This window comes from Somniosus microcephalus, chromosome 17 (assembly GCF_052327205.1).
Source record: "Somniosus microcephalus isolate GS21.2 chromosome 17, FLI_Smic_1.0, whole genome shotgun sequence".
In the NCBI taxonomy this organism is placed as follows: domain Eukaryota; kingdom Metazoa; phylum Chordata; class Chondrichthyes; order Squaliformes; family Somniosidae; genus Somniosus; species Somniosus microcephalus.
Genome location: NC_141003.1, coordinates 5523122 through 5573983, shown reverse-complemented (window position 1 = coordinate 5573983; position 50862 = coordinate 5523122). Strand labels below are relative to the sequence as shown.

General features: G+C 48.6%; 1 protein-coding gene and 2 non-coding genes across 6 annotated transcripts; all 3 read left to right on the top strand.

The window, feature by feature from the left end:
* The first annotated feature begins 7595 nt into the window (after positions 1 to 7595).
* Positions 7596 to 23897, top strand: LOC147105461 (solute carrier family 25 member 3-like). Of its 4 annotated transcripts, none has more exons than XM_086009832.1 (8): positions 7596 to 7834; positions 8850 to 8974; positions 13643 to 13822; positions 15681 to 15862; positions 17577 to 17749; positions 22406 to 22516; positions 22605 to 22761; positions 22984 to 23897. In XM_086009832.1, exons 1-8 carry the CDS (start codon positions 7663 to 7665, stop codon positions 23006 to 23008), a joined length of 1125 nt encoding a protein of 374 aa, XP_085865958.1. In that variant the 5' UTR covers positions 7596 to 7662; the 3' UTR covers positions 23009 to 23897. The 4 variants fall into 4 exon arrangements, with proteins under 4 accessions (XP_085865958.1, XP_085865957.1, XP_085865960.1 ...); XM_086009831.1 differs by lacking the exon at positions 8850 to 8974 and adding an exon at positions 8473 to 8603 and having other exon boundaries at positions 7597 to 7834; XM_086009834.1 differs by having other exon boundaries at positions 7597 to 7834; positions 22605 to 23897.
* On the top strand, positions 15900 to 16152 carry LOC147105463 (small nucleolar RNA SNORA53). Its single transcript, XR_015081659.1, has one exon. It is a non-coding gene; the product is annotated as a small nucleolar RNA SNORA53 (small nucleolar RNA).
* On the top strand, positions 23279 to 23533 carry LOC147105462 (small nucleolar RNA SNORA53). The gene has a single exon (XR_015081660.1). It is a non-coding gene; the product is annotated as a small nucleolar RNA SNORA53 (small nucleolar RNA).
* Positions 23898 to 50862: the final 26965 nt, after the last annotated feature.

Sequence of the window (50862 nt, the reverse complement as noted above, 5' to 3'; positions counted from 1 at the left end):
CAGAAAAATGGCGCTTTCCCGCCGCTGCTGATGCTGACAACGCTGTTCTCCGCGTTTTTTATTTACAGGTGGAGACTCGTTCCCGCCGGACTCTCTGGGACTTTTCCCTCCCTCTGCTTGGTCCGAACGCCGACCTGCTTTGCAGCGCCGGCTGTCTCCCGAGTGCTCCCCCCCGCTGTCTCTGTTTGCCTCCGCCTTCGCTGACCGGCCCCGCTGCAGAGCCAGCCGATGGAGCCCCAGCCCGCCGCCCAGGAAGGATTATTGCAGTACCTGCCACCAGCTCGGCTAGCTGGTGAAACCACAGTTTTTTTATTAAAAAATTTTTTTTTTTTCTTTCTTGCTTTTCTTCGACTTTCGTCTGAGGAATCAATCTCCTTGAGGTGCTGCCGAATTGCAGGTAAGTCCATTTCCAATTCATCGCCACTGTTGTATCTGTGTGTTAATGGAGACACGGAAGGCAGGAGTTGGTTTTCACAGGTGTTTACTGAACAAAGTCTGGAGGTGAACTAACAGATACAAGACAATATACAGGCTTATATAGCCCGAGTGGCCATTACCGGCATTACAGTACACAGGGGGCTCTTAAAGGCACATACACCACACGTTGACTCTGTTTCTCTCTCCACGGATGTTGCCTGGCCTGCTGAGTTTTTCCAGCTTTTTCTGTTATTTTAGTTTCTATCTACCCTATCGTATCCTTTAATTATCTTAAACACTTCAATTAGATCACCCCTTAATCTCCTATCCTCAAGGGAATACAAGCCCAGTCTGTGCAATCTGTCCTCATGATTTAACCCTTTTAACCCGGTATCATTCTGGTGAATCTGCGCTGCCAATATATCCTTCCTGCGGTGCGGTGCGGTGCCCAGAACTCGTCCCAGTACTCCCAATGCAGTCTAACCAGACCTTTATACAACTGCCTAACCCTAACCCTTTATACAACTTTGTGTTCCAGCCCCCTTAAGATGAAGGTGTGGAGTGATTTAATCTTATTTGTCCACTCTATTGATTTTTCGGCAAAGTACAATCTCAAATACTCATCTGTGCCTTGGACACAAATGTGATCAATCTTCCTCCAATGGCACTGGTGCCATGAATCTCCCAGCGAGCTCTTCCTCACCTTGGACTTGACTTTTATATTGGGTTTTTCTGCATGTCCTGCACAATTTCCCACTTCCCTTTCGGCCCTATACAGTGTTATTCTTTAATATGGAGATGTTCGTTCTGATTCTTGTGTGTAATTCTGTGTACTGGGTCTGGAAGTATGAAGATCTCACCCGCCAGGCCAATGAATCCTTACAACCACAGGGCCTGCTTGTTACAAAATGTATTCATTGAGTTAAGTTACAGAGAACAGACCTTGAGCTGATAACACACCAAACCTTCCTTTTCCATTGAGAAAACTGGTCATATACACCCCATGAGCCTTTGCTGTCTAATTTGGTCTATTTTCCCAAAGCATGCTGGATAAAGGTACTGGATTCCTGTCTCACAGAAGGCTAACATTCTAATAGCCTTTTAAATTCTTTTTTGTACCTGTCCAATCGCTTTTAATGATTTCTGCACATGGACCTAAACCTCTCTGCTCCTCCACAATTCCTAGCTTCTCGCCATTTAGAAAATTTCTGATCGATCTTTCTTGGGTCCAAAGGAATGACCTCGCTTCCCCACATTGAACTCCATCTGCCACAGTTGACCTCACTTCCCCACATTGAACTCCATCTGCCACAGTTCTGCCCGCTCACTGAATCTATCAATGCCCCTTTGCAACTTTCTGCTCCCATCTACACTTTGCTGTGTCACCTAACTTAGTGTTGTCACCAAATGTGGATATACGGCTCTCTGCTCCTTCATCTAAGTCATTGATAAATATAGTGAAAAGCTGTGCCCCCAGTACAGATCCCTGGGGAAGACCTCTAGTCACATCCTGCCAATTGGGGTACATACCCAGTATCCCTACCCTCTGTCTCCTGCCTCCTAATCAATTCCCTATCCCAGCCAATAGGTTGCCTCCAATTCCATGCACTTCCATTTTGGTCAACAATCTCTTATGTGGAACCTTGTCAAATGCCTTCTGGAAGTCCATATAAATAACATCCATGGACATTCTCTTATCTACCACGTTAGTGACCTCAAAAATTTAACTAGGTTCGTTAGACCTGACTTGCCCTTTACAATCCACGCTGGCTCTCTCTGATCAGCTCATATTTGTCCAAATGCTCAGTCACTCTGTCCCTAATAACAGGTTCTAGTAACTTCCCCATGACAGAGATTAGACTAATAGGCCTGTAATTTCCTGGTTCATCTCTCCGACCCTTCTTAGATAATGATGTGACATTGGCAGTTTTCTAATCCAATGGGACAATTCCTGAATCGAGAGAGTTTTGGAAGATCATGACTAAAACATCAACAATTCCCTCACCTACTTTTAATCCCCTGGGGTGGAATCCATCGGGTCCTGGAGATTTGTCTATCTTCAGTCTCATTATTTTCTACATTAACTTTTTTTTCATTTGTATTGAATCTAGTTAGTTCCTTCCCTTGATTTACTTTTAGTTTTCCTCGGATCACTGTGTCCTGACCAATATTTATCCCTCAACCAACGTAACTAAAACAGATGATCTGGTCATTATCACATTGCTGTTTGTGGGAGCTTGCTGTGCGCAAATTGGCTGCCGCGTTTCCCACATTACAACAGTGACTGCACTCCAAAAGAACTTCATTGGCTAAAGCGCTTTGGGACGTCCGGTGGTCATGAAAGGCGCTTTAGAAATGCAAGTCTTTCTTTTACTTTATCCTCTTCCACTACTGGAAGACCAATACAAAGTAATGATTTAGCCATTCTGCCATTTCCTTATTTTCATTTACAGTATCACCTGCGTCTGTCTTTAAGGGGCCCACATTACCCTGAGCCACCCTCTCAATATACAGTGAAAACTTCCAGTGTTGCCCGTGATATCCCTCACAAGCTTTTTCTTGTATTCCCATTTTGCAGCTCTGACCACTTTGTTTGTGACTCACTCTTCTCCCTCTCAATCTCAACACTGAATTCTATATTATGATCACTGTTACCTAGCTTTTCCCTTACTATTAGATTGTAGATTAATTCTGGCTCATTATTCATCACTAAATCTAGTGTGGCCTGCCCTCTTGTTGATTCAAGAACATATTGTTCCAGAAAACTGTCCTGAATAGACTCAGGAAATCCACTGCCTTTGAGACTCGAGCTGTTCTGCTTCCCCCAGTCTGTGTGAAAATTAAAGACTCCCGTTATAACCACTCTGCTTTTGCAACAAGCTTCTCTGATCTCTGCGTTTATGCATCCCGTTACTTTATCATTGCTATCAGGAGGTTTATACACAACTCCCACCAAAGTCTTGGCTCTTCTTCTATTCCTCAATTCTACCCAGAGAGTTCCTACTGCCTGTTTACCCATACTGATATCCTCTCTTTCTTAAACAGCACAAGATCAGCAGCAGTAAAACAAATGCAGGGAATAATCTGGGGGGGGAGGAGAAAAATCAGAATCTGAAAAAAGTGACGTCAGAGCAGAGGGTGGAACAGCGGAACCCGAGGACTCACACTTAAGTGTTTGATTTATTATATAAATGTTTAATTTGCTTCCGACCATACCCACTCCATCACCAAGACCGCCTACTTCCACCTCCATAACATCGCCCAACTCCACCCCGCCTCAGCTCGTCTGCCGCTGGAGCCCTCCTCCATGCCTTTGTTACCTCTAGACTCGACTATTCCAACACTCTCCTGGCCAGCCTCCCATCGTCCACCCTCCATAAACTTCAGCTCATCTATTACCCCTGTGCTCGCTGACCTACATTGGCCCCAGTCCGGCCTCGATTTTAAAATTCTAATCCTTGTTTTTAAATCCCTCCATGGCCTCGCCCCTCCCTATCTCTCTAACCTCCTCCAGCCCTACAACCCTCCGATAACTCTGTGCTCCTCCAATTCTGGCCTCTTGAGCATCCCCGATTTTAATTGCTCAACCATTGATGGCCGGGCCTTCAGCTGCCTGGGCCTAAAGCTCTGGAATTCCCTCCCTAAACCTCTCCACCTCTTTTATCACTTTCCTCCTTTAAGACGCTCCTTAAAACCTACCTCTGTCCTAATATCTCCTATGTGGCTCGGTGTCATTTTTGTTTGATAACGCTCCTGTGAAGCGCTTTGGGATGTTTTACTATGTTAAAGGTGCTATATAAATGCAAGTTGTTGTATTTCCTGAAGTATTTATATTACCTTTAACGCTATTGATGATCTGAACTTTACTCTCATCCCTTTTACCTTTTGGCTATATTATTATTTCTGTCTGAGTCCTCTCCTCCTCACTTTATTAGTTTAAAGTCCTTTCTACAGCCCTATTGATCCTTTCAGCTAGGAGCTTGGTCCCAGCCTGGTTCAGGTGCAGCCAGTCCTAGCGGTACAGCTCCTTCCTTTCCCAATACCAGTGCTAGTGTCCCATGAAATGGAACCCCTTCTTCCCACACCATTGTCCCTATGCCAATTACCATATGCTTTGGGTAATAATCTCGAGATTATTAACCTCGAGGCCCTGCCTTCTAATTTAGTTCCCGTCTCCTGGTACTCCATCAGCAGGTCCTGCTCCCTGTTCTTTTCTATGTCGTTGGTCCAGACATGGACCGCGATATCTGGATCACCCTCTCCCATTGCGAGATATCCCTTACCCTGGCACCAGGTAGGCAACACACCCTTCGAAACTCTCACTCTTGACTGCAAAGGATGTTATCCCCCTAATTAGCGAATCCCCTATAAACTACAATCTTTCCATTCCACTGCTCCATGTCTCCTAATCTCTGCCACGCCTAAATAACCTAAATTCCCTCTGTCCATTCGCATGCACATTTTTGCTGCTGCTCTGGACCTGAATCCATTACTTCTATCTCCCTTTTTATTCTCTTGACCCATCTTGGGCCTTTCTCTCTCTTTCCTCCCCTTCCTGTCACTGTTCATGCACCTTTCTCTTCTCTTTGATACTTTGTCCGTCCCAATGCATCACCCACTTGACCCACTGTCCCAGGCTTGAATCCCCCTCCAATAATTCTACAACTATGCTCTGTGCCTCTCGGCATTCACCGAAAGGCCCATCAATGCACTTTCGTGGGCTTGCGAGCAGCAATCCCGACTCTCCTCTCCGACAACCTCCCCACCCAGCATGCCCGCTGGGGGTTAACCTCACCACCCTCCTTCCCATCCCACTCAGTGCCCCCACCCTGACTGAAACTTGGTTCACGGGTGGCGACCCCTTGCCCCTTACCGAAACCAGCTCGCCTGGTTGTACTTTGCAGCAACTGTCTCACCCAAACTGCTGTGACTGTGACCATGGTGCATGAGCCCTCTACATACTCCTCGACCTTTCTGCAGCCTGGTCTGTTCTTGTTCAATGCTTCACTCTTAGACAGTCCCTCGGAACCGAGGATGACTTGCTTCCACGTTAAAAATGAGTTCGCAGGTGACTGATGAGTCCAATGCGGGACCTACAGTCTCTGTCACAGGTGGGGCAGACGGTGGTTGAAGGGGCAGGTAGGTGGGGTGCTTGGGTTGACGTGCGCTCCTTGCGCTTGGCTTCCGCTTGCTCCCGGCGAAGAGACTCGAGGTGTTCGGCGCCTTCCTGGATGCTTCTCCTCCACTTTGTGCGGTCTTGGGCCAGGGTTTCCCAGGTGTCGGTGGGGATGTTACACTTTTTGAAGGAGGTTTTGAGGGTGTCCTTGAAGCGTTTCCTCTGCCCACCTGGGGCTCTCTTACCGTGCTGGAGCTCCGAATAGAGCGCTTGTTTTGGGAGTCTCGTATTGGGCATGCGGACAATGTAACCTGTCCATCGGAGCTGATTGAGCGTGGTCAGAGCTTCGATGCTGGGGATGTTGGCCTGAGCAAGAACACTGACATTGGTGCGCCTATCCTGCCAATAGATTTGCAGGATCTTGCGGAGGCAGCGTTGGTGGTACCTCTCCAGTGCTTTGAGGTGCCTGCTGTACATGGTCCTTGTCTCTAAGGCATACAGCAGGGCAGGTATCACTGCTGCCCTGTAGACCATGAGCTTAGTGCCGGGTTTGAGGTCGCCTCCAGTCCAGAATGCTTCACTACCTGATAGACTACAAAGCTTTCAAAAAAAGTCTGTTAGAAGTGACCTTTCTGACTGAAAGAGTGAAACAAAAGTTTAAATATATTAAGGTTTTTTTTAAGAGTGAGATATTACATCAGAAGTGTCACAGTTTATTGTAGATGCAAAATCAATCTGCTGCAAAAAGAGAAAGCAAGGCCCTTGACTTTCTTGACATTGCCCAAGGGCAGAAGCCTGCCCTTTGCAATCAGGGGAACCCTCCTTCAGGCACTGGGCTCTGGCTGTGCCTGCAGACAGCACTTGGGAAGTGGCCCCCAGTGAAAGCACATGTCCTGAGCAGGAGCAGCAGCAGCAGCACCCCTGAGCCTGGAGCTACAGGGCCACGGCCAGGGCCCCCACCCGGCCCGCCGTTACAGGCCCCTCCCCCACACACTGTTACAGGCCCCTCCCCCACACACTGTTACAGGCCCCTCCCCCACACACTGTTACAGGCCCCTCCCCCACACACTGTTACAGGCCCCTCCCCCACACACTGTTACAGGCCCCTCCCCCACACACTGTTACAGGCCCCCCACACACACACACACTGTTACAGGCCCCTCCCCCACACACTGTTACAGGCCCCTCCCCCACACACTGTTACAGGCCCCCCCCCCGACACAATTCACAATTCAAATCGCTTTATTGGCATGATAAGGTACATCTTATGTTGCCAAAGCATCAAAATACATTTATGGTTGAACACATAAACGCGGTTCTATTCATACAGTGTATAAACAGGTATATCCCTGAGTTTATAAATATACATTCGCCTTGTTTATATATACTCTTGTCTTAGTTTACTGGTTGTCCCTCTGTTCATGGCAAGCTGTAACGTAGTGTGCCGCCAGTGTTACACAGCTTCTCTCCTCCCCCAGTAGGAATGGGAGTTTTTGGTTGTCATTCAGATTTCTGAATTCAGGGCATATTTGTGAGAATTTTTGGTAGAAATTCTCCCTGATGCCCTGATATTTTCCACAGGCTATGAGGAAGTGCATCTCTGTCTCAACTACTCCCTGACTGCAATGAGAGCATATCCTGTCTTCTCTTGGCAGCCTGGTCTGCCTGTGTCTGCCTTTTTCGATCGCTAGGCTATGTTCGCTAAGTCTGTACCTTGTCAAGGTTCTTCTCAGTTTGTTATCCTTTACCATGGTCAGGTAATCAGCTATGTTGTATTGTCTGTTTAGGGCCAAGTAGCAATTGAGTTACAGGCCCCTCCCCCACACGCTGTTACAGGCCCCTCCCCCACACACTGTTACAGGCCCCTCCCCCACACACACTGTTACAGGCCCCTCCCCCACACACTTACAGGCCCCTCCCCCACACACTTACAGGCCCCTCCCCCACACACTGTTCAAGGCTCCCCGCCGGCCCCGCCCCTCCCACTGGCCCCGCCAATCAGCAGGCGGCGCTGGGCTCGCGCGTCACGGTGACCTCAGCGAAGGACGCATTAATTAGCGCAGGGTGGCGCGCTGGGTTAGCCGCCATTTTGGTGCCGAGAGTCAGTGAGCCGCTCCGAGTCCGCCGCCATGTACTCCGCCGTGCTGCACCTGGCCGGCGCCAACCCCTTCAACGCGCCCCGCTTCCAGCTGCTCCGGGACGACGGCTCTAGCCAGACCCACAGGACCGAGGCCACCCGACACAGCGACGTCCCCGCGGCTCCTGCCCGCCGGCGCCTGGCCGCCGCTTCCGCCGCCACAGGTAAGAGTGGGAGCCGGGGCTGGGGGCCTCCGGGACAGGCCGGGAGCGGGGCCTCCGGGACAGGCCGGGAGCGGGGCCTCCGGGACAGGCCGGCCGCGGGGGAGCGGGGCCTCCGGGACAGGCCGGCCGCGGGGGAGCGGGGCCTCCGGGACAGGCCGGCCGCGGGGGAGCGGGGCCTCCGGGACAGGCCGGCCGCGGGGGAGCGGGGCCTCCGGGACAGGCCGGCCGCGGGGGAGCGGGGCTTGGGGGCCTCCGGGACAGGCCGGCTGGGGGCCGCGACGCGGGATTAGCCGCTGCTTCTTGTGGGTCTCAGGCTAAGGCGCAGGCCGCCCTTGACCGCGTGACCCGGTGACCTCTACACGCGACACCTCTTTTCCCCCCCCGGCGCCTCCCTGGTTTCTTGGACCCCAGATCTCTCTCTCTCTCTCTCTCCTCCCCCCCCCCCCCCCCCCCCGTTTCTTGGACCCCAGATCTCTTTGTCTCCCTCTGACCCCCTCCCCTCGTTTCTCAAACCCCAGACCTTCTCTCCCCTCCTTCCCAAAAACCCTGGTTTTTCAGACCCCAGATCTCTCCCCTCTCTTCCCCCCACACTCGCTACCTCTGGCCCTCCCACTCATGTTCTATCCTTTCCCACACAGACGCGGAGGAGTATAGCTGCGAGTACGCCTCCACTAAGTTCTTTGCTCTGTGCGGCCTGGGCGGAATCCTCAGCTGCGGTACGACGCACACGGCAGTGGTGCCCTTGGATCTGGTTAAATGCAGGATTCAGGTTTGTTGTGTGGAGTATGGTCTGCACCCGTCCACAAGGAGAGGGCGGGGTAACTGCACGTACCGGCCCGGCAGCATCCGGACAGTGGAGTGGCTGGTTCAGTCCCGGGACACCCTGTTGCAAATGCTGGCGGGCCTGCTGTGTGTGGTGAGCAGCTTTGCGTTAACATTACAGGAAGACAGCCCTCGTCATGTTGCACGTTCAGCCAACTAACTGCATGGTGTGTCTTTCTTTACTGTGCTGCAGAGGAATACAGCTGCGAGTATGGCTCCAACAAGTTTTATGCATTGTGTGGATTTGGAGGCATCCTGAGTTGTGGTATTACACACACTGCTGTTGTGCCATTGGATCTGGTGAAGTGTCGCATCCAGGTTTGTGTTTCACCTCAACACGAGCTGTACCCGAGTTCCAGTAGTGCCCAAGCACATGGCCTCAGACCAGGAAACCTTTCTTTCTAGGGAAAAGCATGAAGATATCCAACATTTTGTTCCCAGCATAATGTTGCCTAAAAAACTGTGTGTGGTACTGGAGACTGGATTTTTTGGGGTGTGGTGGAAGAATGGTAACACTTAATTATAAGAATGATGGGTTATTAATTGCAGGTAGTTTGAGTTTCTTTTTGAAGGAATGCTGCACTTAAGTTATCACCATCACTTGAAGAAACACTGAGTAGCAAGGACACAATGTACTGTGGGTGGGGGACTTCAATGTCCATCACCGAGTGGCTCAGTAGCACCACTACTGACCAAGCTGGCCAAGTCCTGAAGGACATGATTGCCAGCCTGGGCCTGCGACAGGTGGTGAGAGAACCAACACGAGGGAAAAACCTACTTGACCTCGTCCTCATCTGTCGCAGATGCATCTGTCCATGACAGTATTGGTAGCAGTGACCACCGCAGTCATTGTGGAGACGAAGCCCTGTCTTCACATTGCGGGCACCTGCCATTGTGTTGTGTGGCACTACCACCGTGCTAAATGGGATAGATTCAGAACACATCTAGCAGCTCAAAACTGGGCAACCATGAGGCGCTGTGGGCATCAGCAGCAGAATTATATTCCACTACAATCTGTAAACTCATGGCCTGGCATATCCCTCACACTACCATTACCATCAAGCCAGGGGACCAACCCTGGTTTAATAAAGAGTGTAGAAGAGCATGCTGGGAGCAGCACCAGGTGTACCTAAAAATGAGGTGCCAACCTGGGGAAGCTGCAACACAGGATTACATGCATGCTAAACAGCAGAAGCAGCATGCTATAGACTGGCCTAACCGATCCCACAGTCAACGGATCAGATCAAAGCTCTGTAGTCCTGCCACATCCAGTCATGAATGGTGGTGGACCATTAAACAGCTAATGGGAGGCGCCATGAATATCCCCATCCTCAATGATGGTGGAGCCCAGCACATAAGTGCAAAAGACAAGGCTGAAGCGTTTGCAACCGTCTTCAGCCAGAAGTGCTGAGTGGATGATCCATATTGGCCTCCTGAGGTCCCCACCATCACAGAAGCCAGTCTTCAGCCAATTCAATTCACTCCACGTAATATCAAGAAATGGCTGACGCACTGGATACAGCAAAGGCTGTGGGTCCCAACAACCGCTCCAACACTGGCATCTATCCGACAATGTGGAAAACTGCCCAGGTATGTCCTGTCAACAAAAAGCTATCGAAAGCTACCAATAACCTGCTCACTGATGTCCAGTTTGGTTCTGCCAAGACCACTCGGCTTCCAACCTCATTACAGCCTTGGTCCAAAGATGGACAAAGGAGCTGAATTCCAGAGGTGAGGTGAGAGCGACTGCCCTTGACATCAAGGCAGCATTTGACTGAGTGTGGCATCAAGGAGCCCTAGTAAAACTGAAGTCAAAATGGGAAGTGGGGGGGTGGAGACTCTCCACTGGCTGGAGTCATACCCAGCACAAAGGAAGATGGTTGAGGTGGTTGGAGGAATCGTCATAGCCCCAGGACATTGCTGCAGGAGTTCCTCAGGGCAGTGTTCTAGGCCCAACCATCTTCAGCTGCTTCATCAATTACCTTTCCTCCAACATAAGGTCAGAAATGGGGATGTTCGCTGATGACTGCACAATGTTCAGTGCCATTCACAACTCCTCAGATAATGAATCAGTCCATGCCCGCATGCAACAAGACCTGGATGACGTTCAGGCTTGGGCTGATAAGTGGCAGGTAACATTCGTGCCAGGCAATGACTATCTCCAACAAGCAAGACTCTTAACCACTGCCCCTTGACATTCAACGGCATTACCATTGCCACATCTCCCATCAACAACATTCTGGGGGTCACCATTGACCAGAAACTTAACTGGACCAGCCGCATTAATACTGTGGCAACAAGAGCAGGTCAGAGGCTAGGTATTCTGCAGCGAGTGTCTCACCTCCTGACTCCCCATAAGCCTTTCCACCATCTACAAGGCACAAGTCAGGAGTGTGATGGAATACTCTCCACTTGCCTGGATGAGTGCAGCTCCAGCAACACAAGAAGTTTGACACTATCCAGGACAAAGCAACCCACTTGATTGGCTCCCCATTGACTACATTAAACATTCACTCCCTCCACCACCGGTGAACTGTGGCTGCAGTGTGTACCATCTACAAGATGCACTGCAGCAACTCCCAAACCCGTGACCTCTTCCACCTAGAAGGACAAGGGCAGCAGGCGCATGGGAACACCACCACCTCCAAGTTCCCCTCCAAGTCACACACCATCCTGACTTGGAAGTATATCGCTGTTCCTTCATCGTCACTGGGTCAAATTCCTGGAACTCCCTCCCTAACAGCACTGTGGGAGCACCTTTGCCACATGGACTGCAGCGGTTCAAGAAGGTGGCTCACCACCACCTTCTCAAGGGCAATTAAGGATGGGCATTAAATGCTGGCCTTGCCAGCGACGTCTACATCCCATGAACGAATAAAAAAACTTGTTGGCCAACCTAGCTTCAGCAGGGAAAAATGTATGTTTACACAAGGCTGTCCTTGTGAATATTTTTTTATCTTCCACAGTGGCTTGACTACCCCATTGGGACTTGCAATGGCGTTTCTAAGTTATGCAGGAGAGCTGACCAGATTCCCCCAACCATTCCTGCTGAGTTGTTTTATTTTAATATGCTGCCCCCCTCTGGTGACTCTGGAGTTACATCAGTGGTTTGTCAAACTTTTCCTGTGGGAGATCATTGGCTTAAACTTCCAAGAGAGTATTTGGTCCCCAAACAAAAGTAAAATAGGAAACTAATAAATGGAATCCTGAGTGCAGCTGGAGGCATTACATGTGAGTCTGATTACATCAGTACCTCACAATGCTCCATTGGTTTCTGCTCTTTGAAAAATAGCCTAACCCCTTATATGTCCACCTGAACAGTTAGACTTGTTAACATCTCATCTCGACCATCACCAATACAGCAAATCTTCAGTACTGCTCAGCAGTGTCGGTCTAAATTGTGTGCTGCAGCGGCGCTTGAACCCATGGTCTTCTGCCTCAGGCGAGTGTTGGCACTGAGCCACGCTGACATTTGCAGCACTGAAGGTGGCCATTCAGTCCATTGTGTCTTGGTCTGATTTGATTGTTTTAAATGCATGACCACAGACTTGACAGAGTCTAAGTGGTTGTTAAACTTACTGCTTTTGTAGTGGTGGAGTAAAAATTGTAATCTCTTGAGTGACATCCCTTTTTCATTTGTCAGTGTTCAGAACAGCTCTTGGAAATTACAAGACAGGCAGTCCATTCAACCTAACCAAACTGTTGGGCTTATGAGTAGTTGTCCCAAGCTCATGTACCTGCTGTGTTTCCATCTCCCTTTATTCCTTTCATTTAACCGCCTATCAAAGCTATTGGGAATCTTTGAAATTATCTGAACAGCATATGAGTTGAAACAGTTCTGATGGAAACTGCACCGCCAGTCCCAGCTACAGTACCTGAGACGTGGGAGGAGATTCATTGATTCACATGATGTAAATATTTGCTGACACTGGCTAGTAAATCAATGTGTGCATGCCATTTAATGCAGTTTGCCAGATTGGGTTCATTGAACCTAGCTCCTCAACAGCATGTGGACCATGTTGCCAATTACCACAGCAGTGTTGGTGTCTGGATCTATTCTGGGATACATAGATACATAGAAGATAGGAGCAGGAGTAGGCCATTCGGCCCTTCGTGCCTGCTCCGCCATTCGATGAGATCATGGCTGATCCTTTAATTCAGTATCCCGTCCCCGCCTTCTCTCCGTAACCCTTAACCCCTTTTGCCCGTAGAAATATATCTAATTCCCTCTTAAATATATTTAATGAGCTGGCGTACACTGCCCTCTGTGGCAATGAGTTCCACAGGTTCACCACTCTCTGAGTGAAGAAATTCCCCCTCATCTCTGTCCTAAATGGTTTAGCCCTTATCCTTAAATTATGTCCTCTAGTTCTGTTCTCACCCGCCAAGGGAAACATTCCTTCTGCATCCAGTCTGTCTAGACCTGTCAGAATTTTATACACTTCTATGAGGTCCCCTCTCAATCTTCTAAACTCCAGTGTGTACATCCCTAAACTACATAGTCTCTCCTCATAGGTCATTCCCGCCATTCCTGGTATCAGCCTGGTGAATCGCCGCTGCACCCCCTCCATGGCAAGAACATCCTTCCTCAGATGAGGCGACCAAAACTGTACACAGTACTCGAGGTGTGGTCTCACCAGTGCCCTGTACAGCTGCAGCAAGGTATCCCTGTTCCTGTATTCTAACCCTTTTGCTATGAAGGCCAGCATACCGTTTGCCTTCTTGACCGCCTGTTGCACCTGCATGCTCGCCTTCAGTGACTGGTGTACAAGAACACCCAGGTCTCTCTGTACTTCCCCCTCTCCCAATCTATTGCCATTTAAATAATAATTTGCCCTCCCGTTCCTGCACCCAAGGTGGATAACTTCGCACTTGTCCACATTATAGTGCATCTGCCATTTATCCGCCCAATCGCCCAGTCTGTCTGTGGAATGTGGACTCTCTGTTTCATTATAAAAAAGTAACTGTTTCCATTATTGTGTCCAGGTGGATCCTGGCAAATACAAGAGCATCTTCAAAGGGTTTTCAATCACGGTGAAAGAAGATGGTGTTCGTGGCCTGGCCAAAGGATGGGCTCCGACCTTCATCGGCTATTCAATGCAAGGGCTGTGCAAATTCGGTTTCTATGAAGTCTTCAAGAACGTTTATGGTGACCTGTTGGGTGAAGTAAGCTTTTAATAACTTTCTATCTAACCAGCTAGTGAGCATTTACACAGGTGGGCTGGGTTATAGTGAGCATTTACACAGGTGGGCTGGGTTATAGTGAGCATTTACACAGATGTGCTGGGTTATAGTGTGCATTTACACGTGCTGGGTTATAGTGTGCATTTACACGTGCTGGGTTATAGTGAGCATTTGCACAGGTGAGCTGGGTTATAGTGAGCATTTACACAGATGTGCTGGGTTATAGTGTGCATTTACACGTGCTGGGTTATAGTGTGCATTTACACGTGCTGGGTTATAGTGAGCATTTGCACAGGTGAGCTGGGTTATAGTGAGCATTTACACAGATGTGCTGGGTTATAGTGTGCATTTACACGTGCTGGGTTATAGTGAGCATTTGCACAGGTGAGCTGGGTTATAGTGAGCATTTACACAGATGTGCTGGGTTATAGTGTGCATTTACACGTGCTGGGTTATAGTGAGCATTTACACAGACAGATGAGCTGGTTTCTATTGTGCTTCTATGTATAAACTTTTAGTTTGAGCTGCACGTGTAGAACTGGGGATTTTACATGTGGAGATATGAGCACCATTAAGGTAAAGGAGTATTTAGGGGAGAGGGAGAGCCTGGTCAGAGTTCAGTTCCATGGCACTAGGGCATAATGGCTGATGGGCATCTAGTGGATTGGGGGGGTAAGTGGTAACCGCAAGGCAGAGGGGCAGTAATGATAAATTGGAGAATGGGTGGGGGAGCAGTAATCATGAGGGAGTGGGGATGTGAGCAGACATATACAGGTGGCGATGAACACTTGAAAGGCTGAGCAGAGCTCGGGAAGGATTTTGAGTCTGAAGATTTTGTAGTTGGGGCGTGGGCAATGTTCCCTCTAATTTTTTTTGGCCACGCGGTTTTTGCATTTAGAAGCCGGTGAGCCGGCTGTGTGGGAGGTCCAGACAGCTACGTGACCGTGCAGCTTAAAGCGAGCGTGGGATAGCAGAGTGTGGGACTGGGCTGTAGACTAGAGCCATAATGAAGAATGTGGTTTCAATCCCTTGCCATTGAGGTTTCTGCAATTGGCTCTGGTGTCCACTGGCTTGGGAAGGGAGGATTAGTCTGGGTTTCCATTTCTGATCAGTGTCCAGTCCTATTTGGCGATTGATGCAGGGTCAGCTTGGTTGTAAGTCCCCCCCGTTTCTTCCCCCCCCCCCCCCCCCCCAAACCCTTTCTGGTATCCAGGGATGTCCAAGCTATTATGTCTTTTGACTTTATAATGCATGGGACTGTGCGTAACGTTTAAATCCACGTTCCATTTACCTACACATCCCAAGCTGATGCAGATCATCTCCTGATTTTGGATTTATCCGCTCTTGGGTGCACTATTGTAGAGCTGCCCCTACTTGTGTATGGTATCTCCGCATGCTTTGCTGTCTGTAGGACAGGAGGGATAACTGGATGTGTTGTGGGTTTTTGGTGAACTATTCTGCAGAATTAGTAGAATGGGGGTTGATCACTTTAAATTTCTGGGCAGTATTTTCTTTTAGCATTTTATTTGTTTATAGTGTTGCTGCTTTCAGGACATTTGTCATCCTTAATTGGGCAATTTTGATAATTCCAATAGCAAAATGGATTTTAAGGAATTCCCAGAATTGTAGCCAGAAGTGGTACAGTGATCGGTCACTACATTTTGCTCATTTCTCTTCCTGACTTGAATATAGAGGCTGGAAGTGGGTAGTTTGATGATCAATCCTTTAAAGTACTCAGCAGATAGCGCAGTTTGAAAGTGAAAGGACTTTCTTTTGAGAACTAGGAAGCAATGATTTAAGTTTTCATCAGAAAAGATATAATCTTGCTGTCTCATTATAGGAAAATTCATACCTGTGGCGTACATCTCTGTATCTTGCTGCATCTGCCAGTGCTGAATTCTTTGCTGATATTGCACTTTCTCCGATGGAGGCTTGTAAGGTCCGTATTCAGACCCAGCCTGGATATGCAAACACTCTGAGAGAAGCTTTTCCTAAGATGTATGGCGAGGAAGGCATTTGGGCGTAAGTATGCATCATGTTCATTGGATAAAACTTTACCAACACATTTCCTTAGATCCACCTTTGGGATGTATCTGTTTCGCTGTGCTGGCAGACCTCATTGCACCGTGGTGGGTTCTCCTGTATGGTTACCAGATAATCCGCAACTTTTGTGGTTGTACAGTCAAAGGTGCTTGAGTCATTGATGTGTGAGAATAACATACCTGCACATTAGCCTTGCTTGTTCCAATGTGAGCGGCCTGTGTACTACATGCTGTTTTCTGCCATTGGGACTTGGCTGGTTTGCGGACATGAAAACTATAATTTTTGCTTATTTGGTGTTTTAAAGTCCTTTTTGTCGTGTGAACCAATAACCCCCAGTATGGGAATCAGAATTTCTATATCCGATACGGTAGGTGGACGAGTGGAAGACATGTCTGAATTAAAACATGGGAGTGGAATACAGAAGTTTCATGGGGCTTCCAGGAGCACTGTCACTTCTGATGGGAGAAAATGCTTGAGAGGCACCATGTTTCTGATCATTGAGACTTCAGTATTCAGGTGCTTGTGCCTGCTCCTCAACAGCCTTTATAATACTTTTTCATCTGCTAGCCCCTGTCCAGGTCTTTTCAGTCAACTTCTACATTTTTCAGCAATCGGAAGATGGCAGCAGCAAAAGAAACAAACTGGTTTTAAAACAAGGATGTGTCTGTGTGAGCCCGGTGCTCTAGAATCAGCCCTCCTCACGTTTCCGGTTTCCCACATCATCCAATTTTAAGGTTTTGATTTGCATGTCAGAATATTGAAAATGGAAAGAGAGCTTTCAAGGAAATTGTTTCAACATGTCTGAATTCTGGCTTTGGATGCAATTGTCCTGTTCTGTCTTGTTTCGGCTTTTGTTGACGTACCTTACCTTTAGTTTCACGTGAGGTGTTGGGGGAGAAAAAAATCTTGTCCCAAGCTTAACTTGAGCCGACTTGTGCAAGTTTCCAATTGCTAAACTCGAGGAGGAGGTGCTAAGCTACCCTTGAGCAAACACAGACTGTGGGACTTGTTCATTATGTGAGAAAGGGACAAAATGTACCAGAGCATCATTCAAATCCAGGAAGTCTCAGTAACTGGGATATTTAAGGAGATGTAGCTGTTTGAACTTTGAGATATAGTTCAGGCTAGTGCAAAAATGCTGCATATGAAAAAGCCATTTTCAGAAGAATAATGTTGGCATTTAGATTGCAGCTTTGAGTTAATACAAAGATTTTTACTGCACATATGTATGTGCCAGTTGATATTGGTGTAACGATGCTCTGCCACCCATTGAAAGTAGGAGGAGAAAGCCGATGGAGTAATTCAATTACTTAAAATAATTGACAACGTCAAGTTCGGTTTGTTATCCACAGCTTAAATAGATATCCAGATTAGTAAAGATACTCTGAAAGGCAGGCAGGTGGGGCTCGAGTGAGCTGAAGTATGAGAGCTGAAAAACGTGGCGGTTGACTGAAAAGACCTGGACCCTAAAGTCTAATGCTGAAATAGTTGATGGGGCTCGCTTGAAATTCTTGACTTTGTTTTATGCCCTTTTTGGTATTGAGGCAGACTTAAAGTGGAGTGTGGACTTTGCAAGAAATTATTCCAAATGCATGATTCTGTCTTCTACACATTCTAAACTCAAACCTGTATGGCGTGAGAGATTCAGTAAGTTAAAGGCTTCACGTATATCGTCATTACTTTTGTTCAACAGATTCTACAAAGGTATTGCCCCTCTGTGGATGAGACAGATCCCCTACACAATGATGAAGTTTGCTTGCTTTGAGCGCACGGTTGAAGCTCTGTACAGATATGTGGTGCCTAAACCGCGCAGTGACTGTACCAAACCTGAGCAGCTGGTGGTGACTTTTATTGCTGGTTATATTGGTAAGAAAATTATTTGGAAACCTCTAGGGGAGAGTGGAATATTTAAGCCGTCCTTGGTTTATATGCACAGTTTGTACATTTGTGTGGCTTTGTAGACTAGTTAATGTCTGGTGCATGGTTGCTCCCTTAGGCTCTATCTACATCATTGGGTGGAGCTAATGTGTGTAAATGTTCTCAAATGGCAGTTGTCAGGAGCCGCCCCAGCTTATTAGTTTGTGACAAACATTTCCCATGTTGTGGAAGTCAATTAGCAATTGTCGGACTCAACATAGGAACATCAGCCTGTACCGCCATTCAATTAGATCATGGCTAATCTGTATCTTAACTCCATTTACCTGCTGTGGTTCGGTATCGTCTATCAATCTCCGTTTTGAAATTTTCAATTTACCTAGCATCAATAGCTCTTTGGGCGAGAGTTTTCCAGATTTCCACTAACATTTGTGTGAAGAACTGCTTGACGCCCCCCCCCCCCCCCCCCCCCCTCCCCCCAAACAGCCTCAACAGCTTTTTGAGGGAGTGTTCCATATTTCCATTGCCCTTTGTGTAGAAGTAGTGCTTGCTGACATCACCCCTAAATGGCCTAGCGCTCATTTTAAGGTTATGCTCTGTCCTTCCCCCACCAGAGGAAATAGTGGGGGTACAGATCTATAAATCACACTGTGGCAATGAGCGTTAAGAAGATCATGGGGGGGGGGGAGCAGGCACACAAAGCACTGAGGTTCATTTCTAGAGGAGTAGAATAGAGAAGTTGTTAAACTTTTTTTGAACCTTGGTTACACCACACTTGGAATCTGTGAACCATTCTGGTCTCCATATTAGAGAGGATGCAGAAAAGATTTACTCGAATGGTACCAGAACTGGGAGGCGATACCTGTCCCCAGGCTGGGCTCATTCCCTAGGGTAGATGTAGAGAAGGTGTTTCCACTTGTGCCTGAGACCAGAACTAGGGGCCATAAATAAGAACATAAGAAATAGGAGCAGGAGTAGGCCAATCGGCCCCTCGAGCCTGCTCCGCCATTCAATAAGATCATGGCTGATCTGATCCTAACCGCCAATCCACTATCACAGAACCATCTCCTGAATCTAACAGAATTAGACACGAAATAGGAGCAGGATCAGGCTACCTGGGCCCTGGGCCCGCTCCGCTACCCACAGGGCCATGACCGATCCGAACCTAGACTCATGTCCAAATTCCTGCCCACTCCCCGTAACCCTTAATTCCCTTTACTTCTAGGAAACTGTCTATTTCTGTTTTAAATTTATGTAATGATGTAGCTTCTACAGCTTTTTGGGGCAGCATATTCCATGGACCTACCACCCTCTGAGTGAAGTAGTTCCGCCTCATCTCAGTTTTGAAAGAGCAGCCCCTTATTCTAAGACTATGCCCCCTAGTTCTAGTTTCACCCATCATCGGGAACATCCTCCCCGCATCCACCCGATCCAACCCCTTCACAATCTTATGTTTCAATAAGATCACCTCTCATTCTTCTGAACTCCAATGAGTAGAGTCCCAATCTACTCAACCTCTCCTCATTTGTCCATCCCCTCATCCCCAGGATTAACCAAGTGAACCTTCTTTGTACTGACTCGAGAGCAAGTATGTCCTTAAGTATGGACACCAAAACTGTACGCAGTATTCCAGGTGCGGTCTCACCAATACCTTGTACAACTGAAGCAATACCTCCCTATTTTTATATTCTATCCCCCTAGCAATGAAAGCCAACATTCCATTGGCCTTCTTAATCACTTGCTGCACCTGCATACTAACCTTTTGAGTTTCGTGCACCAGGACCCCCAGATCCCTTTGTACTTCAGTACTTTCCAGTTTCTTGCCATTAAGATAATAACTTGCTCTACAATTTTCCTGCCAAAGTGCATAACCTCACACTTTCCAGTATTGTATTCCATCTGCCAAATCTCTGCCCACTTACTTAGCCTGTCGATGTCCCCTTGCAGGTTTTTTATGTCCTCCTCACTCACTACTTTCCCTCCCATCTTAGTATCATCTGCAAACTTTGACATGTTACACTCGGTCCCCTCCTCCAAATCGTTAATATAGATTGTAAAGAGTTGGGGACCCAGCACTGACCCCTGCGGAACACCACTAGTTACTGATTGCCAGTCTGAGAATGAACCATTTATCCCAACTCTCTGCCTTCTGTTAGATAGCCAATCCTCTATCCATGCCAGAATATTACCCCCAATCCCATGATTTTTTATCTTAAACAATAATCTTTTGTGTGGCACCTTGTCAAATGCCTTTTGGAAGTCTAAATACACTACGTCCACTGGTTCACCTTTATCCACCCTATATGTTACTTCCTCAAAGAACTCCAGCAAATTTGTCAAACATGACTTCCCCTTCATAAAACCATGCTGACTTTGTAAGATAGTCACTAATAAATCCAGCAGGGAATTCAGGAGAAACCTCTTTACCCAGAGACTGGTGAGCATGTGGAACTCGCTGCCAGTGAGTGGTTGAGGCGAATAGTATAGATGTCTTTAAGGGGAAGCTCGATAAACACAAGGGAGAAAGCAATCGGAGATGTTGATGGGGACAGGTGAAGGGGGGTGGGAGGAGGCTGGTGTGAAGCGGGGGCATGGAGCTGTTGGGCCGAATGGCCTGTTTCTGTGCTGCAAGTACTGTGCATTGCCTCAATTAGATCATCACATCTTTTATATTACAGGAAATAGAAGCCTAGTCTCTGCAACCATTCCTCCTACTTTAATCTGTTTTGCCCTGGTATTCTGGTGAATCTGCGCTGCACCCCCTCAAAGGTCAATATATGCTTGGTGAGGTGTGGTGCCCAGAACTGAACGCCGTACTCCCGATGCAGTCTAACCAGAGCTTTATACAGCTGTAGCATAACTTCCACCCATTTGTATCCCAGCTTCTCACCATTTAGAAAATACTCTGATCGAACTTTCTTGGGTCCAAATGGATGACTACTCACTTCCCCACACTGAACTCCATTTACCGCAGTTTTGCCCACTCACTGAATCTGTCAATGTCCCTTTGCAACTTTCTGCTCCCATCTACACTACTTCCTGTGTCACCAGCAAACTTGGATATACAGCTCTCTGCTCATTCATCCAAGTCATTGATAAATATAGTGAAAAGCTGTGCCCCAGTACAGATCCCTGGAAGTCTCTTGCATGGGACTTTTTCGAATACCGCCTTATCCTTTACAAATTCATGCTGGCTCTCATATCTCACATCAGTTCATATCTGTCCAAGTGAACTGTTTCTATTGGCAGGAGGGTTGGTAACCAGAGGGGACACATTTAAGATAATTGGCAAAAGAACCGGAGGGGAGATGAGATTGTTTTGCACAGTGAGTTGTGATCTGGAATGCACTGCCTGACAGAGTGGAGGAAGCAGATTGAATAATAACTTTCACAAGGGAATTGAATGAATAATAACTTTCACAAGGGAATTGAATAAATATTTGAGAATTGAGTTCATGTATTTGCGCCAGTAGTGCTTCTCCGCCATGTTTTAGTGCCTCGGCAGGGATTCCATCTGCTCCTGAGGCCTTGTTCTTCAGAGCAGCAGTGATACCTGCCCTCCTGTATGCTTCAGAGACATGAACCATGTACAGCAGGCACCTCAAAGCACTGGAGAGATCCTGCAAATCCATTGGCAGGATAGGCGCACCAACGTCTGTGTTCTTGCTCAGGCCAGCATCGAAGCTTTGACCACGCTCGATCAGCTCTGATGGACGGGACACATTGTCCTCATGCCCGATACGAGACTCCCAAAACAAGCGCTCTACTCGGAACTCCGGCACAGCAAGAGAGCCCCAGGTGGGCAGAGGAAACGCTTCAAGGACACCCTCAAAACCTCCTTGAAAAAGTGCAACATCCCCACCGACACCTGGGAATCCCTGGCCCAAGACCGCACAAAGTGGAGAAGCATCCGGGAAGGTGCCGAACACCTGGAGTCTCTTCGCCGGGAGCAAGCGGAAGCCAGGCGCAAACAGCGGAAGGAGTACCCCACCCACCCGCCCCTTCAACCACCGTCTGCCCCACCTGTGACGGAGACTAGGTCCCGTATTGGACTCCTCAGTCACCTGAGAACTCCTTTTTAGTGTGGAAGCAAGTCCTCCTCAGTTCCGAGGGCCATCTAAGAAGGAGGAGAAATATTTGAAGGAGAAATTTGCAGGGCTGTGGGACTAATTGACTAGCTCTTTCAAAGAGTTGGCAATGGGCCGAATGGCCTCCTGTGCTGTCATTCTGTTTCAGCAGTTAGTTCAGAGTCGGTCTTCTGTTTGATCTCTGGATTAATGGAGCTTCTACTTGGGTGTGAACATTTACTGTAATTTACTAGTGAAGTGGATTTTTATTTTGAAATTTTCACTTTGAAGCATTGGGTAGTCTTTGCTTAGAGTCTGGACATGGCGAATTGTAGTTGGCCTCCATGTTAGCTGCTGAAACGGTTCAACTGGTGCCACAATGCTGTCTGGTGACATGGCTTGGGTACTGCAGGCTTCGTGGGAGGTTTCTGATGGAACACAAGTTCGGTATTCAATTATTTCAATACATTTGAAAATAATTTGTTCATGTCCTTTGGTACGTAGTAATTGTCCGTCTGTGTTTAATGAAGTGCCACAGTTACTATTTTGTACAATTGACTGATTTTTATGTTCCTTTCAGCTGGTGTGTTTTGTGCTATCGTGTCTCACCCTGCTGACTCGGTGGTGTCTGTGCTGAACAAGGAAAAGGGCAGCTCTGCTTTTCAGGTTCTGCAGAGGCTTGGACCTATCGGTAGGCCATATTCTACTTTCTAGATGATGTGCCACGCTTCCAAGTTAAACATGTGACAACTCCATTGAAATGTTTTTCTGTTTTGCAGGAGTGTGGAAGGGGCTGGTTGCTCGTATTATCATGATCGGCACTCTGACTGCCTTGCAGTGGTTTATCTATGACTCGGTTAAGGTCTACTTCAGGCTTCCTCGCCCACCTCCCCCCGAGATGCCAGAGTCGCTGAAGAAGAAGCTTGGGTTGGATAAGTAAGAACGCACGGACTTGGCTTGTTGCTCTGGCTAAACCAGAGATGTTTCATCCATAAGACATGGAAAAAGTTTTATTTAATACTGAAAGTATCATGTCTGTAATGTGTCATGTTGGTGAACCCTGGCAGAGTGGGTGCAGAGTATTCGTCAACTCCAATTCTGAATAAAGAACAATTACCCAAGTTTTAGATGTGTAACTTATAATTGTTTTATTTGCAGGTCTAGTTCACCGCAATCTATTTAAAAATGGTTCAGATTAAAACGTTTGGTTTGAATGAATTCTCATCATTTCATTCTGGAAACTCCGTATTGGTGGCCAGCTAAGCAGAGGTACCTTTGACAAATCTTGTGCTGCTGCATATTTGCTTCACCACAGCTTTTCACTCCGATCAGCAAATAAAAAATATTTAGAGCTGCTTGTAAATGTTAGCGATTGTGACTAAATTATCGAGCTAGTTTGTACATTTGAATGCTAGTAGTTGGAGAGTCGGTTGGGAAAGTTTAAAAAAAATAAAACACGCTCCTTAGATCCACCTTTGGGATGTATCTGTTCTGCCTTGCTGGTAGATCTTTGCACCCTGGTGTTGGGTTCTCCAGTGTGCTGGCAGGTAACATTCATCAACTTTAGTGGTTGTACAGTTGAAGGTGCTTGAGTCATTGGCGTGTAAGAGTAATATACCTGCAGAGTAGCCCCTCTGTTCTGATGTGAGCGGCCTGCGTTACTGCAGGCTGTTTCCTACCATCAGGACCTTGCTGCTCTGCGGACATGTTTATCAATATCAATCTGATTTAAATGTTGCACTAAAATGTGGTGAGATGTTCGCAAGCTATTCTAGCTGCTTAGTGACCCCATTATGAAAAATTGGCAGTTATGCTAAATGACCATTTTGCTGGCATTGGTAAAACCCTGCTTAAGCATGTGATCCAAAGAATGGCTGTAACATTGCAATTACCCATAATGTTTTTACATTTGACATTTCAAATGTATTAATGTGTTAAATAGGCTTATCTTGGAGCTGACATTAACATGGAACCAAGACACTCCTTTTGTATATGTTAGTATTATAGTTTGTTCCACTCTGGGTTTTGATTATTTGGGTCAGTAAGCATTAAAGAATATTTGCAACAGTCAATTTTTTTCTCTCCAATTTTATTCTGTCCTGAAGGTGTTAACTTCCTTACTGGGGTATAGTTCCACAGGCAGTGTTGCACTCTTTATCATGTGTGGGCTGTAACTGGGTGTCCTCCTGCTTATCAGACAGCTGAGCCTGGCTGCAGAGGTCAATTGTTTTTTCCCCTCTTGGTCCTATACCTTCCTTAGCCCAGGGCAGTAAGTTAGAGCACACCCAACAACTGAGATTGGCCAAATCTACACAGGCCAGGGGTGGAACCTGGTACAGTCACTGGTTACTTGTTCCATTCACCTACTGTAAGGGGTTAGTGTGGTTAAACTGGAAAGTCTGGGCGCAAAGACAAAGAATCTGTGGGAGAAGGAAGGTTATCCAGAAAGCAAGCCGATTTGTTTTTTGGTAATGCATTCAATATCCTGGATGATTTTGTCAGTGTAGCAGAGGTACTTGAGTTAATAAACGCTGTGAGTGAAACTGCTGAGGTTCTGCAGGACTGGGAGCAAGCGGAGTGTAATAATGGCCCAGGTGCATTGGCTGAATATTATTGCATTGCATGGAACTTGCAGCACAGAAACAAGCCATTGGGCACAACTGGTCTATGCTCCACATGAGCCTCCCACCTTCATCTAAACAACTCATGTAATTGTCCAGCTTCCCCTGAAATGTACAGGAAACTCTCGATTTACCGGCACCTGAATATCCGGAAATCTCTCAACCGGCAAAATTCAGGAGTAGGTTCAGGTAAGTTTTACTATATATTAGTGGCCGTGTAACCGGGGTTCCTGGATCTGTGGCTGTGTAACCGGGGTTCCTGCACCTGTTGCCGTGCAACAGGGACTCCTGGATGTGTAACCAGGGCTCCTGCACCTGTTACCATGCAACAGGGACTCCTGGATGTGTAACCAGGGCTCCTGCACCTGTTGCCGTGCAACAGGGACTCCTGGATGTGTAACCGGGGCTCCAGCACCTGCGGCCATGTACGGGGCTCTCGTACCTTGGTAAGTATACCTTTCTAATCCAGACTTTTTGATCAACTGGCACCACGCCGGTCCTGTCGGTGCCGGATAAAGAGTTTCCTGTATAAATGCTATTTGCCTCAACTACTGTGGTAGAGTTCCACAATCTCCCCACTCTCTGGGTAAAGAAATTTCTCCTGTTGAATTTAGTAATCTTATATTTATGACGTAGTTTTGGACTCCCACAAGCCGAAACATTTTCTCTCCATCTTACTGTATCAAACCCCTTCGTCCTGTTAAAGACCTGTAGCAGGTCAGCCTTCTCTTCCAGAGAAAAGAGCCCCAGCAGTATTTCCTGATAGTTCTAAACTCCCAGTTCTGGCATCATTCTTGTAAATCTTTTTTGCACCTTCTCCAGTGCCTCCATATCCTTACAAAATGTGGAGACCAGAACTGGGCACAGTGGTCCAACCAAGGTCTATACAAGTTTAACATAACTTCCCTGCTTTTCAATTATATTCCACTAACAATGAACCCCAGTGTTTTGTTGTTTTTATCATGTGTTGCTACTTTTAATTTGTGTATATGTAACCCTTGGATCCCTTTGCTTCTCTACCCCATTTAGACTCATTTTCCAAGGAGTATGTGACCTCTTTATTTCTCCTACCAAAAGGAACCACCTCAATTTGCCATTTATACTGCCATTCTGCAAGTTTGTTAATGTTCTGTATTTTGGCACAGTCCTCCAGTATTAACTATACCCCCCAATTTCATGTCATCTGCAAATTTTGAAATTGCACTTCCGATGACTTGAATCACAGAAACCCCACAGTGCAGATAGAGGCCATTTCGGCCCATCGAGCCTGCACCGACACATATCCCACCCGATCCTCGTAACCCCACATATTTAATCCCCCTAACACTAAGGGTCAATTTATCATAGCCAATCAACCTAACCCGCACATCTTTGGACTGTGGGAGGAAACCCACGCAAACACGGGGAGAATGTGCAAACTCCACACAGACAGTTGCCCGACCGTCCGCCGGTCTGAGTAAATACCTTTAACCCCTATCCTGTTTTGTAGCCACCATGTTATCCAGTCTGCTACTTGTCCCCTGACTCCACATGTTCTGACCTTATGAATCTACTATGTGGTGCATATTGAAGGCCTTTTGTAAATCCAAATATATTACATCTTGCATTACCCTTGTCTACTCTTTTGTTCTTTAAAGAATTCAGTAAGGTTGGTCAAGCATAACCTTCCCTTTTTGGTTTCTAGATGTTTTTCTTCAATCTTTGAGTAAAGATTGCGTCATCTTTCCTACTACCGATGTTAAGCTAACTGGTCTATAGTTCCCTGGACTTTTACTAGCTCCCTTTTCAATTATAGGAATAACATTAGCTGTCTGCCAGTCCTCTGGCTGTATTCCCTTTCTAATGATTTATACAGTATATAGTGCCTCTGCTATCTCTTCCCTAACTTTTTATGTGTGGATGCAATCTATCTGGACCAGCGGTTTTATCCCCTCAAGTTTGACTAGTTTTGTCAATCATCTATTTTTTTTTTTCCCCCCCCCCCCCCTTTCTATCTTAAATGTCTTTATATCCTTTTTGATCTAGAACATAATAGCAGCTGTGGGCCAGATGGCCCCTCAATAAGATTATGGCTGATCATCTACCTCGGCTCCTTTCCTGCCCTACCCTTTGATTCCCTCCGTGTCCCAAAATCTATCGCTCTCAGTCTTGAATATACTCGACGATTGAGCATCCACAGCCCTCTGGTACATAGGAACACAGGAAGAGGATTGGGCCATTCAGCCCCTCAAACCTGTTCCACCATTCGATGAGATTGTGGCTGATCTGCGATCTAATTGCACATACTTTGGTCAACACAAAGCTATCAATCTCAGATTTAAAATTAACAATTGATCTAGCATCAATTGCTGTTAGTGTTGAGGATTCCAAAGATTCACAACCCCCTTGAGTGGAAAAAAAATTCTTACTCCTAAATGGCTGACCCCGTCGCCAGAGTCTGTCCCCCAGGTCTAGGCTTTCCAGCCCGGGGAAGCTGTCTCCGCATCTGCCCTGTCGAGCCCTCTGTGAATTGTATGCATTTCCGTGATATTTCCCCTCATTCTGCTAACCCCCAAAGAATATTGGCCCATTCTACCCAATCTCTCCACATAGGACAGCGTTTTCATCCCAGGAATCGATCTAGTGAACCTTTGTTCAACCCCCTCTAAGGCAAGTATATCCTTTAGGTAAGGAGACCAAAACTGTACACAGTATTCCAGGTGTGGACTCGCCAAAGCCCTCTAATTGCAGCAAGACTTCCTTACTCTTTTATACTCTAACCCCCTTGCAATAAAGGCTAACATACCATTTGCTGTACCTACATGCTAACTTTGTGATTTATGTACAAGGGCACCCAAATCCCTCTGAATCCCAACATTTACTAGTTTCACCTTTTTAAAAAATATTCTGCTTTTCCATTCTTCCTACCAAAGTGAATGATTTCACACTTCTGCACATTATACTCCATCTGCCTCCTTGCCTACTCACTTAACCTGTCTATATCCCTTTGCAGCCTCTTTACATCCTCTTCGCAGTTTTTCTCTAGTTTTGTATTGTCTGCAAACTTGGATATATTACACTTGGTCTAATTATTGATGTAGATTGTAAATAGCAGAGGCCCAAGCACTGATTCTAGCAACACTCCACTAGTTACAGCTTGCCATCCCAAAGGTTCTGTTTATTCCAATTCTCTCTTCTGTTTGTTAACCAATCTGCATTTCATGAATCCAAAGTGAAGGCCTAAGGAAATCTGCAGGCACACTCATGGGTTTAGCCAGGAGAGTCCAGTGGTTGTCTGTGTACAGGACCTACTGCAAATTCTGGCGAGAAAGGTCTTGGAGCGATACACAAGGACTGGTGCGTGGGTCTAAAAGGACACCAGGAAATGCTGGGAACAGACAAGTTAATGTTTCAGGCATAACCCTCCTCAGACTGCAGAGTGGGGCTGTTCTGTTGTTGAGCAGGTGGTGTGAAATTACCATTAAAGAAAAGGAAGAGTTCAGCCTGGAGAGTAATGGGAAATTGCTGGATGACTTCCCGTGGGGAGAAAAAGGCCCCCAAATAAAGGAGAGAGAGAGAGGGGGGGGGAGAAACAGACAACCAGAGGTAGGTGTGGGGGGCAGGCAGGACACCCAGAGATAACTCGCAGGGGGATAGAGAGACATTGATGGGGAGAGATATCAAAGGCAGCGGGGCAAAGAGATGTCCAGTGAGGGTGTGAAGAGAGGTATTCCAGCTGTATGATGGTCGGCTTTTGCCAGTCTCCTATATTTACCTGGATGCCTAACATTTATCCTGTTGCCCCTCATGGGCAGTGAAGTGAACCTTGTAATTCTTGGGGAGGGGGTTTGGAGATGGGAAGTAGGAGGACTGGCCCCAGCGCGGCTGTTGTAATGTTCTCTCTCCATGTCATCTTCGAATCACTGCCAACAAAACATAAGCCAAAACACTTCACCATTCAAACTTTTTACTGCAAACTATTGGGCAAATGTTATAAATTCCAAGATGCCTCGACCACTGCGAGTACATGGTGGGCCACTCCCTATGATCCACAATGGGCAGAGAATTGTGGGAGTCACCCCTGCTATTTCCTCATGGCCGAGGGTTGGGAGCTCAAATTAATAAAAATTTATCCTGTGAAGTGCCTTGGGATGTTTTGCTATGTTAAAAGCATTATATAAATGCAAGTTATTGTTGAATGCAAGTTCTATGTGAAGGCTGCTTATGAGGCACCAATAGGGCCTCTGCGTCTTTTATGTTTGTTGACATGTTCCAGTCAGTTGAGCCAGGGCGCGCACTATGGCAACAAGAGCAGGGCAGAGGCTGGGTCGTCTGATGAGTGGCTCACTACCTGACCATTCAGAGCCTCTCCAACATCTACAGGGCTCAAGTCAGGAATGCGTTGGAATACGGGTGCAGTCACAACAGCCCATAAGCATAACACTATCCAGGATTGCTTGATCACTGCCCCCATCACTGGACTCATATCTACCACCGACAAACTGGCTGCAGTCTACAGTGTGTGTGCTGCACTGATTCAACAAGGTTAATTTGACACCACCTCCCTCACCTGCGACCTCTACCACCTAGAAAGACGAGCTGCAATGCTATGGGAACACCAAAGAACTGCCAACGATTCAAGGAGAAGGCTCACCACCACCTCAGGGAAACTAGGGATGGGCAATAAATGCCAGCTTTGCCAGTGTCATCCACATCCGAAAACAAATCTAAAAACATCCAAGCTAACCCTTTCCAACACACTTGCCACTCAAACATCAGCTCAGAGACTTCACACCAGGGGATTTAGAACATGAGGTAAAGGCAAGTGCACTGGATGAGACACGAGTGAGCTAGAGCAGATGGCGGTGGCAGAGGAGCATCTTTTCAGGGCTTATGTCTAGCTTCGGCTGATGATAAGAGCTCACGGGATTGGGGGTAATATATTAGCATGGATAGAAGATTGGCTAACTAACAGAAAACAGTCGGGATAAATGGGTCATTTTCCGGTTGGCAAACTAACTAGGTGTGCCATAGGGATCAGTGCTATGGCCTCAACTATTTACAATCTATATTAATGACTTGGATAAAGGGACCGAGTGTACTGTTGCCAAATTTGCTGCTGGTACAAAGATAGGTGGGAAAGCAAGTTGTGAGGCAGACACAAAGGGCAGGATTTTCAGTGGGGGGGGGGTTAAAATCTAGAACTAGGGGGCATAGTTTCAGAATAAGGGGTCGCCCATTTAAGATGGAGATGAGGAGGAATTTCTTCTCTCAGAGGGTCGTGAATCTTTGGAATTCTCTACCCCAGAGAGCCGTGGAGGCGGAGTCATTGAATATATTCAAGGCGGAGATTGACAGATATTTGAGCTACAGGGGAGTCAAAGGTTATGGGGAGTGGGCGGGAAAGGAGTTGAGGCCAAGATCAGATCAGCCATGATCTTATTGAATGGTGGGGCAGGCTCGAGGGGCCAAATGGCCGACTCCTGCTCCTATTAGGCTGAAATGTTTTTAAAAGCCACATATTTTCTGAGCATCGGGTATTGATGCAGTTATTGCATTCAACAACTTGCATTTATACAGCACCTTTAATGTAGTAAAACGTCCCAAGGTGCTTCGTAGGGGCATTATAAAACAAAAATTGACACTGAGCCACATAAGGAAACATTAGGACAGTTGCTTGGTCAAAGAGGTAGAGTTTGAGGAGCATCTTAAAGGAGGAGAGGTCGAGAGATTTAGGGAGGGAATTTCAAAGTAGCTTGCTACAGATGGCAGCTTGGGTCCACTGCTGCTGGAGCACAGCTTTACATGACAGTTCTACAATATTACAATCCAGTGAGTAGCATCTCCAAGGGCATCTGCAGTGGTCTCAGAGGCCCCAATGGCTGCTGGCGTTTCTCATGGATAATCAGATTGCTGCTGTAGAGGGCTCAGGTTCCAAAGTGGAAGCTCTATCTTTAGGGTTGACTGGAGCGAACCATCAGACAGACTTTGACGATGTCTTTCAGAACGGCAACACCAGTGCCCTCCAGGAAGCACACAGGTTGACCACACAGTTGTGGAGATGGTGGAGCCTAAATGTGTTCCATTTCCAAGCTCAGATATCAGGGGTCAAAAGCTAGCTCTATCCCAAGTAATCCTATAGACACATATCAGGCAACCTCCTCAGCCACTCGTGCCCCTGAGATAGGATTGTGATAAAGCCCAGATCAGCTTTAAGAGTATATACATCACACACTGTCACAATAGTGAAGCACCAGAGAACAGAACCATCAGCACTCACACCTATTACATGTAGGGTAATACAAAAGTTGGCTATACTGCAATGAGAGTTGTTTGTAATGTTTTGATTCATGTTTCAGCAACTGCCAGGAATGGGAATTTGGGGAGATCAGTGAGAGAGTGAAGGCACTGTAAGTGAAAGCAGATCAGTGGAGGGTATGGAAAGATGTAGACAGCACTGTTGATGCAGCCTTTAACATTAGGAGTAGGTCTCCTGTATGGGATCTTGCTGGATGGCTCTCACAGCAGCATCAGATTCCCTGCAACCACATAAGGCTCCTCCTGATTGGACATATTCCTGGAGATTTGATCATGTGATCACTTGACGCTTAATCGTGGCGTTTGATCATGTGATATCCTATCACTTGACATCTGATGTTATTGCAGATGTTATTACCTTTACTGTATACAGATTGGGGCCCCTGTAATTGAGTTCCGAGAACCGGGAAGCAAAGGAAGTACTCCAGCACAAACCAAAACCGCAAAGCTCGACCTTTCTCCCAGGCTCCGAGCAGCAGATTCGGCTCCCATTCCCATTCCTGGAGACTCCCGGACAACCCGGGACAGTTGGCAACCCCGATGCTGCCACTGGTGCTGCTTGTTTTTGGCAAGAGAAGAATCGCTGATGGAGGGTCTGGCATTGCACTCGCCATAGAACTGGTGCCCACTGTTAGAGAGAGCGCCATAGAACTGGTGCCCACTGTTAGAGAGAGCACCATAGAACTGGTGCCCACTGTTAGAGAGAGCACCATAGAACTGGTGCCCACTGTTAGAGCGAGCACCATAGAACTGGTGCCCACTGTTAGAGAGAGCACCATAGAACTGGTGCCCACTGTTAGAGAGAGCACCATAGAACTGGTGCCCACTGTTAGAGAGAGCACCAATAGCTTGCCATAGAACTGGTGCCCACTGTTAGAGAGAGCACCATAGAACTGGTGCCCACTGTTCGAGAGAGCACCAATAGCTTCTGCACAAGGAGCTCACATTTAACTAAACTGAGAATGTGTTTGAAGATGTTAGACATGGGAAATGCAGTTGATCCTGTCCTGGGCAATTCACCCAGGAAGAGAGGAAAGAAAACCAGTTCACCCAGTTGCTCTTGTACAACTTCAGCGAGCGACTCTTCAAAGGTACCTCCAGAATCCTGGGACCAAGGAAAGAAAGACTTGCATTTCTATAGCACCTTTCACGATCTCACGACATCTCAAAGCGCTTTACACCCAATGAAGTACTTTTGAAGTGTAGTCACTGTTGTAATGTAGAAAACGAAGCAGCCAATTGCGCACAGCAAGCTCCCACAAGCAGCAATGTGATAATGACCAGATAATCTGTTTTTGTTATGTTGGTTGAGGGATAAATATTGGCCAGGACACCAGCGATAACTCAAATCTCTGGAGAGGGACTATGAACCCACAACCTTCTGACTCAGACAAGTGCTGCCAACTGAACCACGGCTGACACCTAGTGGGAACATTTAAATTAAATGACCTGGTCTTTGTGTTAGTATGAGATGTCATCACTGTGGAAGAGCTGATTGATCTTTGTCTGAAACTCATTATCTCCGATTCCAGTGTTGGTGTTTTTGGAGCTTTAATATGCTAAGTGGTAGGTCAGAGAGTCCCGGTAGGAGCGAGTGGAAATATCGCAATCCACTCAGAAATGTCAGTGTTTCATTACATTCTATATTAATCCAGCAGCAGGTAAGTCCTGGTGGGTGTGTTCGGGGTTGTGTGGTGTGTGCTGGGATATTGGCGTGGGGATGTGTAGTGAGTGTGTCGAGGGTTTGGAGTACCCCTTACACATTCCTATACACATCTATTACACGCTCCACCCCCTCGACCCACCTCTACTCCTACTACACCTCTTCCTCTCTACACAGACCCTGTTCCCTCACCCCCACCTATCAGGGTGACATATACAACCCCCATCGCCTACACAGCCCTCTTCCTCTCCACAGCCCCTTCTCCCAACTTGTTCTCTAGGGGGTAGGGTACTGTGTGTGGGGATTGGGGGGGGAGGGGATGAGTGGGAAGGAAGTGTAGGGGGTGTGTGGGGGTAGGGTGTGGATGAGTGGAAGGAAGTGTGGGGGGTGTGGATGGGCGGGAGGAGGTGGATGAGGGGGAAGAGTGTAGCAGGGTCCCAGGACAGTGACAGGGTAACACAAAGAATTCGACCCAACACAATCATCGCTAAGCAAAAGGAAAAATATCTGTCATATTGGGCAGAAACAACAAAAACCCAAAGCAAACTCAATTGCTACTTGGCCCTAAACAGACAATACAACATAGCTGATTACCTGACCATGGTAAAGGATAATAAACTGAGAAGAACCTTGACAAGGTACAGACTTAGCGAACATAGCCTAGCGATCGAAAAAGGCAGACACAGGCAGACCAGGCTGCCAAGAGAAGACAGGATATGCTCTCACTGCAGTCAGGGAGTAGTGGAGACAGAGATGCACTTCCTCACAGCCTGTGGAAAATATCAGGGCATCAGAGAGAATTTCTACCAAAAATTCTCACAAATATGCCCTGAATTCAGAAATCTGACTGACAACCAAAAACTCCCATTCCTACTGGGGGAGGAGAGAAGCTGTGTAACACTGGCGGCACACTATGTTACAGCTTGCCATGAACAGAGGGACAACCAGTAAACTAAGACAAGAGTATATTGTATATTTTTAAACTCAGGGATATACCTGTTTATACACTGTATGAATGGAACCGCGTTTATGTGTTCAACCATAAATGTATCTTGATGCTTTGGCAACATAAGATGTACCTTATCATGCCAATAAAGCGATTTGTATTGTATTGTATTATTGTGTGGGGGTAGGGTGTGGATGGGTGGGAGGGGGTGGGTGGGAAGGAAGTGTAGGGGGGGTGTGGGGAGGAGGGGTGGGGGGTAGGGTGTGGATGGGCGGGGGTGGGGGAAGGGAGTGTAGCGGGGTGTGTGGGGGTAGGGTGTGGATGGGTGGGAGGGGGGAAGGAAGTGTAGGGGGGGTGTGGGGAGGAGGGGAAGGGAGGGGTGGGGTGTGGATGGGCGGGAGGGGGGGAAGGGAGTGTAGTGGGGTGTGTGGGGGTAGGGTGTGGATGGGTGGGAGGGGAAGGAAGTGTAGGGGGGGTGTGGGGAGGAGGAGAAGGGTGGGGGGTAGGTTGTGGATGGGTGGGTGGGGAGGAAGGGGGTGTGGGGAGGAGGGGGTGTACATGTTGCTCTCAACAGACCCCCTCACCCTCGATACACACTTTACCCCGTACACACTCCCATCTCCATGCACCCCCTGCCCCCCAGCCCCCAAACATCCACTAGCTCCCTACACCACGCATCCCCCCCATTGGACGAGCCAGTGCCAAAAGAATTACCACCATTGCCAAGTACTACATATTGGGCAATAATGCCAAAATGGCACAACCTTAGACTCTACATGGTGAACCTTACTTTACCAGCACGCATGACTACTCGCTGAGGTCACTGGCTTTATGTGGTGTATCAGACAAATTTGGATTGTTTTTGTGAGGCTCAGGGGGCTTTCCTGTACATAAGGTTTGAAGCTCTATGTTGGGGGATGTTGGATTGCATTTAATGAACTGTTTTTGGGCTTAGCCTGTGAAGTGCCTTTAGTGGACATTCTGATGAATTGGAGCTTTCGCAGGGAGATTGTGTTCTCCAGCAGCATTACTGGATGTCCTTTGTGTGATGTTCTGGAATATCCACGTGTTATAGGAGCTGTGTTACCTGTAGGTAGAAGAATAATCCCAACCCCGAGCTCCATGCTTTGCAAGGTACTGACTCTAAACATTGACATTAAATGGCTTCTATTGTTACTGTCCGGTTGTTTCAAAGGGAGATCTTGGAAGGCAAAATAAATTGTTCCCAATAAATCCTTCTGAGATCTGTAAACAGTTCTGTTCATCAATTAAAACAGGATTACTGATAATTCTCTGTGCTCCGAGATATCTGCACTCCTCTAATTCTGCCCTCTTGAGCATCCCTGATTATAACTGCTCCACCATTGGTGGCTGTGCCTTCTGTTGCCTAGGCCCTAAGCTCTGGAATTCCCTGCCTAAACCTCTCCGCCTCGCTACCTCTCTTTCCTTCTTTAAGAAGCTCCTTAAAACCTACCTAATTGACCAAGCTTTTAATAACCTGCCCTAATTTCTCCTTATGTGGCTCGGTGTCAAATTTTGTTATATAACGCTCCTGTGAAGCGCCTTGGAATGTTTTACTACATTAGAGGCACTATATAAATGCAAGTTGTTGTTGTTGTTGCTGGCAGTATGGCCAAAGATATCAGAATGGCTGAAGGAGTTTGAAGTTAAATCACCCATCACCCCTGTGCTCGCTGACCTACATTGGCTACCGGCCTAACAACGCCTCGATTTTAAAATTCTCATCCATGTGTTCAAATCCCTCCATGGCCTCGCCCCTCCCTATCTCTGTAACCTCCTCCAGTCCTACAACCCTCCGAGATCTCTGCACTCTACCAATTTTGGCCACTAGTCCATCCCCCACTCCCTTCGCCCCACTATCAGTGACCGTGCCTTCAGCTGCCTGGGCCCTAAGCTCTGGAATTCCCTCCCTAAACCTCTCCGCATCTCCACCTCTCTCCTTAACCTATCTCTTGACCAAGCTTCTGGTCACCTGTCCTATATCTCCTCGTGTGGCTCGGTGTCAAATTATGATCCTGTGAAGCACCTTGGGATGGTTCAGCACATTAAAGAAGCTACATAAATGCAAGTTGTTGTTTGATACACCAAGATTCTGTGACATTGGAACCAACGTGAGATTGGATGTTCTCCCCCACATTGGCTACTATGAGCAAATCAGGCTTCACAAAATATGTGATCAAAATATTATTTGTTAATAATCGGAAGAACTTTCTTAAATTTACAGTTAACGTTTGTCACCCTGATAGATTCTTTTAGTTCTGAACGTCAGTTTAATTGGCACAATGTTTGATGGACTCTTTTCTCCAGGCTGGGGTCACAGGTTCAAGTCCCTGGAATAAGCCTCACTAAAACACCTGCAGTCAGGGGTCTGACTGTTGCACCTCCTATTGACTGGATTAATTCTCCCATAGCGTGTGAGCTAGTAGCTAAAAGCTGTGTGTCACATTGTACAAATCTCACCCAGGTTGGTTTTTTGTGACAACCACTTCTGTGGAATTCTGTGGCTCAGTTTCGTTTGTTTTTGAGTGGGTAATTTTTTATCACTTCTCAAACTTAAGAGTTGTGATTTGCTGCAGCTGAAAGACTTTAAAGTGTTATTTTGAGTGATTTGATTGGTCTAGTGTCTTTTTCTTAATTGTTCATGTTTGAGTATTCAGAGTTACAGAGTTCTGATTTGTTATAGAGTCATAACAGAACAGAAGGAGGCCATTCGGCCCATCGAGTCGGTGCCGGCTCTCTGTAGAGCAATCCAGTCAGTCCCATTCCCCCGCTCTATCCCCGTAGCCCTGCAAGTTTATTTCCCTCAAGTGCCTATCCAGTCTCCCCTTGAAAACATTGAGTGTCTCCGCTCCCACCACTTCCGTCGGCAGCGAGTTCCAGGTCCTCACCACTCGCTGCGTAAAAAAGTTTTTTCTCACATCCCCCTGTATCTCTTGCCCAAAACCTTAAATCTGTGTCCCCTAGTCCTTGTACCATCAACTAGTGGGAACAGCCTTTCCCCGTCTAGCCGATCCAAACCCGTCAGAATCCTGTCCACCTCGAGAGCAAAGGAGGTTGAGGGGTGATTTGATAATGAACAAATCCAGCTTCTCCAACCTGTCCCTGTAGCGAAGATCCCCCATCCCTGGAACCATTCTGGTAAATCTCCTCTGCACCCTCTCAAGGGCCTTCACACCCTTCCTAAAGTGTGGTGACCAGAACTGGACGCAATACTCCAGTTGTGGCCTAACCAGCGCTTTATAAAGGATCAGCATAACTTCTCTACTTTTATACTCAATACCTCGATAAGGTCCCACATAAGAGATTAGTGTGTAAAGTTAAGGCACATGGGATTGGGGGCAAGGTATTGACTTGGATAGAGAACTGGTTGGCGGACAGAAAGCAAAGAGTTGGAATAAACGGGTCGTTTTCCGAGTGGCAGGCAGTGACTAGTGGGGTACCGCAAGGATCGGTCCTCGGACCCCAGCTGTTCACAATATATATTAATGATCTGGACGAGGGAATTGGGTGTAATATCTCCAAATTTGCAGACGACACAAAGCTGGGTGGGAGGGTAAGCTGCGAGGAGGATGTCGGGAAACTCCAGTACGATTTGGACAGGTTGGGTGATTGGGCAGAAACATGGCAAATGCACTATAATGTGGATAAATGTGAGGTTATCCACTTTGGTGGCAAAAACAGGAAGGCAGATTATTATTTGAATGGCAATAGATTGGGCGAAGGGGAAGTGCAAAGAGACCTGGGTGTCCTTGTGCACCAGTCGCTGAAGGTAAGCATGCAGGTGCAGCAGGCAGTTAAGAAGGCAAATGGTATGTTGGCCTTCGTAGCGAGAGGGTTTGAGTACAGGAACAAGGATGTCTTGCTGCAGTTGTACAGGGCCTTGGTGAGACCGCACCTTGAGTATTGTGTGCAGTTTTGGTCACCTTACCTGAGGAAGGACGTTCTTGCCATGGAGGGAGTGCAGCGAAGATTCACCAGGCTGATACCAGGGATGGCAGTGTAGGGGGTTTTTCTGCTCTCTTGCCCGTTCTGGCCCCCTGCCAGGCTTCGTGCAAGAATTACCCTTGAGTGGTTCGACCCACCCCCCCTACGGTTCTAGACCTTGGACTTAGATGCAGAGAACAGTAGTGCAGAGAAGAGGACTCAATAGACCAGGCTGAATAGCACGAAATGGATGCTTTTATTTTTGAACAGTTTGAAGCATTACAAAATACATGTCATAGGCACAGATTAAAGTAACTACAATCATGCACAAATTTATGAACTTGACTCTATGGAAATGGGGAACACATGGCACATCGTAAAAGGGGAAACACATTACGATTTCCCTTAACTCCCTCCCCTATACCTAAACTAAGTTTCGACCTGGGGAACTTGGGATCATGCTCACCACTCTCGAAATCGCGAAAAGGGGTTCGCAGACTTTTTGACACCGCTTCCCGTCGTCACGTGGATTGGAAGCTTCTGGCGCAGTCGATATTCTCTCCTCCCTCGAGGCGGTGGGGTAGACCCAGCCTCGATGAGCGCTCGTCAAGGTTGAGATCCACAATCGTGGATTTTGGTTCATGGAGTAGACCTAGATGCAGGTTATGCACATGGGAGAATCTTGTGGCATCGATCGCCGGTTCTCCAGAGGGTTTCTTCTCCGTCGGCCTGGGTCGTCGATGATCTCCCGACCCCAGTACCCGGGCCACCCTTGTCGTCTTCTCGTCGTGGCCGAGCCTTGTTTGGCTGAACACCGGCCACGTTGTCCTTTTTCCGAAACCGTCCGTCTTTAAAAAGACGAAAACGTTTTCATCGATCTGCCGAAGTGGAAGAGGCGCCGATCCGGGCACCGTCCGCCCTTCGTTCGTTCCTCGTAGAAGAAAGTTCTTGAAGAAATGGAAGCCTGAAGTCGCCCAACAAGAAGCCGTAGCAGTGAAGAAGTAACTTAGATGGACTTTCAATCCATAGTTATACTCTGTTGGGACAGTCTTATCTCCCGCCAAATCATAGTCCTGTCTTTGTATTAATTTTGGCAGGCAGAAATCTCTGCAGGGGCGCTTTGTCTTGTAACGGAGCCGGTGATAACTTGAACTGGCCTTCCTGGCCGATAATGTCTGTTAATGTCCTTTGCATTGCCACCGCGGCTCGGTTCGCATATTGATCGGTCCGGACATTTTCCTTGATGGCTGCTAAACGGTTTTTCCTTTGTACGATAAATGGGTATAAGTGTTTTTACATTGTCCGCCCATATCTTGATGGGCCCCATCCTGTACTTATAATCCATTGAATATGTATGCTGTTGCTCTGAGTTTCGGTTCCCAGAGACTGGCTTTCGCGGGCTCACTGTCTTCAATCCACAAGCCTGTCTGGCTTGCAGTAACAGAAATAAAATGGTTCATAAACTGATCACGGGGCCTGGCGGCCATTTTGTATGCCCTTTTATCAAAGGTTTTTCTGTGCAAGCTTACTTTGGTCAATAAACAGTCTTATTTTATCCAGTTTTCTTGCGTGATTTTTGCTGAAAATTGCGAATCTTACAGGCCCCCCTGTGATACTGATAGCTTGCTTAAAGTATCAATAATCCTTGATGAGCAAATTTTCCCTGATTCCCCACATCCAAACATTCCTGGCACTTAGCTATCTATGCCCCTCACGACACATGCAGTTCCCATTTCCGCAGAAAACGAAAATTACCTTTTGTACATTTGGACAATCATAGACAGCGTATTTTAAACTATAACACATTCACTTGTCAGATGTGCGGGGGTTGATACCCCCTGGCACCATCTGCATGCATCTTTTATTAATCCAAAAAAACTTAAGAACAACTAATAACATAACAATACTTATTTCCTTATAACCCAAAACAATCACAAAAATTTTTTAAATGGAGGGACGCTTAATCTTATACTAGCAGCTTAGAGTGGGGTATCTGCTTCCCCCATTCGCACATAGCGTTCTCTCCATTCTCCTGTGTTCTCGTGCCTCTGGAGGCGTTTGCCTCTTTTGCAATGCACGAAGAGCAAAAATATCACAATTAAAACCTGACATACTACTAGGATATGGGATGCTATTCTAATCCAGGCGGGGACCTCTATGTTGGTGAACAAGTCCCACCATGGTGGGATGGTTATGTCCAATATGTCTTTTCCTATCTCTAAAGTCTTCTGCTCCAGTGTGTAGAAATGTTTCTGCGAAATTATAACGGCTTTTAAAATCTTGGTGAGGTGTTCGGGAAGAGGGGGAATGACATAACCAAAATGCGCGACAAATCGTTGTAAGTCTGTGAAATTCTCTTTGATAGTGATGTGTACGGTGGAGGGCGCAGGAATGGGAACAATTCGTTGTTGTGCCACTTGAACCTCGGCCCTGGGTTTGAAACAGAAACTGCTATCACCGACCGAACACCACTCGTGTTGTCCATATCGGTACTGAGGCGCTGCAGTGGTGACGCAGTATGTCCCACCCCCGATATATGCTACCTGTGGGGGCACATGGTCCTCTGCCATTGCCTCCATGGTGCAATTCACCGGCTTCGCGCTAGCGGTTCTGAACCCGCACTGTGGTTTCAAAAAGGCATTCAAGTGCTGGGGACACAGGATGATGTGTGCTCCCCGGCTCCGACATCCCGAGAGGTCGGTGCCTGTCATCGTACGCTCCCATCTGATGACGTAAGGCGGGATCACTGCGTAACGAATGTGTGCGCCCCCCTGAATGACTCCAATGTTCTCTACTCTGTATACCGGGGCGGGCTTTGCTGCGGGACCCAACACCGGCATTCTTACTACTATTCCCATAATAGTGTGATTTGAATGTCCGCAGTCCACTGGGACTGGGTATGCTTCTGCGGCTAGCCTGAGCTGGCACGGGCTTAATGCATTCTCAAAAGGGTGGAGCGCTTGCAAGTGCTTGTTGCTGATCCAGGACGGGACCAAACCCTGTTTTAAATCCTCAAGATTACTGCGGCCCTCGCCCAGTAACCACGCCCCGTACAGCACACAGGCCTCATTTTGCGCAGCTTGATCGGACGCATTCCGATCCTCCTTAATGAGTGCATTTACCGTTCTCGCGTGTTTCTCCAGCTCAGCAATTATGTCCTTAAAGTGTAGTGTCATGGCCTGGTCCTCATGCAACTCAGAACCCACGACCTTGTTTTCGTCTGTCAATATGTTCCTTAACTGGGCTTTTAAACCGTTGATCTGTGTCTGCAGCTCCACGTTATCTAGAGCGTTGACAACAGATGTCCCGGTATTAAAAGCAGTGAATATGTCATTTACAGTACCTCTTCTTTGCCTCCCGACTCGATCCAAAACTTCTGGCGGTGTGGTGTATAATTTGTCTCTGTCGATGTCGGCAAAGTCAAATTCGTAAAATTGTCTAAACATACGGGTTAACAGGACCTGGTATAATTGTTCCGTTTCTTTGGGACACCACTCCGGCAATCTTACCTCAGTGAGATTTAAAATCACTGAGGCCACCGCGTAGTGTACCCCTTGGTACAGCACCTGACCGGTGGGTACCAATACTAAACCGTTCCCGGGTCCCTTGGTGGTGGTTGGGCACCCTCCTTTCTGGGCTAGTGCTACCGGAAGCGTGGGCAGGGGCTTGCGTGGGCGGGTGATGAGTTCAGTGGCATTCACCGGAATAGGGGAGTATGGGGCTCCGCACGCTCGAGTGCTAACATCCCATCTCATCCCCTTCCCTTCATCCTGCCACTGCCTCTGGAAGAAGATGGACACGCCCTTGGGGCAGACGTGTCTCGAACCCCACATACAGACATATATTCCCTCATCTGGTTCCCACCATTTGTCCCAACACACACGTAATTGTCCGTGAGTTCCCGTAATAGTCCGATGGGTATTATTACCCAGTCGCTCCCACTCGACCGTAGAGTTTCTCATGTCCTTTCCCAGCTTTCGTAGCCACCACCATCGCCTTGGTGGTACGTTCCCATTGCACACCAGACAAATCCTCTTTCCCACGGTGACGCTGACTCTGGGCGCTAGGATCCTCACTCGAGGGCACGTTAATGAAGTCTCTTGGTAGGCAAAACCGAAATTGCTGGAATATTCCGTAGAATTCGTTCCCAGCCAACCTGGCCATCTCCCTTGGTGGAAGTAGGTGGCGGTTTCCTCTACCTCTCGCTCCCCCGTCCCATCCGTTGCGATGGGGGCCGTGTCCCCGGAGCACCCGAAAATGATGACGTCCTTGGTGCGGCCTCGGTAGGCCCACCCGCACCCGATCGCCATGAACGCGACGACAATCCTTTCCATCGTATCCCAGGTTTCTGTAACCAACAAAATGATGTAGCCGGGCTCCCGATAGGTGCTGGCCTAAATTAATTGGACGCGCGGGTTCCTGGACCCCGCTCCCTAACAAACACACATACCGGGCAGACCTCAAAATTGTACTCTTAACACCATATACTTTACATTCCTTAAACTATGACCATAACTCTTAACACCATATACTTTACATTCCTTAAACTATGACCATAATTACCTAACTTAACTTATGTACAGCGCCGCCCTCCGTGGGGCGGCTTTCCGAATCCCTGTGAGGTCTGTCGTGTGCCACACCCTGCGGTGGGGCTGCATTGATCTTTGGCTTTGATCCCCCGCAGCCTGTCGCTGCTGAACGGGGATCATGTCTTCCTGGGGCTGCTTTAAACCGTGGTTGGGGAGGATGGGGAGAATCTGGCCAAAATTTTCTGGGCTGGGGCGCTCGAGCCGACCTACGAGGGGCTGCTTTGGGTTGGGCTCCCGGGGCCGATGGACCGGGGGTTGTGACTGTTACCGTTACAGCCTGTGGTTCCTCCACAGCTGCCGGCTCCAGCTCCCCTCCCTCAGGCTCCGCCCCCCCGGGGTCGGGATCTGTGGCTTCCGACTCCACCTCACCTGTCCCTACAGGTAACGAGTCTCCACCCCCACTCCCTACCTCCCCCAAGCTTGAGTCGAGGGCGGGACTGCCGTCCTCTGACTCTTCCTCCTCCGTGATTGGGTCTAAAGCGAGGTTGAGCTGTTTGGGCTCTCCCCTGCCTAAATCCCATTCAAAAGATGAGACCTCCCACTCCAATGGGATGGCCTCTCCCTTCACGCAGGCTACTGCTCCAGCCTGTGTGGTCTGTGACTCTGTTACAGGCTGAGGATCTTTGTTCTCAGACCTGGTCCCCTTTGGTGGCCCTTGTGTACCCGGTTTAAACAGTTTACACTGGTTGATGTGAAACTATTTGGTACGTCGGGGCGTCTTCACTGCATAAACCATGGGGCTGGCCTTGTCTACAATGCTGTATGGCCCCATGTACAGTGGTTCAAAACTCCCTACCCTGGCGTAGTTTCGGACCATGACCTGGTCTCCGACTACCCACTCTTGTTGTTTCCGAGGTTCCAACAACAGTTTATTTCCCTGGTGCTGTCTTCCCATGTTCCCAGCCGCCTGCCCATAAATCTGTCTCAGGCGCTCCAAGAGGGTTTGGGCGAATTTGTCCCGTTTCACCTCTCGGAGCTGGCCCTCAGTGAGCACCGGGGCTAGCACATGGGTGGGTGTTCGCATGATCCTTCCAGTCATTAACTCGTGCGGGGAATACCCCGTGCTTTTGGACTGGCTGGCTCGGATCCCCATGAGGACTAAAGGCAGGACCTCCGCCCATTTCTGGGGCGAGCCCATTGTCTCTTTCCTCAGCTTTTCCTTGAGGGTCCGATTCATACGCTCAACAATCCCGGATGACTGGGGATTGTATGCTACGTGCCACTTTCCCTCAATGCCCAAGAGCATGAGGGCGTTCTGCATTACTTGACCGGTGAACTGACTCCCTTGGTCGGACTCTACAAAACGGGGGAGTCCCCACCGTGAGAACACTTCCCGAATCAAGATCTTAGCAGTACCCAGTGCCGTAGCTGTTCTGCACGGGAAGGCTTCTACCCATTGGTGAACACATCTACCAGGACAAGGCAGTACTTATAGCCTCCCTGGGCGGCGGGCAGGGGCCCTATGTAGTCGACCTGAATCGACTGCCATGGTCCCTCTACCCTCCTGATGTGCCCCATGGGCACCTTCCTTTTGTGGGGGTCTGGGTTGTTAGCAGCACACACAAGACAGCTTGCGCAGAACTCGCGGACATCGTCCCGAAGTCCCGGCCACCATCCCGCCTGCTCCACCCGTTGCCAGGTGACCTCAGGTCCGGGGTGTTCCGCTCCTGGACCCTCGTGGGCCAATTGCAGGAATTCCCTTCGGTGCTGCTGCGGCACAACCCACTGCTCCTCTCGGAACAGCATACCTTCTTCGACTGTGAGGGCTGCCGTACTGTACGGACCTTCTACCTGTTTGCCCTCTGTGATGGCTTTTAGGACTGCTTTTAGGGCGGGATCCAGGGTTTGGACGGTCTTTAGGTCTGGGGGCGGTGTCACCCCTGTGTTCCCGGGAATTCCCTCCCTGCCTTGGATCGCCGCCACGGGTCCGGGTTCGTATGGGTCCCAGAGAATGCCGTTGCGGGCACCCTCCCTGGCTAGCGCATCCGCTTGCTGGTTGCCCTGACTGCGGGGTTCTGTAGTGGAGTGAGCCTTCACCTTATGGATGAACACCTCTCCTTTCTCCCCCACAGCTGCTAGGATCTTCTCCAGCAAGGGCTTAACTGTTAAAGGCCGCCCGTCCGCGGAGGTGTACCCGCGTCGGGACCAGATGGCGAGGTACTCTGTACACGAATTGCACGTGAACATGCTGTCTGAGCAAATCGTGTATGGGGTTGGGAAAATCTCGGGGTGGGTAACCACGTACGCCACCGCGGACAGTTCAGCCTGCTGCGCGCTCATAGTGCTGGGGAGCTTAATTGCCAGGGCAATGTTTGCCGCAGGGTCATAAACTCCACACCCTGTGAGTCGCTTGCCGTCAGCTACAGTGCTAGAACCGTCTACGTAGATCTCGCGGCCCGTGGGATGTATCCCGGCCCGTAAACCTATGTTAACTTCCCATACCCCTTCTACGGAACATTGATGGGCTGTCCCGGGATATGCCATATTGGCTGCGAGCCTTGGCGCGCAGAGGCCTTTAACTTTGAGATCCATCTGGGAAAGGAGGAGGGTCCAGCGCGCAATCCGAGCGCTGCTTACGGTCCCATCCTTAATCCTCCCGTCCAGAAGCATCTTCGTGGGGGTGTGATGGGTGAGGAGCGTAATGGGAGAGGTCCCTGTGAAGATCACTGATCTGTTCACAGCCCAATGCGTGGCCAGGAGATGCCGTTCGCAATTGGAGAAACTCCTCTCCACATCCGTGAGCACCCTGGAGGAATAAACTACTGGTCTTAGTTTGCCGTGCCGCTCTTGGAGCAGCACTGCGCTCAGGCTGTCCCCACTAGCGGCTACCTCCAGAAAGAACTCCTCTCCCCCATCTATGGCCCCTAGGGCTGGCGCGGTCTGCAGATCTCTTTTCAACTTCTCGAATGCTGCCTGGCACCCCTCGTCCCAAGACCACTCGACTCCCTTGTGTAAGAGTCGAAGTAGCGGGGCCGCTGTGGCAGCATAGTCCTCGATGAAATCTCTGCAGTACCCGGTCAATCCCAAAAAGGACCTTACACCCGTTACTGTGTTGGGAATCGGCAGATCTTGTATAGATTCCCGTCTGGCCTTATCTATGGCTCTTTCCCCAGCGCGGATGGCCAGACCCAGGAATTTAACTTCCTGCTGGCCGATCTGGGCTTTCTTTGGGTTTACTTTGAAACCCTTCCTTTCTAACAGTTCCAACAATTCGGCTAACAGTGGGCCGTGCTGCTCCCTTGTATCTGTGAACAGGAGTAAGTCGTCCACATACTGCACTATCTGGTTGGGCTGGCTGAACTCTTTCAAACTCCCCGCCATGCACTGATGGAAAATGCTGGGGCTGTTGTGAAAACCCTGTGGTAAGCAGTTCCAAGTGTACTGTTGCCCTTTGAAAGTAAAGGCAAACTTGTACTGGTCCTCCCGCCGCAGCGGAATGGACCAAAAACCGTTCGAGATGTCCAGCACCGTGAATGTGGTCGCCGATGCTGGAATACTCCCTATTAAGTCTGCAACTGCTGCTACCGTGGGCGCGCAGGCTGGGATATTACTATTGAGGACTCTGTAGTCCACCGTGGCTCTCCACGAATTGTCCGGTTTCTTTACCGGCCATAATGGGGAGTTCACGTGGGTGGCTATCGTCCTCAACACGCCCTGCTGTACCAATGAAGATATTGCTGTCTCCATGTCGGGTTCTGCCTCCTTGGGGAAATTATACTGCTTTTGGGGTCGGATCATGGGGTCCCCGTCTACGCTGACTTCGAACCCAGTGACTCTCCCGCAGTCATGCTTGTGGGTGGCGAACGCGGTCAGATTTTCTGACACACGCGCCTGCAAGTCCGTTGGGACGTTTGTTATCATGAGCTCGAGATCGTAACCTCCTGACGGCTTCATAGTGCACAGGGCCCCCTTTTCTTCCTTCCCCGGGATTACGACTACCTTACCTAAACCGCCCTCGGCTCCCCAGAGACAGTGATTTCTCAGGTCCACGAGGATCCCGTGTTCCACCAAGAAATCAGCCCCGAGGATGCCTTTCCCCCCCCCCTCATTCCACTTCAATAGGATGCACGTCCATGTGGTGTGGAGCGCTCCCAATTGAATGGAGAGCGGGAGGGAGTACGCGCCAGCCTGTTCTCTACCTGTGAAACCCGCTACTAAATATGGAGCCTGGGCGGACAGAGGTGAGGCAAAAGGTTTGTCCGTGTGGATCACGGTACACGAAGCTCCCGTATCCAACAGGTAACTACCCCTTTGTTTCTCCACCTCCATCTCCACCACAGGTCTTCTCCAAGCGTCATAGCGGAGCGGACACAAGTAGATGGGCTGCGCGGGCGTCAGTCATTTAGGTGTTTCGGCTGGGGTCTCGGGGGCGATAGGGCTGTTAGCAACCGCTACCTTCCCCTGCCAGGTCATCAGAGACCGCATAGTCTCCAGGACTGACTCGATCGCAGCGGGGTCCACAACCGCACCACCCCCTTTATTCGGGGCAGAGGCTACGGTTGGGTTCTGGACTGGTGTTGGGGCAGCGGCCTGCACTTGTGGTTGTGCTGGTGTTGGGTAAACTCTCGGGCCGTTGGCGACTCGGGCTTGGGCTTGATCTTGGGCTGCGGCGAACGCTCTCTCCCTCTTATCCTTCCAAGGATTCCTACAGTCCTTGCGCCAATGACCCTCCTTCCCACACCCGTAACAACTGCTATTTGCTTGGGGATGGCGATTTCCCTCCTGACGCCATTCCTTTTTAGCAGAGGCTGCGGGTCTCACCTCATGCACCTTTCCTTTCACAACAGGCGTTTTCTTGCCCTTGTTGTTTCTATAACTGATCGTGAGCTGATCTAGTACTACTTCCTCCGTGGAGCGGGCGTTAGTGGGGTCAAACCATGCTTTGGCCTGTTCCTTCACTACTGGCAGGCAACCTGCTACCAGGCACCGAAGCCAGTGAGCCCTTTGTTCGCCATCCAGCCCGGCCCGGGCCGGCCCGCCCGGGCAGCTGCGCCGATACACTGGCCACAACCTGTCGGCGAAAACCCGTGGGGGTTCTCCCTCTAGCTGCACTGTCTTTTCTAAACGGAGGAACGGAGTTCCGTCCCCCTCTCCCATGATCTCCAGAATCTCATCCCGTAGCAACTCATAGTCCCTGTGCCCTCTCTTGCTCTCGTCAGGGAGACACTGGAGGAGCGAACTGTCCAGGGAGAACAGCAGCATTTTAGACTGTTCAACCCCGTCGCAGTCATTGACTGCTGCGGTCTGCTCCACGTCCCTGAAATGCACGGAGGGATCTCCTGACTCGGAGAGCTTTGGGATGTGACTTATCATCTCTCTTAGCTGTCGTGCGCTATGAGGCATTATGATCTGACTCTCAAGGGGTCCGTCATCGCCATTTTCTTCATTTGGACCGATCCTCCGGTGTCTCGTTGGACACATTGGCGCCGGCCCCGACTCTACTGTCTGGGGTTGCTCTACCTCAGGGCTCTCTTCCTCTACCGTCTCCGTCTCCTGTCCCGGAGTCCAAGACTCCTCATAGGCAGGAGGCGCAGAAGGTTCGGGGGTTGGTACCCCAACTGCCTCTTGTGGAATCGGTCTTTTGGATTCCTTGGCTAGCAACAGCTGACTCGCTGGTGGATTTATGAGACACACCAACCCGTTTGCCTTCGCTAGGGCCTTTCTCAGGTCCTCTAGCTCCCGGCGGCAAGCGCTGTGGTCGGTGTTCTCAGATCTATCCTCCATGGCCATCTTATATGCTGCCCTGGCTCCCAGGAGCTTTTCCTCTTGGGCATCTACTTGTTTGGCTAGACGGAAACACCTCTCTCTCATTCTACCTTCACTGGCCTTGGCCTCAACGACCTGACATTTTAAATATTCTACCCGGGTTTCGTGGCAGCGAATTACAGAGCGGCGTTCCTGATTCAGCGCGTCAAGCGATTCAATCAGTTTTTGACCTCCCGCAACCTTTTCCTCTACGTCTTTAAGCAAGCCGTTGATCTGGACTGTCTGTGCTGCAACTACCTGGTCCAAAAGCTGGACTTGCTTCTTGTAGCACATCAGCCAGACCGCCTTTTCTACAGATTTCTTATGCTCTCTACCCGCTGTCCACTTGATGGCTGCGTCTAGCGGGCGCCTATCCCTTAGTAGATCAGATATCCATTGTTTTGTGAGGTTGACTTTTCCGAAAACATAATCTGCTATTCTTTCATCCATCACATTTCGTTTATTCAGATCTTGATCTAACACACTACTTTCCTGCTGCCAAGGTCCTGCCGCGGTCGCCATTTCTGTAGGGGGTTTTTCTGCTCTCTTGCCCGTTCTGGCCCCCTGCCAGGCTTTGTGCAAGAATTACCCTTGAGTGGTTCGACCCACCCCCCCTACGGTTCTAGACCTTGGACTTAGATGCAGAGAACAGTAGTGCAGAGAAGAGGACTCAATAGACCAGGCTGAATAGCACGAAATGGATGCTTTTATTTTTGAACAGTTTGAAGCATTACAAAATACATGTCATAGGCACAGATTAAAGTAACTACAATCATGCACAAATTTATGAACTTGACTCTATGGAAATGGGGAACACACGGCACATCGTAAAAGGGGAAACACATTACGATTTCCCTTAACTCCCTCCCCTATACCTAAACTAAGTTTCGACCTGGGGAACTTGGGATCATGCTCACCACTCTCGAAATCGCGAAAAGGGGTTCGCAGACTTTTTGACACCGCTTCCCGTCGTCACGTGGATTGGAAGCTTCTGGCGCAGTTGATATTCTCTCCTCCCTCAAGGCGGTGGGGTAGACCCAGCCTCGATGAGCGCTCGTCAAGGTTGAGATCCACAATCGTGGATTTTGGTTCATGGAGTAGACCTAGATGCAGGTTATGCACATGGGAGAATCTTGTGGCATCGATCGCCGGTTCTCCAGAGGGTTTCTTCTCCGTCGGCCTGGGTCGTCGATGATCTCCCGACCCCAGTACCCGGGCCACCCTTGTCGTCTTCTCGTCGTGGCCGAGCCTTGTTTGGCTGAACACCGGCCACGTTGTCCTTTTTCCGAAACCGTCCGTCTTTAAAAAGACGAAAACGTTTTCATCGATCTGCCGAAGTGGAAGAGGCGCCGATCCGGGCACCGTCCGCCCTTCGTTCGTTCCTCGTAGAAGAAAGTTCTTGAAGAAATGGAAGCCTGAAGTCGCCCAACAAGAAGCCGTAGCAGTGAAGAAGTAACTTAGATGGACTTTCAATCCATAGTTATACTCTTTTGGGACAGTCTTATCTCCCGCCAAATCATAGTCCTGTCTTTGTATTAATTTTGGCGGGCAGAAATCTCTGCAGGGGCGCTTTGTCTTGTAACGGAGCCGGTGATAACTTGAACTGGCCTTCCTGGCCGATAATGTCTGTTAATGTCCTTTGCATTGTCACCGCGGCTCGGTTCGCATATTGATCGGTCCGGACATTTTCCTTGATGGCTGCTAAACGGTTTTTCCTTTGTACGATAAATGGGTATAAGTGTTTTTACATTGTCCGCCCATATCTTGATGGGCCCCATCCTGTACTTATAATCCATTGAATATGTATGCTGTTGCTCTGAGTTTCGGTTCCCAGATACTGGCTTTCGCGGGCTCACTGTCTTCAATCCACAAGCCTGTCTGGCTTGCAGTAACAGAAATAAAATGGTTCATAAACTGATCACGGGGCCTGGCGGCCATTTTGTATGCCCTTTTATCAAAGGTTTTTCTGTGCAAGCTTACTTTGGTCAATAAACAGTCTTATTTTATCCAGTTTTCTTGCGTGATTTTTGCTGAAAATTGCGAATCTTACAGCAGGAATCACGTACGAGGAGAGATTGGCAGGACGGTGGCATAGTGGTTAGCACTGTTGCCTCACAGTGCCAGGGACCCGAGTTCGAATCCGGCCTCGGGTGACTGTGTGGAGTTTGCACATTCTCCCCGTGTTTGCGTGGGTTTCCTCCGGGTGCTCCGGTTTCCTCCCACAGTCCAAAGATGTGCGGGTTAGGTTGATTGGCTATGATAAATTGACCCTTAGTGTTAGGGTGATTAAAATATGTGGGGTTACGGAGATAGGGTGGGATATGTATTGGTGTAGGGGTTACGGGGATCGGGTGGGATGTGTGTCGGTGCAGGCTCGATGGGCCGAAATGGCCTCTATCTGCACTGTGGGGTTTCTGTGATTCTGTGATTGTGTCGATTGGGCTTATACTCACTGGAGTTTAGAAGATTGAGAGGGGATCTCATCGAAACCTATAAAATTCTGTCATGTCTGGACAGACTAGATGCAGAGAGGATGTTTCTGATGGCCGGGGAGTCCAGAACCAGGGATCACAGTCTAAGGATAAGGAGTAAGCCATTTAGGACTGAAATGAGGAGGAATTTCTTCACCCAGAGAGTGGTGAACCTGTGGAATTCTCTGCCACAGAGGGCAGTGGAGGCCAGTTCATTAAATATATTCAAGAAAGAGTTGGATATGTTTCTTGAGGCTAAAGGGATATGGGGAGAAGGCAGGGACAGGGTACTGAATTTGGATGATCAGCCATGATCTCATTGAATGGCGGAGCAGGCTCGAGGGGCCGAATGGCCTACTCCTGCTCCTATCTCCTATGTTTCTATGAAGCCCAAGATCCAATATGCTTTGTTAACCACTCTCTCAATATGTCCTGCCACCTTCAGGGACCAATGCACATTAACTCCCAGGTCTATCTGTCCCTGCACACTCTTTAAAACTGTGTCATTATCAGTATCAAAGGGGCAGGGGTTTAGTGGGGGGGATGGGCAGGGCGGAGGTTTAGTGGGGGGATGGGCGGCGCGGAGGTTTAGTGGGGGGGATGGGCAGGGCGGAGGATTAGTGGGGGGATGGGCGGGGCAGAGGTTTAGTGGGGGGATGGGCGGGGCGGAGGTTTAGTGGGGGGATGGGCGGGGCGGAGGTTTAGTGGGGGGATGGGCAGAGGTTTAGTGGGGGGGATGGGCGGGGCGGAGGTTTAGTGG

Coding starts and splice junctions, on each gene's coding strand:
- LOC147105461 (XM_086009831.1), top strand. CDS start 7,663: ATGTACTCCGCCGTGCTGCACCTGGCCGGCGCCAACCCCTTCAACGCG. Junction 15,863..17,576: donor GGCGAGGAAGGCATTTGGGC/GTAAGTATGCAT, acceptor TTTGTTCAACAG/ATTCTACAAAGGTATTGCCC. Junction 22,517..22,604: donor GCAGAGGCTTGGACCTATCG/GTAGGCCATATT, acceptor TCTGTTTTGCAG/GAGTGTGGAAGGGGCTGGTT.